This window comes from Suncus etruscus, chromosome 3 (genome assembly GCF_024139225.1).
Source record: "Suncus etruscus isolate mSunEtr1 chromosome 3, mSunEtr1.pri.cur, whole genome shotgun sequence".
NCBI lineage: Eukaryota > Metazoa > Chordata > Mammalia > Eulipotyphla > Soricidae > Suncus > Suncus etruscus.
In genome coordinates, this window is record NC_064850.1 from 90,225,534 (window position 1) to 90,297,622 (window position 72,089).

The following is a 72,089-nucleotide window of genomic DNA, read 5'->3' on the forward strand; positions in this document are numbered from 1 at the left end:
AATAAATAAAAGAAGCTTAAATAGTAGGAACCAGAACAAATAATACAAGTTTTCTACTTGCCTTGCATGAAAGAAGTAATTCACTTCACTGGCAGAAGTAATTCCTAAGTGCAGAGCTAGGAGTAATTCCTAAGCACTGCCAGGTGTAACTCTAAAACAACAATGACAAAAAACTTAAATACTATAAAAAATCATTTGAAAGTCTAAAATAAAAAATACAGTTCAATACATTAAAGGAGGAAAAGAATAAGCATACAAACTTCTATTGAGAGAACTCCCTGAAGCTGGGGTCTGTAGATGAGGCCAGGTAACCAGTCAGTGCCTGGATTGAGATAAGAATGGGAAAGGTATTCTCTGCTTTCTGTTGGGAGAAGGCAGTGAGCATAGAACACAGTTGTGGCTGCCAGGTTACATTTCAGGTCAGGGTAAGAGAGCTGTGTGCTCCAGCACAAGTAGAACATAGGGCAATCAAGCTGAACTCCTCTATATTCACAGCTTGCCTCACCTAGAGATTTCATCACAATCCCTAACTATACCCAACCCCCACCACAAGGCATGAGGTTCTATGTGAAGACAAGTGAAGAGATGAAGTTTTTGAGCACCCAACTCTAGCCTCTTGCTTAAGTGCACAGCTCCATGAGTCTGAGCCAGATTCTCTATGCCACCAGCTTAAAGATATGTTCAGATGTAGTGTTGCCCAATGCCCACTACCAGCACTGTGCAGCATCTGTTGTGCATTAGCATAAGCATCAGGATTCATTCATGTCACACAGCTGCAATCTAGTAAAACTGATAATCCAACCCTGAAAACCTCTAAAAGCTACCTTGAGGCACTTTGCTCCCTTGGCTCCTTTCCAGCTTAGCCCCAGTGGCAAGATTGGGAAGCCTATTCATCTTAGTTTCTTGCATCTTTCTCTCCATCAGTTGCTTCACTGTCCCCAAATGGGCTGAGCTTGGGGATTGGAGTACAAGAAAAGATTTCTCAGAGGAAGCTGTAAAAGAAAAATCTAGGAAATAGTTAATCTCTGGTGGGCTGAAACTACTGATAGTTTATGAGCAGAAAATGTGTAGCTTGGAATCCCAAGAAACTGAGTTTCTAGTTGTTGTTTTTTTTTTTCCATCTGCATGAGAGGAGAAAATAGGGAAGGTGGAGACATTATTATTATTATTATTTGTTTGTTTGTTTAATGAAGACCATTTTCTCCCTCTTTCCTTTGTCCTACAGTTTTCAAGAAGAGTCTAAGGATATTCTGGCAGGTCTTGGAATGTTCCCGCTGCATGACACAGCCTAAGATGGAAGGGGCAGGCTGCAGATCCATAACTGAAATCATATCATGAGCAGGTAAGTCCTCTCAGGTGAAGTCAGACTCAGGGACTGAAATCCTTGGGTGTTTCTTCCTGAAATGGGGTGGAGTCAAGCCTTCCTGCACCCACCCCACCATTGGAAATCCCAGCAGTTTCCATCCTACCTCTACCCTCAGAAAGATGTCTCAGCTCTGCCACCATGCTCTAGTAGAAAATAATGACGGTCGTCCAATACAGGTCGTCCAATACAGGCTAATACTTATTTGGTCTTCTTCCAAAGGAAAAATGCAAATTCCTCTTTTTTGTATAAACTATAGTAGCCCATCACTACCCCTGGCATCCTCTGACAAAAAGGGCCCAACTCCGTAGCTTAATCTCAGCAAACTTCCAAGGCACCTAATGTGATTTTTAAATCCTAGACTGAAAGGCTGGTTGTAGTGTCAGCCCAATAGTTTCACAGGAAATCTGATGGAAAAGTTACATAGTAATATACCAAATTCATTGAGTCAAACCAGTGGCACAAAAGGTTCAACTAGCACCAAATCATATCCCAGTAAATCCTCACACACTGGCTTTAGTGATACTATGGAGAGACATAATAATCATTTCAAAATGACCTGTATTGATTTAAGATTTGATAATTCCAGTTATATTTGTGTTGTAACAAGCAATATGAAGTAAATTTGTGTGTGCATGAAGAAGGCAGGCTATGGTGGGTGACTAGGGATGGATACTGATAAAGGGATGGTCACATTGGAGGTGGGATTGATGTTTGAACATTTAATACCTGAACTGGTTGTATGGTGAACAACTTGGCAAGCCGTGGAGTTATGATAAATCTTAAGAAGAAAACAATCAAATAATGTCTTCCTACTTCCAATGGAAGGGCACAAGGACATGGCTATCTGCCTTACAAAAAAAGAAAAAAAGAAAAGGAAAGGAAAAAGAAGTGATAGGCTCTATGGAAGCACCATTAAGTATTAGAGTTAAAATCCTGACTCTACATTTATCATTTGTTAAAGTATTAGACATCATCTCCAGTGATTCCTTGTAACCAAGGAATACTTGAGATGAGGCAGCAGGAACAGGAAAGTGAGGAAGATTTCAGAACTGGAGAAAATGTACTGGGTTGTAGAACCAGTGCAGCCTCTTTCTAGGACAGTGATCCTGGAATGGGTGACCTCAGTTATCTTTAAAATATAGGCACACATAAGGTAAAGTCTTTATGTTCAGAATATAAAAGTTACCTAAGAAGATCAAGAAAAACTATAAAAACTATAAAAATGGGGAGAGGAAACAAAAACACTTTTCAGAGGAAGACAAGTGCATTGCCAATAGGTACATGAGAAGAGCTCAGCATCACTTATCACCAGGGAAATACAAATATAAATAATTATGAGATATCAGTTCACAGCAGTGAGAATGCACATATCAAAAATATGTGCAAGCAGTGTGGTGAAAAAGTAACTATCATCCACTGCTGATGGGAATGTTATCTGACTCGACTCCTGCAGAAAATAATATGGGGAGTTTTCAGTAAACATAGAATTGAGTTGTTATATGACTCAGGAACTCCACTTTTTGGTGTCTACTACTAGGACTTAAAATCTTTCATTCAAAATGACATGTACACATAATTATTTATTGTTTCACTTAGTAAAATAGCTAAGATATGGAATCAACCTACGTGTTCAATGGCAGATGAGTGGATTGTTAAAATGTGGTATAGATAAGTATTAAAATTATGCACTCTAAGGATCAGTGAAATTATGCAATTTGATGCAAACTTATTCGAACTGGAATATATTGTGTTGAGTGAAGTAAGGCAGGAGAAGAAAAATATTGGATTACTGAGTGTTGCCTGTGTGTGTCTGTCTCCTGTCCTGTCTCCTAAACCTCTTGGGAGTGGGCCAAAACGGGCCTAGAAAATTCAGTCTCCCAGAGGCTCATTCAATGGGCTAGAACACCAAGTGACTGCTTCCTAAAGTGAAAACCATCTATAAGCAGTACTTCACAGAAGGCAAGTCCCCTGTTTGTGACATCAGACTGGGAAAATCTACGTTGGCCCAGTGGGGCCTGATTGTGAGAAACTGTGAGTGCTGCCTGTGTGTGTTTGTCTCCTGTCCTGTCTCCTAAACCTCTTGGGAGTGGGCCGAAAAGGGTCCAGAAAATTCACTCTCTCAGAGGCTCCAGAAGAGCACTTATCTCCACTTCGCTATGCAGCCTTGTGCTCTCTCAAAGGAAAGAATGCCACTGCAACAAGTAGAAAAAAATCACACTAAGAACTGAGCTGGATCATTGAAGACCAGCATCTCTCCCCAGACTGTCTTCTCTGCTGCATGTTCGCACATAAGATTTGATCCTGTGTGAGGCTTTATCCACGAAGGGCTCCCCTTCCTTGGAGGCAAGTCAACCCACCCAGAAAGGACACAGCCAGAGGAGCGTGGACACACACATCATTTAGCCAATGAATACCACCACAACACATAGAAAAAAACCACAATAAAAGTGTGACAATGGGGAAACAACGCAGGCCAGCATCAGACATAATGAAGGTGACAATTCTGATGACCAGAAAACAGCCAACCAACTAATCAATCTCTCAGATAAGGAGTTTAGACAAGAAATATAGAAGATGCTCAAAGAACTCAAAGAAACCATGGATCGAGTTGAACAAAACACTAATAAGAACCAAGAACATATGAAGACAGAACTCATAAAACTCCAAATTGAAATAACAGGTCAAATAACAGGCCTGAAAAACTCAGTAAATGAATTGAATGGCAAAATGGATATGCTCTTCAACAGGCTAACAGAAGCTGAGAATAGAATTGGTTCTGTGGAAGATGAGATAAATAACAACTCCATACAGTGGGAGAGAATGGGAAAAAAAACTTAAAGCAAATGAACAGACAATGGAAAAATTAGTCAAAGAATGGAAACAGATGAAAATAGAAGTCTATGATAAGCTCAACACGGCTTTATCAACACTGGATAGGTCAACCAGACTGAAATCCAACAAGAATATACTAGGCCTGAGAAGAGAAATGGAAAAAAGAGGCCTAGTATATATTCTCCAGGATAGACTACATGCTAGCACATAAAACATACCTCCATAATATCAAGATGATAGAAATTTTGCAGGCTATCTTAGCTGACCACAAGGCTCTGAAAGTATATATGAATTCCAAAGGGACAGAGAAGAAAAAATTTAACATCTGGAAGTTAAACAGCCTCATACTAAATAACCAGTGGGTCTGAGATGAAATCAAAGAGGAAATCAAAACTTTCCTGAAAACAAATGATAATAAAGACACAAACTATCAGAACTTATGGGAAACAACAAAAGCAGTACTAAGAGGAAAATTTATAGCTTTGCAAGCACACATCAGGAAGGAAGAAGGTGCCTACCTGAATAGCTTAATGACGCAGCTCATAGAATTAGAAAGTGCTCAACAAAAAGAACTAAAAATACATAGACAGAAGGAAATAACAAAGCTGAGAGCAGAAGTCAATGAAGTGGAAACCCAAAATACAATCCAAAAGATCAACGAAAGCAGAAGTTGGTTCTTTGCAAAAATAAAAAAGATTGATAGACCACTCGCAAAATTTACAAAGAAAGAGAGAGAGAAACTTGATAACTCATATTAAGAATGAAAAAGGAGAGATCACTACTGATATGGCAGAGATTCAAAGGATAATCAGAAACTACTTATAGAAACTCTATGCCACTAAGAATAAGAACCTGGAAGAATTGGATAAATTCTTGGATTCTTATAGTCTTTCATGGTTAAATGAAGAGGATGTAGCATATGTAAATACCCCCATCACTATTGATTAAATTATAACAGTAATCAAATATCTGCACAAAAAGAAAAGCCTGGGCCCAGATGGATTCACTAATGAATTCTTTCAAAATCTCCAAGAGGAACTACAACCAATCTGGCAAGACTCTTTCAAGAAATTGAAAAAACGGGAACACTTGCAAATAGCTTTTATGAAGCCAACATCAACCTTGATACGTAAAACAGACAGAGATGCTATGAAAAAAGAAAATTACAGACCAATATTGCTGATGAATACAGATGCAAAGATCCTCAACAAAATCCTGGCAAATAGGATTCAATGCCTCATTAAGAAGGTCATCCACTATGATCAAGTAGGTTTCATCCCAGGAATGCAAGGCTGGTTTAACATCCGTAAATCTGTCAACATAATACACAACATCAACAACAAGAAAAATAAAAATCACATGGTCATATCAACAGATGCAGAGAAAGCATTTGATAAGGTCCAATACTCATGCTTGATCAAAACTCTCAGCAAGATTGGAATGGAAGGAACCTTTCTCAATATAGTTAAGGCCATCTACCACAAGCCAGTGAGAAATATCCTCAATGTAGAAAAACTGCAAGCCTTACCTCTAAATTCTGGCACAAGACAAGGTCATCCTCTCTCACCACTCTTATTCAACATAGCACTGGAAGTACTTGCAATAGTGATTAGGCAAGAAAAAAGTATCAAGGGAATCCAGATAGGAAAGGAAGAAGTCAAGCTCTTGCTGTTTGCAGATGACATGATACTCTACTTAGAAAACCCTAAAGACTCTACCCAAAAGTTTCTAGACTCATATAGTAAGGTGGCAGGCTACAAAATTAACACACAAAAATCAATGGCCTTTCTATAAACCAATAGCAATAAGAAAGAAATTGACATTAAGAAAACAACCCCATTCACAATAGTGCCACACAAACTCAAATATCTTGGAATCAACTTGACTAAAAATGTGAAGGACCTATATAAAGAAAACTATAAAACTCTGCTCCAAGAAATAAGAGAGGAAACGCAGAAATGGAAACACATACCCTGCTCATGGATTGGCAGGATTAACATCATCAAAATGGCAATAGTCCCCAAAGCATTGTACAGATTTATTGCGATCCCTCTAAAGATACCCATGACATTCTTCAAAGAAGTGATTGGATCGGGCACTTTTGAAATTCATTTGAAATAATAAACACCCTAGAATAGCTAAAGCAATCATGGGAAAAAGAATATGGGAGGAATTACTTTCCCCAACTTTAAACTTTACTACAAAGGAATAGTTATCAAAACAGCATGGTATTGGAATAAAGACAGGCTCTCAGATCAGTGGAATGGTCTTGAATACTCAGAGTATGTTCCCCATACATACAATCACTTAGTTTTTTATAATGGAGTAAGAAATCCTAAATGGAGCAAAGAAAGCCTCTTCAGCATGTGGTGTTGGTACAACTGGCTAGCCACTTGCAAAAAATTGAACTTAGACACCCCAGTTAACATTATGTACGAAGGTAAAATGCAAATGGATGAAAGACCTCGATATCAGACCTGGAACCATAAGATATATAGAACAATACATAGGTGAAACACTCCAGGACATTGAGAATACAGGCATATTCAAGGAAGAAACTGCACTCTCCAAGCAAGTGAAAGCAGAGATTAACAGATGGGAATATATTAAGCTGAGAAGCTTCTGCACCTCAAAGAAAATAGCGCCCAGGATACAAGAGCCACCCACTGAGTGGGAGAAACTATTCACCCAATACCCATCAGATAAGTGGCTAATCTCCAAAATATACAAGGCACTGACAGAACTTTACAAGAAAAAAAACATCTAATCCTATCAAAAAATGGGGAGAAGAAATGCACAGACACTTTGACAAAGAACAAATACAAATAGCCAAAAGACACATGAAAAAAATGCTCCACATCACTAACCATCAGGGAGCTACAAATAAAATCAATTATGAGGTACCACCTCACACCACAGAGATTGACACACATCACAAAGAATGAGAACAAGCAGTGTTGGCAGGGATGTGGAGAGAAAGGAACTCTTATCCACTGCTGGTGGGAATGCCATCTAGTTCAACTTTTATTGAAAGCAATATGGAGATTCTCCAAAAACTAGAAATTGAGCTCCCATATGATCCAGCTATACCACTCCTAGGAATATACCCTAGGAACACAAAACTACAATACAAAAATCCCTTCCTTACACCTATATTCATTACAGCACTATTTACCATAGCAAGATTCTGGAAACAACCAAGATGCCCTTCAACAGAGGAATGGCTAACGAAACTGTCATACATATACACAATGGAATATTATGCAGCTGTCAGGAGAGATGGAGTCATGAAATTTTCCTATACATGGATGTACATGGAATCTAGTATGCTGAGTGAAATAAGTCAGAGAGAGAGTAAAATGCAGAATGGTCTCACTCATCTATGGTTTTTAAGAAAAATGAAAGACATTCTTGCAATAATAATTTTCAGACACAAGAGAGAAGGGCTGGAAGTTACAGCTCACCTCATGAAGCTCACCACAAACAGGGATGAGTTTAGTTAGAGAAATAACTACATTTTGAACTATCCTAATAATGAGAACGTATGAGGGTTATAGAAAGCCTGTCTAGAGTACAGGCGGAGGTTGGGTGGGGAGGAGGGAGATTTGGGACATTGGTGATGGGAATGTTGTACTGGTGATGGGTGGTGTTCTTTACATGACTGAAACCCAAACACAATCATGTATGTAATCAAGGTGTTTAAATAAAATATATAAAAATATTAAATTTAATAGTAAATTTAAAAAACTAAGTAAAAACTTAAAAATCAGTTGTACATGTAATGAATCTATGGTTGTATTAAACATACTGCAATGTGTCAAGGTCTCCTAATTGGGAGTTCTATAGCATATTCAGTATCAATTTATGGAATATGTCTAAGTTCTCTTTTATGTAGCAATGTTCAAATAGCTAAAATTTCTACCATTTATTTTCTTTTACTACATTTTCTTTGTATCTTTATTAATGATAAGTTTTGGCCTGCTCCTGAAACAAATAAGACATCTATTCTTTAAAAAAAAGAAAGTAATGAGAAATAGAAAGAGGAATTTTGGTTCTATTGGTGATGTGGGATATCAGTATAGCTGTAAACCCAAAGCACAGGCTCAACAACACTAAAATATGAGATCTAGTCTGCAACCACCAAACTTTGTAATGTGCACGTCAAGGTGTCAAATAGGTATGGCAGGCAGATTTGTGAGATTAGGGATGATGGAGTATGGGAACACTGATGATAGGAGTTTACAGTGGTATTAATCAGTATTGAAATATTATATGTCTAAAATGTAACTATCAATACCTTGGAAATCATGGTTCTTTAACTAAATAAAATAATTTTAAAATAATATACATGTACATACTCCACTCCCTGATTCCTCTATTCTGTGTAAATTCATAGGGTAATGCTTGGAGAATAAAAACCAATATTGATGCTGCTTAGAATAGATCCAGCAGATCTGGTGTGGCTTCATGAGGGCACTTCCATTAACAGGTGTGTTCTGGTCACTCTAGAATCCTCTGACCCACCTATCTAGAAAACATAGATCCATCTGCCATGAAGGTGACTTTATCTCTAGGCTCTGAGCAGCTGAGGAGACTCAGGCTGGTTTAGGGTTACCTTATTGACTTCAGACTGCAGACAGGTGGGACCTCATGTTATCACCCACCACAACTCCACCCCCTGCCTTAGAAAGTGTTCACTACAAACCTTACTCCAGACCCCAGGTCTATGGGAGGTAAAACATCAGGAACAGGGTCTCATATATGCTGAGTATGCCCTGAAGCTGAGACCTAGCTTCTCAGTGCCAAGACTATAATTAATGTGGTTCTTCTCCAAGGAAGTTGACCTATAAGGAGTAGAAAAAGCACATGTCCTAAAGAAATGTGTCATGATTCCTCTAAGTGTGGTTTAGCAAGTGTGAATGTTGAGGTGTTTCAAGTCTTATCCCATTCTTGGGAAATATGAGAAGAGTTCCACATTCCATGCTGAAGGCATGAGACCCAGCACCAGAGAGTAGATGGCTGCAAGTGAGGCTAAATGATAGAAGCTCAGTGTTGAAATGCAATCCCCTTGCCTCCAAGTCCCAGATCATCAGATGTGGAGCGTTTATGCATCTGTGTGCTGGGTAGGCTCTCTATCTCTTCCCAGCCAGCCAATGGTCTCTCTCCTCATGGAACTGCAGTGTTTTTTCATGAATGTCTTCAGCTAGTGGCACTTTCAAGCAGGGCTGATTCAGCTTCCTAAGGGGCAGCATAGAGAGTGGTTGCTGGTGTTGGATCAAAGCAGGTTTGGACCCCTGCTTTTAGGACAAAAAGAGAACAATATTCTAGGTCTCTTGGAGAGGGAGATATAGGGGAGCCAGAGTCTTCATTCTGGAATTAGTTGAGTATAAGGTCAAAGAAAATCACCTGCCAATGTGTGTACAACACAAGATCACTGGTAAAAGGTGCTTCTTGGATTTGGCTGATCACTGGGTGTTGCAAGCATAGGATGAGGCCCCACCTTCATGAATACTGAAAATTAGGCACCAGGAGAGTCAGTAGAGGAAATAGGAAGGAGGTAGAAAGCCAAGGCTCTTCAGAATAAATTTTAAAATGATTTTAGTGATGGTTTCACCTTGTGGTCAGGACTTTACAGGGCTATTGTAAATCCCTAGGCTAAGCTGGCAGGTGGATCCTCCCTCAGAGCTGTAGGTGCTCTGAAAGTCAAATGCTCAGAGTAAAGCAAGAGTTTCAAGTGAAGGATTGGAGAGATTTACAGTGGGTATACACTTGCTTTGCTGACACAAGTTTAATTCCCAGCAATCCAAATGGTTCTCTGAGCAATACCAGCAATGATTATTGAGATTACACAAAAAATGGAGTCAGTCAACAGCTAGACACAAAGGCTCACAGAACAGACAACAGGGGACTGATATTGGAGGGTCTAAAACAGAAACTGAGGTGAGGTTAGAGATCCAGGGAGAAGAAATTGGAGTGACAAGATGAGAGATATTTTGAAAGTGTCAAAAACAAGTTTAATTTAATAATGTCCCTTGTCATGTAGTCCTAATAAGTCAAGTCAACACTTCATACCAGTTAACTATGACACTAGCAAAGAACCCTGCCAAAAACTTTCTTAAAGACATAAACCAAGAATACATGGAACCTATCTGTTTAACTCTTCCTTCTCCCCTTTCTTCCTGCAGTGCAAGTATCCTGAAGATAAAAGCAGCTGTCATTTGGCCTGAAGGATAGAATGGTAAGTAGAACAGTGAGTAGAGCATTTGACTTGTACATGGTCAATCCAGATTCAATCCCTGGCATCTTATATGTTCCCTGAGCTTGTCAGGAATGATTTCTGAGCCAAGAGTAATCTCTGATTATTGCAGATGTGGCCTCAAAACAAAAATAACCACAACAAAAATACCCAGATCACTTGCTTTTTCAGAGGGTGGAGAGTCTTGGCCACAGAAGCTGATCACTACAATGAGTGCCCTGACTTTCCTTTTGTGAGAAGGAACCTAATTTAATTTCCTTATTTCTGTCTTTTGGATACTCAAGACTTCATAGGTGAGAAATTCTCTTGGTGTTCTATGCAAACAGACTTCTGATTAAACTGAAGAAGTTAAGAGATGAACATCAATACAAAGATTTTTATAATTTTTATTATAAATAGTCCAAATATTTGGTCCCATTTCCAGTTTAAATGGGTAAACTATAATATTGATGGTTTGTAACAGATACAAGATGAATTGAATTTCTCTACCAGCTAGCTGAACCACTTTTAATGGGGAATATATCGAAGCTATAAATTCCTGCAGACAGGATTGCTATGCAATTGCATAATATATCTTCTATTCAATCTTTTATACATTATGTTTTGTCCTGCATTCCAGTTGATATATTTATGGATCTGGAGCTTTCCAGGAAGAAGCACTGGCCACCACTTCTTTCACGTATAACATGCTTGTGACCTCTGGGGATAGCCACCACTTGCTCTCATTTTTAAACATGCTAGAATGCATCTCAGCTTCAGAGATGAGATTCCTCTCTGGGAATGTGACTAAGTTCTGCTTATTTCCCAGTGGAATGCAGAGACACCAGAGGAAAGTAGTAAATACTTTTTTAAAATTAGAGACAGCTAACTGCGCTCTTTCCTGACAGTGACTGGTGACTGACTTCCAGAAACTCTCTACTGTGATAGCATTGGTAGAGCAAATGTCTCTGCCTCAGGATGCCAGTTGATTACCGTGGTACTTTTCCCCACCAGGCATAAGTTTACTACTTAATTTTTAATTAATTAGAGAATTTATTTACAATTTTATTGGTAGTTGAGTCTTCATATACAATAAAACAACACTATTACCACCACTACTGTCAACTTCAGTATTCCCATACTCCCTCCCACCTACAATACCTGCTGACACTTTGACAGGCTGATTTTAAATTTCAGTGATTAAAGCTTAATTTTCATGTCTTTATGTTGTTGAATCTGTGCTTTGGATAGATAGTTCTTCTTTCCCACATAACCAATATAAACAAAATCCTGGTTCTGTTTCCCTACTACCTTTTTTATATTCTCCTTCCCACTTTGATTTCTTTCCTTCTTTATCTATCTCCTTCCTTCTTCTTTTTTCTTTCTTTTTTTATGCTTTTTGGGCCATACCCAGTGATGCTCAAGGGGTTACTTCTGGCTTGGGAGACTATATGGGACACCAGGAGATTGAACCACAGTCCATCCTAGGTTAGCAAGTGCAAGGCGAATGCCCTACCACTTTCGCCACAGCCCCTGCCCCATAAATCCATCATCTTTCTATACTCCAGGATCAGGGATGATCTAGGCAACTCCCACTTACTACATCTACTACACTTTTCCTTGTCCATTTATCTAGAAATCATGTGTTTGTCTTCATACTGGCTTATGTCATTTAACATGAGATCTTTCAGTTCCAACCATGTTGCAATAAAATGCATGATTTCATTGTTCCTTGAAGCTGTACACTATTCCACTATATAGTCTATCTTCATAATCAATTCTTCTGTCATTGGACACATATATTTATTCCATATTTTACCTATTGTACTATGTGTTCAATGAATACTGAATGAATATGTCCTTATAATTCTACTCAAAAGTAGAATCGCTGAATCATATGACAGCTCAGTTATTAATTTACTGTGAACTCTCCATAATTTTTCCAAAAGGGTTAAACTGGACAAAATTCTCAGCAGTGGCTGAGAGTTACTTTTTTGCCACATTCTTGCTAACACAGATTATTCCCACTAATTTACATGTGTCATTCTCACTTGTGTGAGATGATATCTCATTGTCTTCTTGATTTAGATTTCTCTAATGATAAGTATTGCTGAACACTTTTTCATGTTGTATAATGGCCATCTGACCAGAGTTGCTATAAACTATGTCTTTCAGTCACCAATTTCTCACTCAGCTCTATGAACTAGAGGGTGGAAAGATGGATACTTATTTTCAGAGAAGAGCCACTTCTCTAGGGCCAGAATCTCTGAGATAACAGGACCTGGGTCTGCTGCAATTTCTAAAGCTCATCACATTCAATCCTGCTTTAAAAGATACAGGGACTATTGTACTTACCATTTTTTTTAAAATTTTTTAATTGTTGTTTAATGTAATGTATCCTATTATTAGTTTATGGTATACTGTTTGACCAATATCTATTTGCATTTCTGAATATGTCTGTTCTCATCAACTGTTAGAAAGGAAGTCCTTTGGGTCTCTCTCATGTACATCTAAAGTCTGATAAATAGGTATCTTGTATTTTGTAGTTTTTGTCTACATTATTTGCTAATAATTATGATAATGAGAGGAGATCAGATGAGGAAGCAGCTACTATCATGGGGATGCAGATCATCTATAATTGTGACTTTCAGTCTCCTCTTAAGAGCATCACCATAGAGTTTCATTCTTTGGTTTCCATGCTGTAAATTCTTGGAATCACACAAGGTCAGGACTCATGTTCCAAAGCTTAATGGGAATGGTAGTTTTTAAGTTATAGTTTAGATAACATTGTTACTATAATGTTTATGTTTATGAGTTTAATATACACAATTGCTGTGCCTCACTACCACTAAAGTCCCCAAGATATTCCACTACTGTTCCTATGTTATTACTAGATTTTAGTATCATTCATTATTTAATACACTGTTTCCATTTCCCACTTAATCACAAGTAGATTGTAAACTCATTCAAGTATATTGCTGTAAACAATACTTGATTTTCACTAACTTAGACACTGAGTAATAATAGAATCTGAGGTGAATGGAGCTTCTGCCTTCGGTGGAGTGTATTCAATATAAACACCTATCCAACAAGGTTTTTCTGAGGATTCAATGAGATTGTCCACATAAATCTCAATAAATGTTTGCTGATGTTGCTATGGTTCTTGACAGGCTACAAAAACCTAATTGTGGAGGTGGTTAGTAACTCCTTAGGAATTGTCTGAAAAGTCTGTTTCCCTCCTGTTTCAATAACCTAGGTGACCACACCACACTCTCTTTTAATTTTTGCTTCTTTTATTTCCCCAGAGATTAAAAAGTTAAAATAAAATTTCCTGAGTAAAGATTCAAAGAATCAAGAGTTCTAATATGACAATGAAAGAGGCATTTTATCACTTAGTTAGGCCACTCCACACTAGCATTGAACTTATCTAGAAGCTTGCAGTTCACCACAAATCAAAAAGATTGTCTGCTATTGTCACTGCTGCTGCTCCTCCTCCAGATGGAAAGAAAAAGAGAACAAGATATGGAGTGTATGTCCTGACTCTTCAGGTAAGCCCAAGAAACCATATCATCAGTCTCAGCATCCTTGATGGAAAAAATAGGAAGAAATATTCCTAACTCCAAGGTATCTGAGGAGTAATCTAAAATTCTTTATAAGTTGAACATACCTTACCTGGGTCAGTGGTTTTGTGGTGGTGTAACAATGTGAACATTTCACATCTATTTTCTCATTTGAGTCTTACAGACCTAAAATAGGGAAAGAAACTGATTATTCTGAAGTGATTCTGGACTAAACTGATCTCTTTGGACTGAAGCAAGATGTACTTGTGTGTGGGGGAAGTGAGGTCATATTAAGGGTTTGTATACCACGGTGCAGGTAAAGTGATTCAAGGATCTTTGAGCAATGAAATGATATATAATGAAAATTATATTTTTCATATATATATATTATATATATTATATATAAAATGGGTCTTATCAAGTGAAGTTGCTCTTTTGTTCCTTTTACCTGAAGTAGATAGAGCCACTTCCAAGAATTTAGCTTCTTTATTCCTTTCTCCAACACAGACTCTAAAGATGGGCTTTCCCTTGTGTCCCAATTTTGCAACAAGCAAATACTCAAAAGGACAACAACAACAACAACAAAAAATACCAAGAACAACATGTACTAGCAATTGAGCTCCTACATTGGCACAAGCCCTGTTTCTGCTCAGATCTAGAGCCCAGTGACACAATTTTGGAATGAGCAGATTGATATATGAAGCTTTTATTTTATCCCTCTTGGAGTCATAGAGTGCTCTAGAAGGCTCTGCTGTAACAGTAAAGAATCTTGTGTTGTGACAGCCGTGCCAGTTTCAAACTAAGCCATGTTTTGACCCCACTCACTTGAGTCAGTACTGCTCCCTGGCTTTGTTGTTTCCTGTGCCACGTAGTGTTTTCAGGCCTCAGTGTGTTCGCCTGGGCTAAGTGTTTAGATCAAAGTAGAAATCACTTACAAGTACTGTGAGGAGAGCAGGTTATTTAGGTGTTATGTGTCCACAAAATTCACTACAATAACTAGGGTTAGATGAGTCATGAGGGTGGAACTACCATGAGGGGATTCTATTCTTATAAGAGTAAATTCTCTTCTCTTCCTCTTATTTTTCTATCCTTCTCCCACTATCTCACCTCTATTTCTAGACTTTCTTCCCTCCCCATGTTTTTACCTATTTTTTCCCCTTAACTCGTGTGCTATGTTCTTCCTTTAATGTGGAGAGGGCACTTTTTAGGGGTTTCCAGGGCCACTCCCAAAAATACTTGGTCTGACTATGTAAGCTGAATAGTTCAGTGTGTGGGCTCAGCAATCAGCCATTCAATTTAGCAATGCTGGGTGCCTTGAGGGCCACATCTGGCAGTGTTCAAGGAACCATAGAATGCCAGGGATTGAACTTGGGACCTAATGTATGTCAAGCATTCATTCACTCCAGCCTGTGATTTGTTTCCCTAGATCTAAGACTGTTTAATTTATTATATAAAACTAATTTCATATTTAATATTCTCATTTTTAGCTTATAAATTTTATTAGAGATATTTTACTTTTTTGTTTATTTGAATATAGTGAATATGTAAAATTTAATATAAAATATTTGCTTTAAAAAGTTTTCTTTTCTTTTATTTTTACTTTATCTTTTAGTGGGTCACACCTGGTGACACTCAGGGATTACTCCTGTCTGTGCACTTAGAAATCACTCCTGGCTCGGGGGACATATGGGATACCAGGGATCAAACCCAGGTCTGTCCTGGGCCAGCTGTGTGCAAGGCAAGGCAAATTCCCTACCGTTGTGCTATCGCTCTGGCCCCTACTGTAAAAATCTTGATGGGTTTTGATATAAGCATTCACTCATGATACCATCATTATAAACAGCACCAAACATATTCATCTTATCTGTTTCTCTTTGTGTGTGTGTGTGTGTTGGATTTAAGGGGAAGAATAATTGATATGATGTCAATTGTCTTAATATTTTTAAATATTTTATTTAAACCATTGTAATGTACAAAGGTCTTCATACTTAAATTTTGGGCATGCAATGTATCAGGGCCAATCCCACCACCAGTGTCAACCTCCCTCCACCATTTTTTCCAAAGTGCATCCCATGTCACCCCCGCCTGCCAGTATAACAAGCCTATTTTTGATTATTAAAGTGTGAGTCTCATGGTGTCATTGTTCTTGACTCTGGTTTGGATATTTAGTTCTGTCTTTTCTTAATACCACCAATGCTCCTGAGACCAGTGGGCCCAGCCTTCATTATTTCGTATTTGTGTTTCTCCTCCTCCACTCAATTTCTTTCTTTCTCCTTGCTATAATCTGGTCAAGAGTGTTTGAGACAACTTCAATATAAAACATTGCATTTCTTCTTTCAGTTATTTGAAATACTACATATAAGTGATGTCTTTCTGTATTTATTCTTCTTCTTGTAGATTATTTCATTTAATATAGTGTCTTTCCATTCCATACATGTTGTAGCAAATTGCAAGATTGCATCATTCCTTATAGCTAAGTAATATTCCATTGTATGAATGTATGTATATCTGAAGAATATATATTTATACATATATGAAGATGTTCCACATCTTCATGTCCATTCATCTGTTGTTGGATGTCTAGGTTGATTGCAACTCTTAGATATTGCACTGAATGCTATAATAAATAGCAGTGTGCATACATCCATTTGTATTGATGTTTTTCTGCCCTGGGGATAGATGCCAAAAAGTAGTTTAGCTGGGTCATATGGCAGATAGATTTTTAGTTTACTGACAACCCTCCATACTGTTCTTCATAAGGGTTGGACCAGTTAGCATTTCACCAGAAGTGGATAAGTGTTCCTTCATTACCACATCCCTACCAACTCAACTTGTTTCCAGTATTTTTGATAAGTGCCATCCTCACTGTTGTAAGAATTTTATTGTCATCTTAATTTAGATTTTCCAAATGATAAGGGGTGATAAAAAATTATTTCATGTGCTTGTTGGCTATCAGTTGGTCTTTTTTCAGAGAAGTGTCTGTTCATTTCCTCTTCTCACTTTTTGTTGAGTCTTTTAGGTTTTGTGGAGTTAACTTTTGTGTGTACATTGTACATCCTAGATATCAAACTTTTGTCTGATGTGTTAAGTGCAAATACTTTCTCCTGCTCAGTTTTCTTTTAATTTTAGCTCTTGTTTCTTTCTACATACAGAAACTTTTTAGTTTGATTTAATCTCATTTATTTAGATTTGATTCTATAGTCCTTGCTATTGGCTTCCTATTATTAAAAACTTCTTCAAGTTTTAAGTATTGGAGTGTTTTGCCTATTTTCCTCAATAAACTTTATGAATCCAGGATCCATAAAGATCTCAAGATCTTTGATCCACTTTGAATTGACTTTTTTTTTGTAAAGTCTGAGTTATGGATAAATCTTTAAATTCTTACACATGGTTATCCAATTGTTCTATACCATTTGTTGAAGAGACTGTCTTTATCCTATTTCAAATTCTTGACTTCTTTGTCAAAGATTAATTGACCATATACTTTGGGGATTGCCACTGGATCTTCTATTCTGACCCAATAATTTTATTGCTAATTGTAGGTCCAATATTATATAGAAGATATCAACTTTTTAATGTTGTATAATAGAGACTTTATACCATCTGAAGTATAATTTCCTACTTGCTCCACCTGCCATCAATGTTACCAATCATTATAATATCCTCTGCATCCATGAATCTGGATATTTTATTTTATCGTATTTAAATCTTGTTAGATTTAAAGCAGTGCTCAGGAGATCAAAGTTGCCTGAAATTCTGGATCAAATAAGCTGCATCAGTTCAGCTGAAATTTCCAGGGGATGAGAGATACTTGAACCTTGCATTTCCAGGTATTCCTTGACTACATAGTGGCATTTGAGAGTCTCCAGGGCTGCACCCAACAATGATCATGGAATCATCTGCTGCTCTAACTGCTGCATTTTCTCACAGCCTAGTAAATATTTTAGATATATTATACATGTGGTTGTATGAGTATTTATTCTATAACTGATCTTCAGTCAGCTAATATCCTTTAGGACCATCTATGGTTCCACAAATATAACATTTTCTTTCTCTTATACAGCTGATTATAACAATATGTATTTGCATAAATGTGTATATAGCTATACCTATTAATTCAATTATCTGTCCATAGACATTAGGTTATTTCTAAATCAAAGCTATTTTAAATATGTTGAAATAAAAAATATGCTGAAATGAACATGGAGATGCAGAAAAACAATCTGTCTCACTTCTGGGTAGAAAGCCATGTTGAATCTTTTATTTATTTGTTCAATTTTGTTTGTTTGTGGACCATATCTAGCAGTACTCAGGGCTAACTCTTCACTCTGTGCTCAGGGATTACTCCTGGTTTAGCTTGGGGCCCTCCTGCAGTGCTAGGGATAGACCCTGGTTAGTTGAAAAAACTAACCATAACCCTATATTATTTCTGTAGCACATTAATAAGAATTCTAAAGAAATATCCGATCCACCATGTTAAGTCTTGATCTAACAGTAAATTTTATTTTACTATTACTGTATTTCTCTTTTTTTATTTCCCTTTTCTTCTTTTAAAGAATTCTTTTGTATTAATTTTTAAATCTAAACTTATGCATTACCAATAGAAATAAGCACTGAACTACATTATGAGGATTTAGTCTGGTTACTACCAAGCATTTATATCAAGAAATAAAAAACATTTCATATTAAAATTTAAAAAGCAAAAGTTGAAAGTGAATATTCTTCCTAGACCAGACTTCCAGTTTCTCCCAAAGCACTTTCTTTTACTTATTTCTTGTATATTTTCTTAAAAATATTTTATTTTCTTGGATAGTTTATTTATTTTTATAAAATTGTATTATTTATATCTAGAATAATCTATAATAAATTTTTATTTATTTGCAAGCAGATAGATAGAATGATCCTGAAATAGAGAAATATTATTATAATGACATATTAAGATTATAGACAAAGAGAGACAGAAATTCTTCAGATTCTCTCATCTACATACAATACTCACTTTAGAATATTTTCCCAGTCAGTATCTGAGAATATCTACAACCTTCTGAACAGATAAAGGTCATTGCACTAGATGATGATCTTACTTTAACTAGGTCTCTATGGGGTGGATGTTTGAGTTACATTACTTGCAGTGATACATTAAATAACTATATTGTTCACAAGATAAATTTATAAAGGTTTGCTCAAAGAGCATATATATGCTACTTTAGTACAAATTTATGAATTATGATCCCCCAATAAATATAAAAACTTCTCTTACTCAAAACCTTCACAATATACTCTGATAGCAAACTGTATTATTCACCTGAGAGATTCCTTATTATAACTTTAATTTGATTTACTCTATGTGTTTCAGACTTAACATATTTTCATATTAAAATTATTTGCACTTCGTTTTATGTGCACTCTTCATTTCCTTTTGTTTGACTTGAGCTATTTGGCTTTGTTTCCCTTAATGATGTAAAAGTGCATATTATATTTGAGATGTGTTAGAGATACTTTTCAATTTACTGTATTTTTCATAAAATTTTTGTAAATTTATATGACCCATTTTAACTCTTTTTAAAGGCTACTAAGGCTTGTGTCAACATCTAAGACGGTTCCTACCCTAAGTTTAATAACTGAAACAAATAAAATTTTCCATAAATTCTTCTAGTATTTTCTTTGCTACATGTTGAGTTCATTGGAATTTACTTTAGATTAAAAGATTATTTTGAAAAGACGTGTTTTTCTCTATAACTATATAGCTGTTCTAACATTTTTACTGATGAATTTACTTGAATTTCTTTTTAAATGCACCCATAATCCCCAGTCACTCTACTCAGTGGTTAGAACATGAATGCAAGAGCCTATCTGTAGCGGTTCAAAGATCAGAGCAGAATACAAGGTTGATTACCTGTTTGTCAGTAAGGTTGATTTATTTTTGTAAACCTTTCCCTTTATAGAATTGGGGCTAATGTCAAACCTGCTACCCTGATTCTTGATTTTTCCTGTCATATACTAGCTCTGCACTTTTCAAAATACTTTGGCTTTATACTGTGTTTACATTTATCTGTCATTTTGGTTACTATTTTAATCAGTAAATTTATTTCATTAATCATCTAATCATTTATATATTCATATAAATCTTCTAATCCCTAAGTACTTTTCTGCCCAACCTCCTCACTCAATGATTTGTAGTTCTTACAGCTTAAAACTATTTTGTCATTTCCCTTTGCTTTTTCTGGTATGTACTGAAGCAAGCTACAATTGCTATTAATTTTAACTTTAATTTTAATATTTATACCATTTGTTTTCTTGTCTTAATTATATAGGGAAGTACTTTAATCAGTACATTTTCTTAGTTTGTTTCTAATTTTATTGCGGCTTTCAGAAAAAAAGGGTTCAAAAGATTGACACTTTGCTGGTGTGTGTAGTCCTAAAACATATAAACAATTACAGTCTCATAAATTAAGTTTATCTCAATAAACTAATTCAAAAATAAAAGGCTAATATGCATTATCTTGAGGCTACAATATAGACATTTTATCAATAAAAATATCTGGGAAATGAGCTAATACAACAGTGGTTAAGGCACTTGTCTTGCATGCAGCCAACCCAAGTTTGAGCCCCAGAATCTCATTTGATCTCAGAAGACTAACAGGAGTATTTCCTGAGCTCAGAGCCAGGAGTAAGCTCTGGCCACTGCAGACTATTGCTCAAAAGCCATATATATATATGTATATGTATGTATATGTATATGTATATATATGTATATGTATGTATATATGTATATGTATGTATATATAGCCAAAGAACATAGATCAAATAGCTGAAATGCATGCCTAACATGCAAAAGGAATGCATTAGTCCCTTAGGCACTACTAAACAAGTATGATCCTGGTGTTTCACAGCATCATAATGTCTAAGCAGCACTACAACACTAAAGCTATCATTAAACTCTAATCCATAAAACAGCAAGATATTTCTTTGAGTGACCCAGAGTCTCCCATAGCTACTGTTTGAGAGGTCCATCCCAAAAGAAATATATATATATATATATGTCTCTATATATGTCTATTCTGTTATTAACTTTCTATTACGAATAAAGCTTAAATTTTACCTAAGCATAAAAAGTATTGTTTCAATTGTTATTTATTAATACTGTAATATATATTAATCATCCCACCTAACAACTAGGAATTGAATAACCAACATATTTAAAACACTCTGCATTAGATAAACGCAGAATAGTCTCACTCATCTATGAGTTTTAAGAAAACTAAAAGACATTTTTGCAATAATTCTCAGAGACATAAGAAAGGAGGGCTGGAAGGTCAAGCTTATGACATGAAGCTCACCACAAAGAGTGATGAGTACAATTAGAAAAATAACTACATTGAGAACTATCACAACAATGTGAATGAATGAGGGAAATAGAAGCCTGTCTAGAGTACAGGCAGGGGTGAGATGGGGAGGAGAAAAATTTGGGACATTAGTAATGGCAATGATGCACTGGTGAAGAGGGGTGTTCTTTACATGACAGAAATCCAACTACAATCATATGTGTAATCCATGTGTTTAAATAAAATATTAATAAAGATAAATAAGTAAAAGTTAAAAAATATATCTCTGAACAAATAAACAAATAGATTCAATATGCTGTCAGGTATGATGTCAATGCTGTTGTAGTACTACATTAGTCAATACTGCATTATTTGGCATCTATGTATAGGCTACAGTTTTCTGATGGAAAATGGATTGAAATACTTCGATCTTTCCAATAATCTATTGAGAACAAGAAAGGTTTTTTATCAAACACTCCTAAAATTAATGATTGAAAAATATTGTATATCCTGAATGAAGTGTGTCAATAAACAGATTGTTCCATGGTTTTGCATGACTGAAAGTCAACTATAAACATGTTTGTAATCATGGTGCTTAAATAAGAATATTATTAAAATAAATACTGAGAAAAACAAGAACTAGAGAATGGCTAACCAGCTATTTCAAAAACATATCAAACATTTCTTTGAAAACAAGAAGTATGTGAGTCATTTTCTCAAAAATGGCTAGTGAAGCCAAAATGAGAAATTAACTTCCTGGAACCATCTACAGCAATTCACATTCACCTCAGTCACCTCTGAGATACATCATCAATATGTTCAGTGCCCTGCCTTCTCTCTTTCTGCCAAATTATTTTCTGAGCAAGAGACATAAAGGTATGCTGAAGCCTTTCCTGATTTCTTTCCACTTTGTTCATCTCAGTGGGCTCTGTTTATTTCTTGATTTATGTTAATGATTTCCTCCTATGTATGTGGTAGAAAACAGCTCCCTGTATCTCCATTCTTAATGGTAGATACTTTTAAAACTGAGCTTGTTTTTTTTTTTTTGTTTTTCTTTTTGTTTTGTCTTTTTTTTTGTTTGTTTGTTTTTTGTTTTATGGGGCCACACCCAGTAGCACTCAGGGGTTACTCCTGGCTCTGCGCTCAGAAATTGCTCCTGGCTCAGGGACCAATTGGGATACTGAGGATCACACTCGAATCTGTCCTGAGTCAGCAACGTGCAACGCAAATGCCCTACCACTGTGCTATCACTCCAGTCCCTTTAATTGAATTGGTATTGGAATCTGATAAAGATGTACCAAAAAAAGATATTATGCAAGCAGAATACCAAAAGGACTTGTTTTTTTGTGTCTGCCAGGTCACCACATGAGAGGTCCAGTCTATTAGAAGATGAGAAGACAAGCCACTTAGCAGCACTACCAGATTAGCCAACCTTCTTATACATGAGTGAGAATGTTATAGACTCTCCTAGTCCAGCCACATCTTACACTGATACCAAAGACCATACAAGATAACATGAATCAGGAGAGTCCCTTAGTGGACCTGTATAGCTGTGAACAACAACAAATGTTCATGGTTTAAAACCATAAAGTTTGGGAACTGTTTTTGTTTTTGTTTTTGTTTTGTTTTTGTTTTTGTTTTTTGCAGAAAAGGCCTTTTAAGTTTGGAGGTTAAGGAGATAGAAATATTCTACTCACTACATGCAGGGTCCAGCACAGTTACTTTATAGCCCCCCTCTAGCCACATTCTTTCTCTGTTGGTAGCACATAGAACAGTTTTCATGGTTGTTCCCATCAGACTGCAAACTCTGAAAGCAGAGATCTCTTTTCACTATGCTCACCTCCTTTAGATTATGTTCGATACCCACATAGAAATGTAATTGACCCTGGGCAATATTTGTTGAATAAATGAACCAACAGAGTTTGGCATTTGTAGCACCCAGAAATTATCTCCAAAGAGAAAATAGAATTTGGGCATAACTGCTCATCTTCCACTAATCTAAGCAGGGATATGTTTACAATATACATAACACTCTCATTGGGCACAAATATAGAAATTTCTTTTCAACAGTCTGGATACATAGCAGGTCTGATATCTGCTCTGCTGTGTATGTGTTTCAAATGGCATGAATTTTCTTAACCACAGAAAAGGGTCCTGCTCTATCAGTCTGATATATCAATGCTGAGGAACATTGTTAATAATACAAAATTGCTTTGTAAAAGTAAAAATCCAAAGAGACCACCTTCAACTCATATTCATAAATAGGCCGTATTCCACATGTTAATGTTTTAGAAGGTTGTTTGGAAGTAGCTATTATATTTTCCCATAGAAACCATATTGAAAATTGTGATTAGGTTCCTTGGCTCCTGTTCAAAAGCCTATTTAAATCATAATGTAGCTGAAATAACATATATTTTCAAAGAAAAACAGCAGGAAAAAATACTGTTGCAATAGTAGTAATTAAAACAGAAAAAGTAATACTGTAAAGTTGGGAGCAATGTTTCTGATTTATCTCAAATATGAAGCTTGAAGAAAAGTGAATTTAATTAGAAAAGGAGGAGGTACTAGAAGGATCAGAGCTCTAAACATTTCTCAGTCCCCAAGTCAGCATTCCCAACACTAAATAGTGGCACTTTCAGGCCATTGCTTTCCTCATGCTGTTTCTTAGGTGTATGTCCTTTGCTCTGATGTGTTCCATATTTTGAGTTACACATCAAAGGAGGACAAGAAATATCTGACCAAATATCCTACTGAACCAGTAGGACTGGTAGTAAGACTGGAAACCTTGGGAAGAAAAAGCCATATTTTTATACTTCTTGTGACATGTCCAAGGCAATGTTTTGTTCCCCACCACAATGCTACAAAATGATATCTTCTCATTTCATTATGAAAGCACAGAGACAGGGTGGGAATGCGACTAAATCAATAGATTCTATGATACAATCTGTGGTGAGTCTTGAGATGTCATGTGTCAAGAGCTTGTTCCCTATTTGTCATTGTGCTGTAGGTGAGCAGGAGAAAGGAAAGGGAAGTGTCATTTGGCCCAATGGTTGAGGAGGTAATGTGGAGCTTCTCCTATAGTATCAATACAAGTAGATCTCGTTGGCAACCATAGTGCCATTGAAGTTGAAGGCTTGCAGTGAAGAAATTACCTGCATGTATACTTATTTGAGATATATTAGTTGTTAACTAGTCTGTGACTCCAGTCAGAACAAGAGAAAATGCTAGATCCTGCTATCAGATGAAGAGTCAGAGCCCTCAAGAAACTGTAGCTTAAAATGATGTACAATGTGACTAAATCCATTAAGGGACAACAAAGAACACAATCTCAAAACTAAAGAAAACACATAAAGGATAGTTTCCTTAATAAATAAATAAAGCATAATAAATAACAAGAATTTGTGCTGAGTAGGAACAGCACATTGCAAAAATGTGTTTTACCGTATAACCAGCCAGGAAGAGAGTTAAGGGAGGAAAAAACGCTTTGCAAATTATAATTTTCTTTCAAGTTCATCAACCCAGGGGTTCTTATTAAATTAAAAGAAATAAAATTCAACTGTAACCACCTCCCTTGGGCTCCTTAAAAGTGTTCGCATGGCACAATGGAGCTGCAGGGGAAGAAGCACATTGGGCTTCATCTAACATATGTCTCTGCAACACAGAATGACCAAGTTACATGTCAGCAAGAACAGAACCCTATTCAATCAGAGGAAACAGATACTTAGGATCAATCTGCACCAGACACAGGCCAGAACAGAGCAGATATCGCTGCCCTCAATTGCCTTGATGCTCAACTTAAAGTGTGCACAGGAACACTAGCTACATATGTTAGTAGTAAAGTTCCACTGTATGTGGATGTCTCCTTGAGCACACCTATCCTCGAGAAATCTGTAACTCAGTTGTACAAAAAAACTATCAACTTGGAAAGAAAGCAATAAGCAAGTTTTAGATATATTCTGTACACTTTCCACTTATTGTGTAATCAGCTTTTTTTCCTTCCACTTTCTGCACAACTTCCTTGTACTCTTATCATTTATGTCCTCACAGTAGCAAAGCATTTCAGGCACTTCTAAGCTTTGAACATTAAAGTTGAGGTAAAAATTTGAAATAAAAACTCATTTCTTAACTTTGTGAGTCTGTAAACAAAACCCTCATTTGTCTTTAAAAGTGAGTTAGAAATGCAAATATTATGTGGTATCATTAATGGATCAAGGGTAAAATCAAAAGAGAAATTGAATATTGGATATTTCTGATGTTTGTACTTAATATCATGTGCAGTGAGCAATTTGACAAAAAAAGTCTTTCTTTTTATAACCAAAAACTGACGACTGAGAGTTCTGAACAATTCAGTTTTATATTTATTCTTAAATAGCATTGACTCTTAGAGGGCTACAATTAAATAGCAGTGAAGAGTTCATTTCTTTTATTTCTTATACTTCCCCACCATTTCTTTCTTTTTCTCTCTCATTGGGAAATATAGAATGAGAGAGAGAGAAGAAAGAGGTTACAGCATCATTGGTCTGAGCTGAAGACCAAGAAATGACAGGAGTAGCTACTAGGTCCAAACACCATTGCAAAGAAATCCTCCACCCACAACACTCAAATAAAACAGGGAAAAAGAGTAGAAAACTTGGGAAGTTTGACCATTAATTATAATAAGTGAAAGAAAGCACTTTGCAAGTATGATATAATTAAGGACTTTGATTCATCCACTTTTATATACAAAATATTTTCGAAAAAAATGTCAAGCGTCTGAAACACAAGTGCTTAAACTGCATCTGTTCAGTGACAGGAAGTGAGATTCCAATTTGATCAGCTTACTCAAGTCCAAGTTCTTTGTAACTTATGTAAATTCATACTCCTTGCTATTGCTTTTATCCACAAATCTGAACAACTTGAATTAAAAATAGACTATTTCTCTGAGTACCTTTTGGGATCCCTTCTTTCAGTTCCAAACTCAGATTTTGTCATCAAAGTAATCTTTAGGAGGATCAGCTAGCTGTTCCACTCAGAAAGTCATTATACTTAGTATAATAGCCAAAGGGGTGACAGACAGAGAAATGGGTTATCTTTCCTGCTTAAAAATCTATCCTTTTGCTTCAATCTCTTTGTACATCTAAAGGCACTTCTTCAACCTGTACAACCTCATTCTGCCTCATAGAACTTGCCCTGTAGGAATGCTTTTCCTGTGGCCAACAAGATAGTGCAAGGGTTGATATCTTGCAAGCAGCCAACACTGGTTTAATATTCAGCATTACATCATTGTCCTCCACAGTGTGGCCCTGGAGGACTCTGACACCACCAGCCAACACAAGTCATTCCTAATAGTATGGGAACCTGAGCAGCATCTTATTCTTGTGTCCTTTCATTAGACTGTTGACTTAGATATCTAAGAACCTCTAAATGAGATTCTCTAAGCCTCCTAAACATCCCTGAGAGATCCCCAAAAATGCTCTTCCTCTCAATGGCCAGAATACATAAAGCAAAAGAAGTAAAAAGACCCTCAAGGTCCTCTATCTCAGCAGGTCCTGCTTATATTGAAGCATGCTAGCACTGAGAACTGCAATCCAATCAGAATCCTTTTTCCTTTAAGACTCTTTATTAATTCTAACATTATATCAAATTTTAGCACATCTATGGATTAGTTTGTCTCCCTAAAGCCCATAGACTGAAATTGAAATCTCTGATTGCATTTTCAGATGGTATATTTTAAGGAGATAATTAAGATGAATTGAGGCCACTAAGTTGGTCCCTAACCTACTATGACTGGTGTCCATATAAGCAGAGGTGAATCACATAGAAGGAAGAGCAAGTGAATCACATAAAGAAGATAAAGTGAAAATAAATAAAGGAGGATCATAAGAGATGGTGAGTGCTTAGAAAAATCTATGGTACCTTAATTTTTAAATGTAAAATTCTATAATTATGAGATTATACATTTCTGTTGTTTAAATCCCTCATATGTGTGTATTTGTGCTTTATTTTTCCACAACAAACTAATTAGACTTTAAAGCTGGCCTAATGTTATATTGGTAAAGATTCAACAAACAAGGCATAGGGAGGTAAATTGACTTAAGTCATGGTGCATTGAAGCTCCAACCATGTATACTGATATACTATGATCCTGCACTGAATGTAGGAACCAGATTCAAAGAGGCTCCAACCCTCCAGGAAGTCTTGCACGAGAATAGAATTTGACAAATAACAACCTTATAAGAATCTGTACCACTACTTCTCTGTATGGACAATTACATTAGAATTGTAAATATGTGTTTATATTTTAAATATATAAGTATATATTTAATTTTTATAGAGAGAAAATTTTATATGTATATACAATATAATACAATTTAAATGGATTCCTACTGAATCATATTTCAGTGCATTTAGAAGAGTGCTAGTTGGTCAAATGGTAACTAAATTATTGACCTGAAAATCTAGGTGGGACAAAAAGGAAATGAAGTTTCTTTCTTTTCTTATAAGAGTTTTAAATGTAGTACAAAAATTACTGAATCATTTGTGTGGAGTATGGATGTCCTGGATTTCATTTTTGAGTAAATATATAAAAAGTTAAATACTATGAAAATGAAACTTTCAATCAGAGGACATTGTCCAAATCTGTCACTATTTTTATGATCTTGAGTTCATCACTTTTATTAATAATATTATCATTTTCTAAATTAGAGAATGGGTGGGAAAATCATGGCCTCTCTTACCTATCTTCATAATACAGTGAATATCAAATAGGATAAGCTCTTAAAAGGTATAAAATGTTTTTCAAAAATAAAAATAAAAAAAACAAAAATGTTTTTCAAATATAAATGTAACAAATATTTCATCTTCAAAAATATATGTGATTCAGAATGAATGTTTAGAAGCAGGCATAAAAGAAATGTGATGTCTAATTGGTAGGAAGCACAAATGACACCTTTCTAAAAATAAATATAAAATCACCATGAGATGCAGATTTCAAACTGTTGACACTTGAGTTTTGGTTATACAATGTTCCATCACTTATCTCTTCACCAATGTTCATTTCCATCATCAATTTCCTCAGTTATGCCTCCTGTTAAACACCTGCCTGCCTCTTTGGCACTTTTCTTCCATCACCTCTTTTGAATAATATCTTAATAAAATACAATGTTTGAACACAGACTACTAAGCCAAGCTTAGACAAACATTTAAAAAATCTGGTTATTTTATGATATGTTTATACTCTCTTACATAAAACAAATCCAGAAGAAGCAATCAAGGGAGTATTGTGCCACTGAGGTCCAAGATCCTTCTATGTCTATTATCTCCAGGGCGCCATATTTATATGTCAGAAGTATTACTCGAAGTCCAGTTATCTTCATAATCCAAAGTGCAGAATGGAAGAAAGATACTTTGCCTGCTTTCTAAGATATCTTTTGAAAATTCCACAGAGGATATGCCTAATATCTTCCTTATAAGATAGCTTTAACTAGTTACTACTTCTTGGAAATGTATTCTTTTCTTTAAACCTTTAAAATAACGTGTCAAGCTTTAAATATTTAAAATTGGACTCTGCTTTTATACAAAAAAGGCAACTAGGAATCTTTGGTGTATCAAAAATTATTTTAAAGTCTATGTTCCTTTCCACTAGAAAAAAATCTGAACATTCTCTGAGGACTTCCTAGACTCAATTGAACTCCTGTGGTGCCAATTCAATCAAGTCAAACTGTTAAATGGGAAAATAAAAGAAACATATTTTGATGACTCTTACGATTGCTATTACTTAGAGAACAACTGGGCTCAACGGAAGTAGAGATGAAGTTAATGTTAAAAAGAGACCCAGGAAGATTTCTTGTGACTGCTGAACCAATGCACAACTTTTGTATATTGTCATGAAATGTATGGATGAAATGCTTCCAATATAAATGTAATTTGGAAGAAATACCAAGACTGGAAAAAGAATGACTAAAATTTGAATTAAATTTTGTTCCATCTATAGGACTTTGACTAACTGGACTAAAGTTTAAAAAATAAAACAGAGCAGAGAAAAAATGTATAAATTTGTGGAACAACTATAGATTCATGTGTATACCTTTAGATCATCAACAAGAAATGCCATGTTTACAGCAAAAACCTTACAATAAAAAAAAAAGACTGATAACCAAGGTGAGCAAAGCATCTTGTGTTTTCTTATTCTGAAAACTAGTGTGATAAAAGGACTTTATGTTCATGGAATCCAATGAGTGGCACTCACTGGTCTGAGTTTCCATGCCCAGTTGCATTATCATGTCTATCCAGAATCCAAGCATTCCTCCCTCAGGAAGGCTCCAAAGTTTGTCTTGGACCAGTTTTCTGCATGCCATACTATGGTTTGAAGAGCTATTGCTGGATTTTAAGACAGAGTGGAAAGCCTAGGGGAGCTTTTATTTATTTATATGACCATCATGATTTACTATCAGTGGTAGGGATTCGTGCATACATTTTTCTGACACTAAACTCACAACTATAGTGTTCATTTCCTCCTACATTTGCTTCATGGTTTACCCCTCACTCTTTATAACCCTCAACAAATCTGCCTCAATATAACTTCCATAACACTGCCTATAACATAAATTACAGCTTCTCCCCCACCCAACCCTCCTCACTCTCCACCCCCATCTTACTTTCTTGTTAGTTCTACATTGTAGATCCTATCTTAGATTTTTATTGCTTTGGTTCATTTGTGCTTCTTTAATTAAGGGTTTTCATATTTGATACATATGAGGGATCATTCCAAATCGCTCTCCTGCTGGCTAATTTCACTCAATATGATACCCTCCAGTTCCCTCCACAGAGCAACAAATTGCATGATTTAGTATTTTTAAAGCCAGGTAATATTCAGTTTTTCATATATACCAACCATTATTATCCAGTCATCTGCTCTTGAATATTCTGGTTGTTTCCAAATAGTATTATGAGTAGTGCTTCAGTGAACAGACGAACACAAATACCTTTTCTAAGTAGAGTTTTTGGGTCCCTGAAATAGATGGCCAGAAATGAGATTTCTGAGTCATATCAAAGAGTAACTCAAAGAGTCTTTTATTTTAAATGTGCATATATAATTTTCCAAAAGTTTTAACCAATCAAATTTCCCACCAACAGCATATGAGGGTTCCTTTGTCCATATACATATCAAGTCTAGTTGCTATATTTATCATTGATGCTTTTTTTTACATTCCTGATGATCAGTGATGCATGACTTTTTCAAATACTTTTTGGCCACATAAGTCTTCTTTGAGTAATTTATTGCTTGTCCTAATTTTTGATGGAATGGTTGTTTTTGTTATTGTTAAGGCTCACCAGTGCTTTATATATTTTCAGAAATTAACCATTTGTCAGATTGAAAGTGGGAAAATTTTCTTCTAGTCTGTGGACTATCTCTGTTTCTCTTCATCATTTTTTCTGTGGTGCAAAAAACTTCTAAATTTGAGTTAGCCCCATTTCTTTATCTTTTCCTTTTCATTTTCTTGACCGATTTCATTCATCACTAAAAATATCACTGGATTCAATGTTATGTAGCATCATGCCTATTCTTTACTTAATATTATTTATGGATTCAGATATGATGCAAGGTCTTAAATATATTCCCAAAAAAACTTTTGTGCATAGTATGCATTAGGGATCTTATTACTTTTTTAAATAATGGAATCAACAACACTGAAGTCATGAGATCCAAACTTTTACAACCAAACTTAAAAAAGGTGCTTATTAAGATGCCAGGCTAGAAGAAGGAGATATGGGATAGATTCTGTAACATTGGTGGAGGAAGTAGCATTATTGTTTTTGTTTTGTTTTTTGTTTTTGGGCCACACCCTGTGATGCTCAGGTGTTACTTCTGGCTATGCGCTCAGAAGTTGCTCCTGGCTTCTTGGGGGACCATATGGGACACCGGGGGATCGAACCGCGGTCCGTCCTAGGCTAGCGCAGGCAAGGCAGGCACCTTACCTCCAGCGCCACCGCCCGGCCCCGGAAGTAGCATTATTAATGGTGGGATTGGTGTTGACATAGATGTTATGTCTAAAGCTCATTATGAATAACTTGGTAAATCACAATGTTTAAATACATTTTAAAAATATATGATATACCAGTTTTTCAAACATTATTGAAAAGGATATCCTTGCTTTATTTCATGAGTTTGGCTCCTTTGTTGACGATAAGCTGGATGTATACTTAAGAAGGTATCTCTGGGCTCTCAATTCTATTACAGAAGTCTGAGGTTTATCTTTTTCAGTAAAATCTGCTTTGATTACTATAGATTTATAATACAATTTAAATTTTGGAAAAAGAGAAGTCACCCATCTTCTTTTATCCTAGACTTATTTTAACCTTTTGGATAATTTCATCATTTTATATATACCATATTTCCAAAGTATAAGACGACTGGGCATGTAAGTGACCCCTTACCTTTCCTGTTAAAATATAGTGTTTGGGCTATATGTGCCATATAAGACTATCTCTCTTTTAACACACACCAAATGTAAATTAAAAACATAAGAGAAAAAAATAGTAGAACCCTCAAAGGCTAACAGTATATGTTTAATAACGCTAGACTTTGGAACGCCAACTATCATTTTAAATTTGTCATTTGTAGTGAGTGACTGTGATTTTTTAATTGTGATCTACATTGAAAGCAGGAAGAGGGGGTTCCTCCAAGAGCAGCTGGCTGGGGTGCATTGATTAATAGGACAGCTTGATGGAGACAGAGTGCCTCCTCTGTGTCCTATAAAAGCTGAACAGAGAACTGAGCACCAGAAAGCCATGTACCTGGCAGCTGGATGAGATGTGGTGCTTGGTAACTCAGTTTCTCTGTGTGTCCTAAAAGATGAATCAAGAGAAGCAGAGGACTGAGCACCAGAAAGCTGCATAGCAGCGATGACACCTGGTGGCTGGATGAGATGCAGCTCTCGGTAACTCTCGGTAACTCCTCTGTGTGCCCTGAAAGATTATTTTTTAGTTTTTATTCATTAATAACTTTATTTAAATACCTTGATTACAAATATTATTGCAGTTGGTTTCAGTCATGTAAAGAACACCCCCCTTCACCAGTGCAATATTCCCACCACCAATGTTCCAAATCTCCCTCCTTCCCACCCCACCCCCACCTGTACTCTAGACAAGCTCTCCACTTCCCTCTTTAATCAGGACAAACAGAGGACTGAGTGATGACGCCTGGCAGCTGGATGGAATTCAGAGGTAAGAGGGGGATGGATCACTCATCCATGAAGCTGGAGTAAGTTTCAGCATGCTGTATAAGATGAACCTCCTACTTTTAAGAAGTTCATCATGGGTTGAAAAGTCATCTTATTGCAGAATAGTCTCATTCATCTCTGGGTTTTAAGAAAAATAAGACATTTTTGCAATAATTCTCAGAGACAAAGAGAGGAGGGCTAGAAGGTCCATCTTACAACATGAAGCTCATCACAAAGAATGGTGAGTGCAGTTAGAGAAATAACTACAATGAGAACTATCATAATAATGTGAATGAATGAGGGAAGTAGAAAGCCTGTCTAGAGTACAGCGGGGGTGGGGTGGGAAGGAGGGAGATTTGGAACATTGGTGATAGGAATGTTGCACTGGTGAAGGGGGGTGTTCTTTACATGACTGAAACCCAACAACAATCATATTTGTAATCAAGGTTTTAAATAAAGATATTAATAAAGAAAATCCTCAATTCATAATAAAAAAGATTAATTTATAAAAAAGAAAAAAGTTGCTTTATATGCCAGAAAATATGGTAATTCAACAGTGTTTAGTTATGCTTTTTTAAAATTTATGGACCACACCTAGGATTAGTAAGGATTTACTTATGGCTCTGCTCTCATGTATCAATCTTAGTGTGCTCTGGGGGCCATATATATGATTCTGGAGATTGAACTCTGGCATACTGCATGCAAGGCAACCACCCTATGCCCAGTACTATTATTCTGGCCCCTGGTTATAGTATTTAACAATGTTGATCCTTCCAATCCATAAACAGGGTATGTGTTTTATTTCCTTTTGTCTTCTTTGATATTTTTTATTTTAATTTTTAATAAGTAACCATGATTTACAGTGTTAATAATAGTTGAGTTGTAGGTATACTATGTTCCAGCAACAGTCACACCACTGTCAACTTTCCTTCACCAGTGATCCAAAGTTTTTTCCTACCCTCCACACTACCAGCCAAGCTGCCTTCTAAACAAAAAGTTTTTAAGTGCTGTTGAGATTTGGATTTCCTGCTTTTAGTGTTCTTGATTCTGCAACTTGGACACCAGTCCTCTACATTAGTGATGTACCTGAGGCCCTTGAACCCTGATCTTCCTAGTATTTTTCTTTACATGTCTTTAATTTCTCTAAAGTTGACTTCCAGGTATTTGATGTTTTTGTTTGTTTGGAGATAAACCTGGTTTGGCTCAGGGTTTACATCTGTCTCTACACTCATGAATTACTCATGGTGGTGCTTAGGGGCCATATGAGATTCCAGGGATGGAACCCAAGTGGTCAGCCATGTGCAAGACAAGCACCCTACCCTCTGCACTAGATCTCTAGCCCTTAGGTATTTGATGAGGTTCAACTGTGAATAAATTTAAAAAAAAAATCTTTTTCCATCTGTTATATTGCTTGTATTCAGGAATACCAGAATTTCTGTTTATTTTGTAGCCAACTACTTTACTGTATAAATTTATTGTTTTAGGATGTTTTTAGTAAAGTCATTAGAATTTTCTTAGCATCATGTCATTTGAACATGGTAAATATTTTAACTCTTCTTTTATTATATGAATGCTCTTGCTCACACTTTCTTGTTTGATGTGAACTAACACTGTATTGAATAATAGTGGTGAGAGAAGTTAATCTTGACTGTGTCTGATCTTAGTGTGAAGACTTGATATTTCATTAATGAGTATGATGTTAGCTGTGAGTTCATGGTAGCTGGTTTTAAATACATTGAGGAAGGTTATTTCTTTTTCCTTTTTTTTTTTTTTTTTTCGGTTTTTGGGTTACACCCAGTGATGTTCAGGAGTTACTCCTGGCTATGTGCTCAAAAATCGCACCTGGTTTGGGGAACTATATGAGATGCCTGGGTATCGAACCTCAGACCATCCTAGGTTAGCCCGTGCAAGGCAGATGCCCTACCGCTTGAGCCACAGTTCTGGCCCCAAGGAAGGTTATTTCTAGCCTTATTCTAGTTAGTGTTTTTATCACAAATGGGTGTTGTACCTTTACAAATTCTTTTTCTGCATCTATTGATGTAATGGTATAATTTCTTGTGTTGATATCTTTTTATATTTATGGACTTACATATATTAAATTATACTTAAGTTCCTGGGATAAATTGTGTTTTGTTATGGTTTATGATTCTTTTGATATATTTTCAATTTGGTTTGTTATTATTTTTAATATTGTTGTATCTATATTAATCAGGGATATATAAGTCTACAGTTTTAATTTTTAGAGCTCTTCTTTTTTTTTTGATATCAGTGTTATGTTTGCCTAACAGAAAACATTTCAGTGGATTCCTGATTCTTCAACTTTCTGGAAGTTTTCCAAAAAAGTTTGAAAGTATTTCTTAAAGGTTTGGAAGAATTTGCCCAGCTTTTTATTTTGTGGAGTCTCTTGATTATTATATCTAATACCTTGATAATAATTAGTCAGTTTTGTTTTGGTTCAGCTTGGAAGAATATAGAAGTACAAGCTTTTATTCATTTCTTTTAGATTCTCTAATTTTGTGGCAGAAAGATTTTGATAATAGTGTCTGATGAACTTTGACTTTCTATGTTATTTGTGGGTATCATTTTACTTTTGATTTGATTTATTAAGATCTTTATTTTTATTTTATAAATTCAGTTTATTCTTTTAAAGAACAAGCTCTTAGTTTCTGTATTATTTTCAACATTTTATTCTCAATTTTATTGATTTTACTAAGTTTTATCATTTCTTTTTTTCTTCTCTTCATTGGTATTTTCTAACTGACTAAGTTGTTAGATATTTTATTTTCTTGCCTCTGAAGGGATGTTTATATTGCTATGAGCTTCCCTTAGAATGATAATAGCACAAGTAGAAAGGTGGAGTGACAGCTGAATTTAGTCGAACATGTTAAATCTTGACCATGGAACATGTAGTCCACACAACAATAAAACAAAAATAACAGGAAGGCTGGAGATGGGTAATCGTGCAGAAAAATAAAACCCCAAGTCCTTTCTTTTTTATTTTCTCTTTTCATACACCCAGGACGACTTCTGGGGCAGGTAGGGGATGCTGTGTGCCCAGAAAAAAATCAGCTCACAAAAAAAAATAATGGATGGCAGAATCAATTATGGCCCTTAATCTCAGACAGAAAGCAAGCTGGAGAGTTGAATAAAAGCCACAAGACATCAGGCAGCATTTGAGATAAAGTACCAGAAAGACTCAGGGATATGATTTCAGAACAGAAAAGTGTACAAAGACAAGAGAGCAAATCCAGATGAAACTGATCTTCATACACTGGAGGAAAGTAGACCATGGAATATAGGTCAGCAAGTGATTGGCAGAATAGCATGATTTATAAAAAAAAAAAAAGAACATGTCAAACATTTGAGGAGCCCAGGTATTTTTCTTTAAAGTATACAATAAGTGCAAAAATTCTAATAGCCCAAGTTTTTATGCAAATAGTTCATAAAATTCTAAGAATGCACCAGTAGAGGAAAACTTGAGTGGAATGTCTTTATCTTTTTATTCCATTAAATTCATGCATGGTGTTCAACAAATGCTGTGGAAACCAAATCAAATAGGATCAAATCAAATTTGATAAAATCAAATTGGTAATTTGGGTTTTGATCCCATAATTAGAACAATACCTGAAGTACAAAAGTTTCCAAACTTTCTGAACAGAAGGATAGAGTGCTAGTTGTCAATGCAGACTCATAAAAGTAACAAGTGTTGATGGAACATCTAATATCACTCTACCTGCTAGAAGTCATGTGCTGAAGAAGCACAACCTGTGGAGGGTTAAATGAGGTAATGATGCTTGCCTGAGCTAATAAGTAATACACTTAAGTAGTACCTGGTCTCGAAGCCAAATCTACTACTTCACCAGGTAATGTACATGATGCCTGGTACAATGTTCTACTTTGAAGCTGTAGAAAACTTTCAGATAAATGAGTCTAAATTCTGCATCATCGCTACCAGTGAGATTAGCAAGTATCAAGAGTTTTAGGGGTGGGAAATCAGTGTCAGTGAGCAGATATCAGTAGACAAAAACAGAGAAGCACATAAACAGAGAAGCATTACAGAAGAGATCTAGGAATCAAAAGTATGTGGGTAACCTGGGTCTTTCTGCAGGATGTGAAATAGGGAAATGCCATAATACAAGAACTGCTCTCTGTGGCCATCTGCCAACTTAAAGTCACTAAAGGCTGCTATTTCCCCAGGGATTTACCTGGGCAGAATATCAGTGAGCAGGATAAAACCATGATGTGAACTGAGAACATCAACATGCCCTTGGTATAGATAGGATCTCAGCTTGGTGGAGGTTACCACTACTCTTTCTGTTCTTTTTCCTTGGAGCTTAGTTTCTATTGTTAGAACATGACCAAATCAGGAGATTTTGTCCATACCATTACCCTCACCCCTGGTATCACCTGCCTGAGAGTTGCTGTCAGTAGATTTTCCAAATGGTAATTGAGTTTGTCTTCTGTTATTTGGTTTTGTAGCCACACCTTCTGACATGATATTAATGTAAAAAAAAATAGTACAATAGGTCCCCAGGCCAAGACACACTGATTTTTTTTTAGCATACTAGCAATCCATCAACAGTAGATATGGCATGTTTGATTAGGTTTCTCCATGAATATTTTCTCCATGGAATGACAGAGTGTTCAAACTCAAAAAAATTTGAGAAACTCTGTATAGAGGTTGTAGTTCATTAAATATTATTTTTTAAATGGAAAGTTAGTAGAACAAGGATACGGAGAGCTTGTGTGGAAGTCCTTGTCTCTATATCAATTTGGAAGAGAAAAAGTCAGTAGGATCACTTTTAAGATCTACTCCTATCAATTTTTTGTGATTCTCAAGCACTTCTCTCCCCAAATTTATTCAAATCTCTCAAAATTAAAATACATTTGTCTTAAATTCAACTCCAAATTCTTTTGATACTATTTTCTGCATGTATGGGAAATAATCAGAATTTTTATTGACCCCAACCTTCAAAATCTGTCTTTTTATCACCAGCCCAGGTTGACTTTTCCCTCAATAAAAACTTTTTGTTTAAAAAAATAAACTATGTGCTAGAAAATCCCCATTGGATAGTTCTATCCAATTAAAATTTTTTCTATGACTGGGGCAGAGCTCAAGTTTCTCTCTATCAAAACACCTCAATTACCATGAAATGCATTTTTGCTCTGGTTCCATAAATAAAGCACTCTTGCAAAAGAATAATATTTATATTATTACTAGGAATAGGAAAAGAATCACCAAATGAAAGATTCTGGTAATAATAAGCAATGCCAGTTTCATTGAAGTTCTTGGATCTCATTGCTACAACACACCAACCTCAGCCCCCAAGCTAGATTTGATTTAAATATACATATCTCTATGTTTATATATCTCATTCCCTGAATATATGCAGATAGATATATATTATCTCTTTAAAATATTAAAATAAATTACATCTTTGCACAGAATACAGACATTAATTCTGTTTCCAGGAGATTTGTCAAATCAGTGGCCTGTGTTTGCATAACAAGCTCTTTGGTTATGCTGTGCAGAATATAAATTACTATGCTGTCAGCTCCAAACAAAAATCACCAGACTTTCAGCAATGTTGCTTCCATTGATTAAAATCATTTTTAAGTTATGAGTCCAGGTAATATCTTCAGGTAACTATTTATTCCTGGAAGCAGATGCAGCAGTAGGAAAAAAGAAAAATCTCTTTAAGATGTGGGAAAATGAGAAGCTTCCATTCCTCAATTATTCATAGAACAGGCTTTCTTTCTTTCACTTCTTTCATTGCATAACAAACACACAGATTTTCTTCTGCGTTTTGCATTATTTGGTGTAAATATGAACTATTTCCTGCTAAGATTTTGGACAAAATTATTTTCTAGATTTATTGAGAAATAATTTACATAAATCTCCTTATAAGTTTAAAATTTACAGTATGATTGTATGATTTAAATAAATTTAAAAATTATAAATGCCTCAAACTCAACTAATACTCCCCATCACTTATAGATAAAATAGCAAAAAGCTTAAAATATTTTAGTAATGGTAATGTCCTTAATAACATAATATCTAAATAAATCTGAAATATCCAGAAGTTTAAACCCAAAACAGGCTCACTCATTCCAAATTATCAGTTTTATAGTATTTTTCCATTATTAAATGTTGAAAAATTCTAATAATTAATATTGCTTAAAAGTTGGTATGTACAGAACACTATTCTAACATCTTTAAGGACAAATGAATCATTCATCCTAATAATTGCTCTGGGATAGTGTAGTTTATCTTTAGAAATTTGGATAAGATAAAGAAGGTGAAGAAACTTGTCAAGAACCTGCAGTCAGGAAGTGATTGAACTAGAGCCTAAACTCAAAATTCTGGCAAGATCAGAAAATTGTGTTAATGTCTATAGATCAATAAAAATACTTTCCCCAGAACTCAATTGGTTGTAAAATCAGGCAATGGTCGGTCCATTTGCTATACTTGGTAGATTATATAAGAGAGTTCCCATTCACTGAGTATGGTCTAATTAAAAAAAAAAACTGGAAAGGTTTAGTAACTTCATGCTTTCTCCAATTCAATTTCTTTTATTCACTAACCATATATTTAGTTTTTATGAATTTTTGACCTCCAAATACTTTTGCTAAATTGTCCTATTCTTTTACTTTTATAGTAAGAGCAATAAAATGATCTAATGATTAAATGATGTAACAGATAGGCTGTTACATACCCATGCTGAGGGATTTTGTTTTCGATAAATCTAGGATTATAACCTTCCCTAGAGAACTAGCATCAGAATTCACCAAACTTAGTAAATGAATAGAGTGACATAGGAGAAAAAACTAGTATGTACAGTTCTATAGTTTTAGATAAGGAATTTAGAAATACCGTGTAGAGGATGTTTAATTGCCTCAAAAAAACCATGGTACAGGTATAAAAAAAGCATGAGGTTGGAAATGAGAAAACCACATTCAAAAGTAACAGAACAGTAGATGAAATAAAAAATTTATGGAAGATATCAGCAGCAATTTAAAAGCAGAGGAGAATAAAATAGGTGATATACAACAAAGATACAGGAAAACTCTAGAAAACAAAAAATCAGAACAATGTATCAAAGTAAGATTGGGGAGATGTGATTGTGGGAGAGGGTAATATTGTGGACAAAATGTGTATCTTTAGTGTTTCGTGTTTTTTTGACAATAGAAACTAAGCTCCAAGGAAAAAGAACTGAAAGAGTAGTGTTAACCTCCACCAAGTTCAGATCCTATCTATAACAAGGGCACGTTGATGTTCTCAGTTCATGATTTTATCCTACTCACTTATATTCTGCCCAGGTAAATCCCTGGGGAAATAGCAGCCTTTAGTGAATTTAAGTTGGCAGATGGCTACAGAGAGCAGCCCTTGTATTATGGCATTTCCCTATTTCACATCCTGCAGAAAGACCCAGGTTACCCACATACTTCTGATCTCCCAGATCTCCTCTGTAATGCTTCTCTGTTTATGTGCTTCTCTGTTTATGTGCTTCTCTGTTTTTGTCTACTGATATCTGCTCACTGACACTGATTTCCCACCCCTAAAACTCTTGATACTTGCTAATCTCACTGGTAGCAATGATACAGAATTTAGACTCATTTATCTGAAAGTTTTCTACAGCTTCAAAGTAGAACATTGTACCAGGCATCATGTACATTACCTGGTGAAGTAGTAGATTTGGCTTCGAGACCAGGTACTACTTAAGTGTATTACTTATTAGCTCAGGCAAGCATCATTACCTCATTTAACCCTCCACAGGTTGTGCTTCTTCAGCACATGACTTCTAGCAGGTAGAGTGATATTAGATGTTCCATCAACACTTGTTACTTTTATGAGTCTGCATTGACAACTAGCACTCTATCCTTCTGTTCAGAAAGTTTGGAAACTTTTGTGATATTAGATGTTCCATCAACACTTGTTACTTTTATGTGTCTGCACTGACAACTAGCACTCTATCCTTCTGTTCAGAAAGTGTGGAAACTTTTGTACTTCAGGTATTGTTCTAATTATGGGATCAAAACCCAAATTACCAATTTGATTTTATCAAATTTGATTTGATCCTATTTGATTTGGTTTCCAAAGCATTTGTTGAACACATGCATGAATTCAATGGAAGAAAAAAGATGAAAACCGTACCACCTGGATTTTTATCAACTTGTAGTATGTTTTTTGTAGTAAAGAGGTGCATGAATTTGTAGAAATTGCTCAAAGTGCATGATAAATGTTCTACATTATTTATCACTAGAGAAATGCAAATCAAAACAAATAGATCTTTATCCCACATTAGTAAAATTATTAGCATGCATGACATAAAACAATGACAATCAGTGCTGAAGTGGATATGGGAGTAATGTGACCTTCATTCATTGTTCAAAAAAGTATCTACTAATATGACCTTTCAGGAAAATAATTTATATATTCCTCATATAACTAAAGGTTTTGAGATATAATATTGTGGGTAAGGTGCTTTCCTAGCCTGCAGCAGATCCCGTTTCTATCCCCAGCAACCCCATATTACTTTGAGTCTAACAGAAGTGATCCCTGAGTAAAGCCAGAAATAAACACTGAGTATTACTCTTTTTGAAAAATAAAGCCAGAAATAAACACTTAGTATTACTCTTTTTGAAAAATAATAGTGATCAAGCTCACATATGATTTAGCAATTTTACTTCTTGGGTTCTACCCTGAGACCTAAAAAAAAACTCTTTAAAGGAAGACATTTACAATCTTTTGTTCAGTTGCAGCACTGTTCATGATAGCTGAAAAGATGACTTAATAAAGAAACCCTGGTACATACATATGCAATTGGATACTTCTTAGTTATTTAGAAAGGTGAATCCTTTACATTTTCTATTATATAATGAATCTGGAAATGGACAGACACAGAATGGCTTCTTTCATACATGGAATATAGAGAAATATAATAGAGGTATAACAAATTTTCAAAAGCAACTGAACATAAAAACTGTTTTTCTGTTAGAAGCTTAATACTGGAGAGGTATAAAGGTAGGGTGTAAGGATGGGAGGACACTTGGACAATGGTGAAAGGAAATGAATACTCAGAGGGAGGTTGTGGTGAAGGATTTTGTTATGCATGAAACCCTATAATTAACTGTATTTTAAACCATGATGCCTAAAATAAAAATTTTTAAGTATAGTTTTGAGCTAAATGCCTATGTTTCTAATTACTGGTTATGGAAAAGGAGATTTGAGGACTTAGCACAACTAAATATTCCCCATATTGTGCCCAAAAAATGGTATGGTAGACGAAATCTACATATCATCTCAAATCAATGCACTTTATATCAAGTAAAGATTTTTTAGGGAGCAGAGTAATATTATAGCAGGTAGTGTGTTTGCCTTGCATGCAGCCAACTTGAATTATATCGTTGGCATTCTACATGTTACTCTGAGCACTGTGAGGTATGGTCTCTGAGTTCAGAGCCAGAAATAAGCACTCAGCACTGCCAAGTGTAGTAAAGAAAGAAAGAAAAAAGAAGAAGACAGGAAGAGAAAGAAAGAAAGAAAGAAAGAAAGAAAGAAAGAAAGAAAGAAAGAAAGAAAGAAAGAAAGAAAGAAAGAAAGAAAGAAAGAAAGAAAGAAAGAAAGAAAGAAAGAAAGAAAGAAAGAAAGAAAGAAAGAAAGAGAAAGAAAGAAAGAAAGAAAGAAAGAAAGAAAGAAAGAAAGAAAGAAAGAAAGAAAGAAAGAAAGAAAGAAAGAAAGAAAGAAAGAAAGAAAGAAAGAAAGAAAGAAAGAAAGAAAGAAAGAAAGAGAAAGAAAGAAAAAGATTTTCTCCACTTGTAGCTCCACCATGTTAAGGGATGCCTGTGTTAACTAGTAGCTTAAGGGATCATTTATTACATGTTACAGAGAATAAACTTAATTTATGTTTGTGTTGCTACTGAAGACATACAGGCAGGGTTGATGGGGTTTTGGTGAAGGAAGAAAGAGACACAAACTGTGGTCTCATTATGGGTCATCCATAAGAGGCTCATGACCTAGATTACAGAGGTTAGGAGACAGCTCACCTCTTGTGAAGAAAAGCACAAGAATAGTTCTGCATAGTATAATGTGAATGAGGGAGTCTTGGCCCTTGCAGTAAAGCTGTCTAAGAGGGTCTCATTATTATACAACCACACAGGAAAAAAAGTTCTTGCCTTCTATCTCAGGACATCCTGAAAACAAGGTGTTTTTTCCCAAACCTACTCCTTCTACAATCTAGTAAGCTTCATAAAGCAAGGAGTTTGATGATTGACATATTCACCCAGAATAGAATCAGTATTCTAAACTGAACCAGAAATGTGCATTGTCTGGAAGGAAGGCTAAAGAAGTGGGTGGGTGGGTGGGAGGAGAGATGTATGTGTTTTAGCTGGATGGAGTAGCAAAGGAGATTTTTCTCAAAGTAACAACAATGAAAAAGAAATCTCTTCAGGTTGAAAAGATGAAGGTGGAGCTTGCCATGCAAGAAAGCCTTCTAATAGACACTTTTTATCTTGACAGTAGTGTCGCCTTAACATATATTTACTTTCTAATTACCCAGAACTATGTAATTAACCTGTCAGGAGACAGTGCTTGCCACACTAATGAATGGATAAAGATTCTGGGTGTTAATCATCAGCCCAGTAGAGATAAGGCAATCCTGTTCTATGACTCAGCATGTTGACTTGTTTCTCTGGCATATTTTATTTTTCTCAGCTTTTTTTTTCTTTGAGATGTCATCGGACAAGAAATTTTATTATTATGAAAATGTTCTGTGATGCATCTCATACAAGTAACCTTTAGTTAGATGCCTAGAGGAGGGTTGTTGGCACCACAGCACTACAGGAGTAAGGTTCTCCCCTGGACTCTGGCCCATAATTGAAGGTCTTACACTAAAGAAATTAGAACTGAGTGGGATTCTCTTAGGGGTGCAGGAGTTCTGATAAAATGAAGCAGTCTAGTCTTAGAATGTGGACACATAGTAAAACTTGTATTTAGGGAAGAGGCACATTTAATGGTTTTCAGGACTTATATTTTGCTCTGCATTCAGGATTCACTGCTGGTGGGGCTTGGAGGACCATAAGGAATATCAGGATTTAAATCTGCAAGTCAGCACATGTAACCCAAACGCCTTACTAGCTATACTATCTCTCCACTTCTGGCTTGTATTTTTATATTGTGATGTTTTTACACATAGAGCTTTGTTTTCCTTCGAGGAACTCTCCTAGGAAGACTAATTTCTAAAGTTAGTAATTGTTGGTAGGAGAAAACACACTGTATATGCCACCAAACATCTTAGTCTCTTATCTCCTAGTACCTCGTTTTATGGCAATTTCACATTCACCACCTCTTATTCCATATATTCTTCCCCCAAGAATGAGACCCACAAGCAGAAAGACCTTGAGCCTGATGCAGTTAAAATAACTCAAACTAGTTAAAACTAACCTTTCTGCAAAAACCAAGACAAGAATTATTTCCCATAGTTCCAACCTTCTCACCCTCTCTACTTTACAACAAATCCACCAGTGCTTGTAGTGACCATTTCACTTGGTATATGAATTAAACAAACTATTTTGAATAGAAGTTAAGTATTGCAGTGTTGGCATCATCACCATACATAATGATAATAAAAATATAGCCAATAAAATAGGTAAAGGAGACCATAGAAGGAGGTAGCCACAATAGAGAAATATAGTACATTCCAGGTTGGTCCACAATGATCTTGCGGGTAAAGTCTGTATAAGCCTTTGCCTAGTATAGACATTAAAGTTCTGCAAGCCTGAATAAAGTCAAGATGCACCTGAGACCCATCTGATATACTTAGTTTAGAAGAGGTCCCTTTTAGAGAACCTTGGTTCTTAGGCTAAAGAGAGGTCATGCTCCTCACAGAAAAAGGAAAACTTCATCCCAATTCCTACTCAAATACTTCTATAGGTTCTTATCTATTCTCACAGAAAATAATCTTACAATATCATTAGTAAACTGAAATAATTTTGTTGAGTTATGGAAAAGAAGAGAGCTCTGTATGGGTCTAGAAAGATAATTTAGCAGGTAGGGGCACTTGCCTTGTAAACAACTGAACTGGGTTTGATCCCCAATATCTCATGTGGTCTACAAAGTACCTTGCAGGAGTAATTTCTGATAGCAGAGCCATAAGTAACATCTGAGCATCACCAGGTTTGGAAAAAAAAAAAGAAAGAAAGAAAGAAAAGAAGAGGAGAAAGGCAGAGAAAGGAAAAGAAAATAAAAAAGAAAAGAGTGAGCCCTGTAAAAGAAAAGGCATTTTCACCCTTTAGTTTATGGTAACCAAAGAATAAATTTTTAATAATTTCTTTTTGCAAAATTAATTTTATCTGTCTTTCAGAACAGCTTGGTTTAGAACTTTCAGATAGAATTTTATTCTTAGGCTGTTGTCAAGAGGAAATAAAACCACTTGTCTATATTAACAGTTTATTTGCTCTGAATTATCTTTTAAAGTGTCTTAATTTCAGTTTTTGCTAGATTCTTACTCTGAAGTTTGTGAATAAGGCAGGAACTAAGACAGAAATTTTAGCTTTCATTTCTGGTACCACCACCCACTTTTTGTTATGATTTGGGGCAATGATTTAATTCTCCTAAACCCAACTTTCCTTACTGATAAAATGTGTATATCTAAGCCCAGTAGTCACAATTCCTTGTAAGGGAGAGGTTGTATAAAAATTTAGCCAGTGCATTATTTACTATTAAATGAAGAAAAATATGATCACTATCTCCAACTTTGTCATATCGTCATTACTATGGTTATTTTACCAATATCTCCCTAATGAAGGATTCAATCTTTAGGGAATCACATGTAATATTTAAAAGAAGAAACATACAGTAGTGAAGAGGAGGAAAGTAAATCTCTTCTCTTGATTGTATTCTCACAGAGATATGAAAGAATCAAGAATACTCATCCTGATATGTAATTACAGGAAAAACACTCAGGGATATGATAGATGCCAGGACTAGTGTTTCCATAACATTACAATACTAGCCTCAGACTTTGTGAACTCAAATCGTCTTAGTAATTTTATCTGGCTGAGGAGAAATGCACAGGACAAGTCAGAGTTCGCAATCCTTCAACGTGAAAAGCTAGGATTAAAAATTGGCATCTTACAACTTTATATGGATGCAATAGCTATTCATATATGGGGGAAAGTTCTGTTACAACAGTGGAGACTGTCTGTAAACACCCTCAAGAAATCTCTGTCAAAGCCTGCTGAAGAAAGTGAAGAAAATATATTAAGGCAAGATCCTAATAAAAATCTTTAATGTACAGGAGCACTGTAAATATGCCCCCTACACCCATAGACTTGGTAAGAAAATCCACTCGGGCCATCTGGGTGGAACAATGGCCCCTGAATAACAAAATATTGGATTTGTTAAAAGAGCTTATTAAAGAATTTGTGTAGATAAGAAATTTCCAAAGTCTCTGGAACTCCTTAGATTTTATGATATAAAAAAGGCAAGGATATAGAAAAAGCTAACTGATTTGAGAATGGCAAATGCAGCAATTTAACCTGTAGGACATTTACAGCCAAGCCTGCCCTCACTCACAGTGATTTCTAGAAACTGGAAATTATAGTAACTGATTTAAAGTTTCTTTACTATCCCTTTTTTGGAGTAGCCACTGGGGCAGCCTCCCCCTTGCAGGGGTCCTCAAACTTTTTAAACAGGGGGCCAGTTCACTGTCCCTCAGACCATTGGAGGGTCTGACTATAGTAAAAACAAAACTTATGAACGAATTCTTATGCACACTGCATATATCTTATTTTGCAATGAAGAAACAAAACAGATACAAATACAATATGTGGCCTGTGGGCCATAGTTTGAGGACCACTGGAAGGAAATAGTAATTCCCTCCCTCAAAGCATAAGAACTGATAATGGTAAAATTTCCATGTCTTAGAATGACAAATACTATGTCATACTTGCCAGCTTTATACTGATGAAGCACTTTGACCTATTTCCATGTAAAACAGTTTGGGATCTGAGTCCTGTATGTAAGTTTGGGAAATGTGGGACAAAGTTTCAATTGCCTGATAGGGGTAATTTTGCCCTGGGCTTGTCCTTTCCTTTTCAGTCACTTTTTCAGACTATCATCTTTCTAGTCAAACATATTTATTTTTTGGATCCAGCACTCCTTTTAACTTACCTTATAACAGAGTGCTTTATCTGTTCCATTGGAAGACACAGTGGTCATTTGTGTGGTCTTGTAAATAAAGCAGAATCATTAAAGGCATTGAACTCCTTTTGCTCCAATTCCCTCTTTCCCTTACATTACCTTGATCTGGAATCCAGTTGTTGAAACCTGGGCCATCATTTTCCAATAGGACAGTCCTATGCCAGCTGTGTTACAGGCTTGTCCCAATCATGTCACCTCATGTGGCAAGAGAGAGATATGTATGGAGAACAAAGTTCTCAATGCAGTGTGTTTCACATACCTGCCTTGCTTCCTCCTTTCCCTTCCTTTTAATCAACCCAAGTTCTCAGTATTAATTCACATTTTTCAAATATAAGGCTCTTGCAAAAAACAACTGGTTTTCTGCCTCAAATGATTTATGTAAACATGAAAAAACATGGCATGTATTTCTCTAAAGGCCAGATAGAAGCAAGTTATTGCCTCATTGTCTCTCTTTATGTAATAATAATAATAATAATAATAATAATAATCATCTCACCTCCCTATTTCCAACCATCTACCTCAGGGAACAGTCAGAGAATAGGTTCAAGCACTGGGGAGATGAAAGCAAAGCTATGCTAAAGTGTTTTTAGAGGACAGTTGTTAAAAACAATAGAGCAGCTCAGTGGAGGGAGGAAAGGAATAAAATAGAGTAGGAAGAAGAAAGACAGAGAAGCAACTGGGGACTAGGATCAAGAGGATTCAAGTTCGTGGGTTTTGTTAAGGAATAATAGAGCTTAATATGCAAATCACAATTTCAACAGCACTAAAATCATGAGATCCAAGTTTTAATGATCAAACTGAAAAAGGAGCCTGTCAAGATTGTAGGGTGAAGGGTTGTGTGTGTGTGTGTGTGTGTGTGTGTGTGTGTGTGGTGTGTGTGTGTGTGTGTCCACGCACATAATGGAGAGAACTTGGGAACATTGCTAGAGGGAAGTTGACACTGATTGTGAGATTGGTGATGGAAGTCTAAATCTCAACTATGAATAATAACTTTGTATATCATAGAGTTTTACTTATTTCTTTATTATCATAGTGCATTAAAATGTTAATGGAGCACCAAGCAACTCAGACAAAAATGCAAAACACAGAATAAGGAAGACATTTGTATGTTGCCTATGGTTAATCCCTGCTCTGTCAACTGCTGCTCTTCTGTTATGAACTAAAAAGTTAGTGTCTGCCTTTGAGGGAGACAGTGAAGTGAGGGGCCACCACGCATTTTATGGAACCTGTCACTGGATGGAAAAAAGAAAAGGGAACAACCCAGTGAAGCCCAATTTCATGATAAAGTATGGTCTAGACTGTAGAGACATTTCCTTGCTCATTGACATCTCTTTCAGCAAAAAATGACACAACTACTAATGTATGGAGATAAATAATATGATCAAATAAGCAATGGAGAGCAGATTTTAAGAATTCCCACTAAAGAATAGGAATTTTTGGAAATCTCAGCTAGCACAGGACTTAACTTCTTAATAATCAGAACCTAATTTTAAAAAAAAGCATCCTAAAAATTGCTATACCTCAAAATAACTTCTTTAGAGTGAGCTTTCAATTTTTCAAACCAGCCTGTTTCTCTGACAGTGCCAATACTATGAAATTCTCTTCTGTGCTATTGTTAAGAACAAAAATGGCAGAGGGGTCTACTTGTGAAAAAGCAACCCTATTCCATGTTACCCTCCTGCATGGCTGCCCCTCAGACAGACTGGCCTTCACCTTTTATGTATCTTCCTCTCTGTTTCTCCTTGGTTTCCTGCTGTCAAACACTTTTTCCTTTAAATCGAAATCTTTCTCAACAAGGTGTCACATCTGAAGGAGGCCTGATAAATTAGCCCTGTTAAATGTTCCTTCCAGCTAAAACTGACAGCATTTTAATGTCCGTTTAGCTTAATGCATGTTGGACCCACCCCCAGGTTGGTTGCATTTATCGTTATTCAATCAAACATTTTGAAGTGGTCCTAAAAGATTGAATGATACATTCTTGCACAGATGGGGGTAAGGGTGGGCCAAAGAAAAACCCTAGGGCAAGAAGGCTCACCAGAGACAATTACTTTCTGTAGTAGATCTCAGTAGATTTCGACTATTTGTAAGGCAAGTATCTGTGCCATCATTATTCTCTTAAGCACCAGGTGATAGATAAGGTGAACTATGAGTACAATATCAATATTAGATTGAATGTTAAACATGTAGTCAGGTGTTTATGCTATAAAAGATAGAAAGCCATGCAATTTATATTACCCTATTCTGATTTATTGCAAAACTACCTTCTTATAAAAAAGAGAATGACAAATACCTCCCCTATGAATGGAGAATAGACTCATTCCCATCAATATAATTCTCCCCCAACTTTCATGATCATGGCCTTTAGGGACTAATGCTCTTTCTTTTGTCAAGCAAGAACAGCACAATTTATGATCTATCTCATGAGGCATAAGTGACAGAATTTAGAGGACAGAATCATCTATGAGGATCATATTCAGGGCTTAGAGGAAGAAAGAGGAGTGAAGGAGACCCACTGCTGGTTCATAGTCCAGTTCTCTTTATGGAGAAGAAAGAAGATGCAGCACAACATCAAGAAAGCATCCGTGCTGCTTCATCAAAGAGTTCTCTCTGTGCTTTACCTGTGTCTTACTTATTTAGTTTCCATAGTAGCATGGTTTCCTTTGCCTAAAAACAGCATGTAACTAATTTTCTAAAGCAACTTGACTCATGTCCATTATATCTCCATTGAATGATAGACTATAGCTGGTTTGACTTTATGCTAAATATTTGTTCATAAAATGTTCTCTATATACCTTTCGTGTTACCTATTGGATTTAGGAAATATTAAGGATTTCTAAGGAATGATCCAGAGGTATTTTTATAAATTTGTATCAATTTTTCTGTCTAGCTACACTTCTAGGGTGAAAAAACCCAAGGCCTAAATATGCACACTAGTAAGGTTAAAGTAAACCTGCTCAAAGACCACGCTTAAAGTCTCTGCCTCTCCTAGCCATAGCTCACCTCTAAAGCTCACCCTAGAACTCAGGCTAAAGAGAACCCCCTTTTCTGAACTCTCTGTTTGCAGTCACCTAGTTTCTTACCCAAGCTCATTAGGTTCATCCCAAATCCACATACTCTCCTGTACTTACCCTCTCCAACTTGCTAGCAGGAAGTCTGAAGTAACTTTTACATGTCACTTATAAATCCCATGGGATGCTTATTTAATCCAAACATCAGTACATGCATGATTCAAACATGATCCAAACATCAGTACATGCTTAAAGCAGGGGTTTCAAACTCAATTTACCTGGAGGCCGCAGGAGGCAAAATCAGGGTGAGGCAGGGCCGCATAAGAGATTTCACCAAAAAAGTCCTCAAACATCATTATTAACAGTTTTAATTATTTCTTCTTAACATGAATAGAACATTGAGTGAAGATCATGAACAGTTCTTCTGAACATGACATCTTTTGCCTATTCTTTGCTGCCAGAGACTTGACAGTGCTTCTTCTTACAAATCTGAACCACATTTGGCTTTAGAGAGGAAGCAGTTGAGACCCTCAGTATGGCTTGAAGATGATCATCATTAAGTCTAGACCTGTACTTTGACTTATTGAAGTTCAATGTGGAGAATAACTTTTCACACAAATATGTGCTCCCAAAAAGGCACATGGTGCGCTTGAACATTCGGGAAAGCTCAGTGAAGCTGGGGCGCAATTCTCTCAAAAATTGCCCATGCACGTCTGCTTTTCCACTAATCTCCCTGAACTTGGCTTTGAGAACAGAGTTGCATTGCAGGTCAATGAGTTCATTTGAAGCACAGGAGGGGCATCTTGCACATCAAAGGAAAAGGGGTCTACAAAAATTTTGAAAGTGGCTCTGTGCTTTTTGAAGTCTGCAAATCTGTGATCAAATTTCTTCTCTAGCTTAAAAATAGCATCAACATATTTCTCACTACTGAATGGAACGCCTGCACCCACACGTCCTTGCATGCTGAGAAATGGCAAAGGTTTGTCTGAGAGAACTGGGATTTCCATCACACAAGTTTTGTGGAGAATGCTCTCACGTTTTCATAGGCAGCACTGATAAGCTGCCGTGGGCCTTGTAACATCTTGTTTAGTACATTCAGCTTATGTGTGACATTAAACAAGAAAAGCTAATTCCATGAGCCATTTGTGATCACTCAACTCAGAAACAGCATTCCCATCCTTCTCCATGAAGGCTTTCACTTCTTCTCTCAACTCAAAAAAATCTTTTCAGGACATTCCCCCTGCTGAGCCAATGTACCTCAGTGAAATAGAGCACATCTCCATATTCTGACTCCATTTCTTCTATAAAAGCATGGAACCTCCTGTGCTTTAAGCTCCTGGATCTTATTTGGTTGATGCATTTCACAACAACAGACGTCACATTGTCACATGGCAGGCATTTACTGCAAAGGAACTGCTGATGGATAATGCAGTGAAGAGCAATGGCCTTATCTACATCCTCCTCTTCAAGATTTTTTAAATAAGTGCCACCAGTCCATTTGTCCTCCTTGTCATCGATGGCATTACATTGGTTATTATTCCAACAAACCTCTTCCATGGCAAACCTGCATTCTCAATGGCATCACACAGATGCCAAAATATCTCGTTAGCGGTGGTCTGGCCATGCATTGGAATTATTGTGAGCAGCTCCTCTGTCAATTCAAAATTGCAATCAACACCACGGACATAATTTGTGAGCTGTACAGTGTCTGATATACCTGTGCCCTCGTTAAGAGCAACTGAGTATGGATCAAAACATTTGGCTTTCTGGAGTACTGCCTGTGTGTTTGTCTCCTGTCCTTTCTCCTAACCTCTTGTGAGTGGGCCAAAAAGGGCCCAGAAAATTTGCTCTCCCAGAGGCTCATTCAAGAAGCCAGAATGCCAAGGGACTGCTTCCTAAAGTAAAAACGGGCTATAAGCATTATTTCACAGAAGGCAGGTCTCCTGTTTGTGACATCAGGCTGGGAAAATCTATGCCGGCCCAGTGGGGCCCGACTGTGAGAAACTGTTATTGCTGCCTATGTGTGTTTGTCTCCTGTCCTGTCTCCTAAACCTCTTGGGAGTGGGCCAAAAAGAGCTAGAAAATTCACTCTCCCAGAGGCTCCAGAGAGCAAGCTCTGCTTTGCTATGCAGCTGTGCGCTCTTTCTAAGAAAAGAATACCACTGCAACAAGAAGAAAAAAACACACTAAGAACTGAGCTGAATAACTGAAGCCCCCCTGCATCTCTCCCTGGACTGTATAATCTGCTGCATGCTCATGCCTAAGATTTGATCCTGTGTGAGGCTTCATTCACCGAGGGCTCCCCTTTCTTGGAGGCAAGTTGAGCCACCCAGAGAGGGCGGAGCCAGAGGATCATGGCCATGCAAATCATTTAGCCAATGAATAATACCAAAACACGTAGAAAAACCCACAATACAAGTGTGACAATGGGGAAACAATGCAGGACAGCATCAGATATAGAGAATGAAGATGACAATTCTGATGACCAGAAAATGGCAAACCAACTAATCAGTTTCTTAGTTAAGGAGTTTAGACAAGAAATATGGAAGATGCTCAAAGAACTCAAAGAAACCATGGATAGAGTTGAACAGAACACTAATAAGAACAAAGAACATATGAAGACAGAAATCATAAAACTCCAAACTGAGGGGGCCGGGCGGTGGCGCTGGAGGTAAGGTGCCTGCCTTGCCTGCGCTAGCCTAGGACGGACCGCGGTTCGATCCCCCGGCGTCCCATATGGTCCCCCAAGAAGCCAGGAGCAACTTCTGAGCGCATAGCCAGGAGTAACCCCTGAGCGTCACAGGGTGTGGCCCAAAAACCAAAAAAACAAAAAAAAAAAAAAAAAACTCCAAACTGAAATAACAGGTCAAATAACAGGCCTGAAAAACTCAGTAAATGAATTGAATGGCAAAATGGATATGCTCTCCAACAGGCTAACAGAAGCTGAGAATAGAATTGGTGCTGTGGAAGATGACATAAATAACAAATTTATACAGCGGAAGAGAATGGAAAAAAAATAAAGCTAATGAACAGACAATGGAAAAATTAGTCAAAGAATGGGAACAGATGAAAATAGAAGTCTATGATAAGCTCAACAGAAACAACTTAAGTATCATTGGAGTCACAGAGACCCAGGACAAAAATCTCCAGGAAGAATCAACGGTCAAAAACATCATTAAAGAGAAACTTCCAGAGCTAAAGAATATATGCGATCAAATCCTGTATGACAGAAGAGTACCAACCAAATTAGACAACAGAAAAAATACCCTAGGACACATCCTAGTCACAACAATGAATTCCACAGATAGAGACAGAATTCTGAAAGCAGCAGATCAAAAAGGGAAATTACATTCAAGGGAACCTCCTTGAGATTTACAGCAGACCTCTCACCAGAAACACTCAAGGCCAGAAAGCAGTGGTGGGACATAGTGACAAAACTAAATGAAATAAATGCTTCGCCTAGATTACTGTACCCAGCAAAACTCACTTTCAGGTTTGATGGAAAAATACATGGTTTCACAGACAAATAACAGCTCAGAAACTTTACAGACTCAAAACCAGTCTTTTTTTTTCCATTATTGAATAACAATATTTTTTTTTCTTAACACCACCCATCACCAGTGCAACATTCCCATCACCAATGTCCCAAGTGTCCCTCCTCCCCACCCGACCCCCGCCTGTACTCTAAACAGGTTCTCAATTTCCCTCATACATTCTCATTATTAGGACAGTTCAAAATGTAGTTATTTATCCAACTAAACTCATCACTCTTTGTGATGAGCTTCCTGAGGTGAGCTGGAACTTCCAGGTCTTTTCTCTTTTGTGTCTGAAAGTTATTATTGCAAGAATGTCTTTCATTTTTCTTAAAACCCATAAATGTGTGAGACCATTCTGCGTTTTTCTCTCTCTCTCTGACTTATTTCACTCAGCATAATAGATTCCGTGTACATCCATGTATAGGAAAATTTCATGACTTCATCTCTCCTGACAGCTGCATAATATTCCATTGTGTATATGTACCACAGTTTCTTTAGCCATTCGTCTGTTGAAGGGCATCTTGGTTGTTTCCAGAGTCTTGCTATGGTAAATAGAGCTGCAATGAATATAGGTGTAAGGAAGGGATTTTTGTATTGTATTTTTGTGTTCCTAGGGTATATTCCTAGGAGTGGTATAGCTGGATCGTATGGGAGCTCGATTTCCAGTTTTTGGAGGAATCTCCATATCGCTTTCCATAAAGGTTGAACTAGACGGCATTCCCACCAGCAGTGGATAAGAGTTCCTTTCTCCCCACATCCCCGCCAACACTGTTTATTCTCATTCTTTCTGATGTGTGCCATTCTCTGTGGTGTGAGGTGGTATCTCATCGTTGTTTTGATTTGCATCTCCCTGATGATCAATGATGTGGAGCACTTTTTCATGTGTCTTTTGGCCATCTGTATTTCTTCTTTGTCAAAGTGTCTGTTCATTTCTTCTCCCCATTTTTTGATGGGATTAGATGTTTTTTTCTTGTAAAGTTCTGTCAGTGCCTTGTATATTTTGGAGATTAGCCCCTTATCTGATGGGTATTGGGTGAATAGTTTCTCCCACTCAGTGGGTGGCTCTTGTATCTTGGGCACTATTTCCTTTGAGGTGCAGAAGCTTCTCAGCTTAATATATTCCCATCTGTTAATTTCTGCTTTCACTTGCTTGGAGAGTGCAGTTTCTTCCTTGAAGATTCCTTTAGCCTCAATGTCCTGGAGTGTTTTACCTACGTATTGTTCTATATATCTTATGGTTTTGGGGCTGATATCGAGGTCTTTAATCCATTTGGATTTTACCTTCGTACATGATGTTAGCTGGGGGTCTAAGTTCAATTTTTTGCAAGTGGCTACCCAGTTTGCTACAAAACAACTTGTTGAAGAGGCTTTCTTTGTTCCATTTAGGATTTTTTGCTCCTTTATCAAAAATTAGGTGATTGTATGTCTGGGGAACATTCTCTGAGTATTCAAGCTTATTCCACTGATCTGAGGGCCTGTCCTTATTCCAATACCATGCTGTTTTGATAACTATTGCTTTGTAGTAAAGTTTAAAGTTGGGGAAAGTAATTCCTCCCATATTCTTTTTCCAAATGATTGCTTTAGCTATTCGAGGGTGTTTATTGTTCCAAATAAATTTCAAAAGTGCCTGGTCCACTTCTTTGAAGAATGTCATGGGTATCTTTAGGGGGATCGCATTAAATCTGTACAGTGCTTTGGGGAGTATTGCCATTTTAATGATGTTAATTCTGCCAATCCATGAGCAGGGTATGTGCTTCCATTTCCGCGTGTCCTCTCTTATTTCTTGGAGCAGAGTTTTATAGTTTTCTTTGTATAGGTCCTTCACATTTTTAGTCAAGTTGATTCCCAGATATTTGAGTTTGTGTGATACTATAGTGAATGGAGTTGTTTTCTTAATGTCCATTTCTTCCTTATTAGTATTGGTGTATAGAAAGGCCATTGATTTTTGTGTGTTAATTTTGTAGCCTGCCACCTTGCTATATGAGTCTATTGTTTCTAGAAGCTTTTTGGTAGAGTATTTGGGGGTTTTCTAAGTAGAGTATCATGTCATCTGCAAACAGTGAGAGCTTGACTTCTTCCTTTCCTATCTGGATTTCCTTGATATCCTTTTCTTGCCTAATCGCTATAGCGAGTACTTCCAGTGCTATGTTGAATAGGAGTGGTGAGAGAGGACAGCCTTGTCTTGTGCCAGAATTTAGAGGAAAGGCTTTCAGTTTTTCTCCATTGAGGACAATATTTGCCTCTGGCTTGTGGTAGATGGCCTTAACTATATTGAGAAAGGTTCCTTCCATTCCCATCTTGCTGAGAGTTTTGATCAAGAATGGGTGTTGGACCTTGTCAAATGCTTTCTCTGCGTCGATTGATATGATCATGTGATTTTTATTTTTCTTGCTGTTGACGTTGTGTATTATGTTGATAGATTTACGGATGTTAAACCAGCCTTGCATTCCTGGAATGAAACCTACTTGATCGTAGTGGATGATCTTCTTAATGAGGCATTGAATCCTATTTGCCAGGATTTTGTTGAAGATCTTTGCATCTGCATTCATCAGCGATATTGGTCTGTAATTTTCTTTTTTGGTAGCATCTCTGTCTGGTTTAGGTATCAAGGTAATGTTGGCTTCATAAAAGCTATTTGGAAGTTTTCCTGTTTTTTCAATTTCATGAAAGAGTCTTCCCAGGATTGGTAGTAGTTCCTCTTGAAAGGTTTGAAAGAATTCATTAGTAAATCCATCTGGGCCTGGGCTTTTGTTTTTGGGCAGACATTTGATTACTTTCTTAATTTCCTCAATACTAATGGGTGTGTTTAGATATGCTACATCCTCTTCATTCAATCGTGGAAGATTATAAGATTCCAAAAATTTATCCATTTCTTCCAGGTTTTCATTTATAGTGGCATAGAGTTTCTCAAAGTAGTTTCTGATTACCCTTTGAATCTCTACCATATCAGTAGTGATCTCTCCTTTTTCACTCCTAATACGAGTTATCAAGTTTCTCTCTCTTTCTTTCTTTGTTAGTTTTGCCAGTGGTCTATCAATCTTGTTTATTTTTTCAAAGAACCAACTTCTGCTTTCGTTGATCTTTTGGATGTTTTTTCTGGTTTCCACTTCATTGATTTCTGCTCTCAGCTTTGTTATTTCCTTCTGCCTCCCTATTTTTGGATCCTTTGGTTGAGCACTTTCTAATTCTATGAGCTGCGTCATTAAGCTATTCAGGTATGCCCCTTCTTCTTTCCTGATGTGTGCTTGCAAAGCTATAAATTTTCCTCTCAGTACTGCTTTTGCTGTGTCCCATAGGTTCTGATAATTTGTGTCTCCATTGTCATTTATTTTCAGGAAGGTTTTGATTTCCTCTTTGATTTCATCTCGGACCCACTCATTATTCAGTATGAGGCTATTTAACTTCCAGGTGTTAAAATTTTTCTTCTGTGTCCCTTTGTAGTTTATATATAATTTCAGGGCTTTGTGGTCAGCAAAGGCAGCCTGCAAAATTTCTATCCTCTTGATATTATGGAGGTATGTTTTGTGTGTTAACATGTAGTCTATCCTAGAGAATGTCCCATGCACATTAGAGAAAAATGTGTATCCAGGCTTCTGGGGGTGGAGTGTCCTGTATATATCTACTAGGCCTCTTTCTTCCATTTCTCTCTTCAGGTCTAGTATAGTCTTGTTGGGTTTCAGTCTGGTTGAACTGTCTAGTGTTGACAATGCCGTGTTGAGGTCTCCCACAATTATTGTGTTGTTATTGATATTATTTTTCAGATTTGTCAACAGTTGTATTAAATATTTTGCTGGCCCCTCATTCGGTGCATATATGTTTAGGAGGGTGATTTCTTCCTGCTGTACATATCCCTTGATTAATACAAAATGTCCATCTTTGTCCCTTACAACTTTCCTAAGTATAAAGTTTGCATCATCTGATATTAATATGGCCACTCCTGCTTTTTTTTGGGTGTTGTTTGCTTGGATGATTTTCCTCCAGCCTTTTATTTTGAGTCTATGTTTGTTCTGACTATTCAGTTGCGTTTCTTGTAGGCAGCAGATGGTTGGATTGAGTATTTTGATCCATTTAGCCACTCTGTGTCTCTTAACTGGTGCATTTAGTCCATTGACATTGAGAGAAAGAATTGTCCTGGGAGTTAGTGCCATCTTTATATTAAAGTTTGGTGTGTCTGTTGGTAAGCCTTGTCTTAAAGTATGCCGTTCAGTTTTTCTTTTAAGAATGGTTTTGAGTCTGTGAAGTTTTTGAGCTGTTGTTTGTCTGTGAAACTATGTATTGTTCCTTCAAACCTGAAAGTGAGTTTTGCTGGGTGCAGTAATCTAGGCGAAGCATTTATTTCATTGAGTTTTGTCACTATGTCCCACCACTGCCTTCTGGCCTTGAGTGTTTCTGGTGACAGGTCTGCAGTAAATCTCAAGGATGTTCCCTTGAATGTAATTTCTCTTTTCGATCTTGCTACTTTCAGAATTCTGTCTCTATCTATGGGATTCGTCATTGTGACTAGGATGTGTCTTGGGGTGTTTTTTCTGGTGTCTCTTTTAGTTGGCACTCTTCGGGCATGCAGGATTTGATCACATGTATTCATTATCTCTGGTAGTTTCTCTTTAATGATGTTCTTGACTGTTGATTCTTCCTGGAGATTTTCTTCCTGAGTCTCTGGGACTCCAATGATTCTTAAGTTGTTTCTGTTGAGCTTATCATAGACTTCTATTTTCATCTGTTCCCATTCTTTGAGTAATTTTTCCATTGTTTGATCATTTGCTTTGAGGCTTTTTTCCAATTTCTTCTGCTGTATGTAATTGTTATGTATCTCATCTTCCAGTGTACTGATTCTATCCTCAGCTGCTGTTAACCTATGGGAAATCTCAAACATGTTTTTCTTCAATTCATCTACTGAGTTTCTCAGACCTGTTATTTGATCTGAAATTTCTGTTTGGAGTTTTCTCATTTTTATCTTCATATTCTCCTGATTCTTTTTAGCTTTCTCGTCTATACTTTGTTTGAGTTCTTTGAATATGTTCCATATTGCAACTCTAAACTCCTTATCTGAGAGACTGACTAGGTGGTTGGTCATGTTCAAGTCATCAGAGTTGCCATCTTCATTCTATATGTCTGGCACTGGCCCGTGTTTTTTCCCCATTGTCACACTAGTACTGCGTGTTTTTCTACGTGTTGTGATTGTATTCATCGGCTAAATGCTGTGCACCGTCGCGAAGGGGAGCGGAGCAACCGTGCTCCTCTGGCTTCTCCTTTTCTGGGCGTGTCGACTCACCTCCACGGAAGGCTCACAGGAAGGCAGGCTGGCAGATGGGCCACACCCAGGATGAAATCAGGCCAAAAATGCAGGACAGCAGAGTAGAGAGGCAGAAGTGTGCTGGCATCTGAGATCCAGCGAAGTTCAGTGGCTCCTCAAAACCAGTCTTAAGAGAAAAATTGAAAGACCTAATTTAAGACAAGACTGACAAAAAGAAACACCAAATTTTGATAGAAAGATGGCATTAAATCCCAGGACAAATCTTTCTCTCAATGTCAATGTACTAAATGCACAAGTTAAGAGACACAGAGTGACTAAATGGATCAAAAAACTCAACCCAACCTTCTGCTGCCTACAAGAAATGCACCTGAATAGTCAGAACAAACATAGACTCAAAATAAAAGGCTGCAGGAAAATCATCCAAGCAAATAATACCCATAAAAAAACTGGAGTGGCCATACTAATATCATATAATGCAAACTTTATACTCAGGAAGGTTGTAAGGGACAAAGATGGACGTTTTGTATTAATCAAGGGATATGTACAGCAGGAAGAAATCACTCTCCTAAACATATATGCACCGAATGAGGGGACAGCAAAATATTTAATACAACTGTTGACAAATCTAAAAAATAATATCAATAACAACACAATAATTGTGGGGGTCCTCAACACGGCTTTGTCAACACTGGATAGGTCAACCAGACTGAAACCCAAGCAGAATATACTAGACCTGAGAAGCGAAATGGAACAAAGAGGCCTATATATATGTGACATTTCATCCCCAGAAACCTGGATACACATTTTTCTCCAATGTACATGGGACATTCTCCAGGATAGACTACATGCTGGCACATAAAATATACCTCCATAATATCAAATGATAGAAATTTTGCAGGCTACCTTCACTGACCACAAGGCTCTGAAATTATATGTGAATTACAAAAAGACACAGAAGAAAAACTTTAACACCTGAAAGTTAAACAACCTCATACTGAAAAACCAGTGGGTCCGAGATGAAATCAAAGAGGAAATCAAAACTTTCCTAGAAACAAATGATAATAAAGACACAAACTATCATAACTTATGGAACAGGGCAAAAGCAGTACTGGGAGGAAAATTTAAAGCTTAGCAAGCACACATCAGGAAGGAAGAAGGGGCCTACCTGAACAGCTTAATGATGCATATCATTGAATTAGAAAGTGCTCAACAAAAGGAATCAAAAATAGGAAGAAAGAAGGAAATAACAAAGCTGAGAGCAGAAATCAAACAGTGGAAACCCAAAAAACAATCTAAAATATCAAAGAAAGCAGAAATTTGTTCTTCGAGAAAATAAAAAAGATTGATAAACCACTGCCAAAACTAGCAAAGAAAGAGAGATGGAAACATGATAACTCATATTAGGAATGTAAAAGGAGAGTTCACTACTGATATGGCAGAGATTCAAAGGATAATCAGAAACTACTTTGAGAAACTCTATGCAACTAAAAATGAGAACCTGGAAGAAATAGATATATTCTTGCACTCTAATAGTCTTCGACAGTTGAATGAAGAGGATGTAGCATATTTAAACAACCCCATCACTATTGATGAAATTAAAATGGTAACCAAATATCTGCCCTAAAAGAAAAGCTCAGGCCCAGATAGATTCACTAATGAATTCCTTCAAACTTTCCAAGAGGAAGTACTACCAATCCTCGCAAGACTCTTTCATGAAATCAAAAAAAATCAAGAACACTTCCAAATAGCTTTTATGAAGCCAACATCACCTTGATACCTAAAGCAGACAGAGATGTTATGAAAACAGAAAATTACAGACCAATATCGCTGATGAATGAAGATGCAAAGATCCTCAACAAAATCCTGACAAATAGGTTTTAACACCTCATTAAGAAGGTCATCCACTAGGATCAAGTAGGTTTCATCCCAGGAATGCAAGGATGGTTTAGCATCCATAAATCTATCAACATAATACACAACATCAACAACAAGAAAAATAAAAATCACATGATCATATAAATAGATGCATAGAAAGAATTTGATAAGGTCCAACACCGATTCTTGATCAAAACTCTCAACAAGATGGGAATGAAAGAAACCTTTCTCAATATAGTTATGGCCATCTACTTCGAGCCTGTGGCAAATATTATCCTCAATGGAGAAAAACTAAGAGCCTTTCCTCTAAATTCTGGCACAAGACAAGGCTGTCCTCTCTCACCACTTCTATTCAACATTGCAGTGGAAGTACTTGCTATAGTGATTAGGCAAGAAAAAGATGTCAAGCGAATCCAAATAGGAAAGGAAGAAGTCAAGCTCCTGCTGTTTGCAGATGACATGATACTCTACTTAGAAAACCCTAAAGACTCTACCAAAAAGCTTCTAGAAACAATAAACCCACATAGCAAGGTGGCAGGCTACAAAATTAACATGCAACAATCAATGGCCTTTCTATACACCAATAGTAATAAGGAAGAAATGGACATTAAGAAAACAACCCCAATCACAATAGTGACACACAAACTCAAATATCTTAGAATCAACTTTACTAAAAATATGAAGGACCTATACAAAGAAAACTATAAAACTCTGCTCCAAGAAATAAGAGAACACGCGGAAATGGAAACACATATCCTGCTCATGGAATGGCAGGATTAACATAATCAAAATGGCAACATTCCCCAAAGCATTGTACATATTTAATGCAATCCCTCTGCAGGGGTCCTCAAACTTTTTAAACAGGGGGCCAGTTCACTGTCCCTCAGACCATTGGATGGTCTGACTATAGTAAAAACAAAACTTATGAACGAATTCTTATGCACACTGCATATATCTTATTTTACAATGAAGAAACAAAACAGATACAAGTACAATATTTGGCCCACAGGCCATAGTTTGAGGACCACTGCACTAAAGATACCTGTGAAATTATTCAAAGAAGTAGATCAGGCCCTTTTGAAATTCATTTGGAATAAAAATACCCTAGAATAGCTAAAGCAATCATTGGGAAAAAGAATATGGGAGGAATTACTTTCCCCAACTTTAAACTTTACTACAAAGCAATAGTTATCAAAACAGCATGGTATTGGAATAAAGACAGGCCCTCAGATCAAAGATATAAACTTGAATACTCAGAGAATGTTCCCCAGATACAATCACCTAATTTTTTTATAAAAGAGCAAGAAATCTTAAATGAAGCAAAGAAAGCCTCTTCAGCATGTGGTGTTGGCACAACTGGCTAGCCACTGGCAAAAAATTAAACTTAGATCCCAGTTAACATCATGTATGATGGTAAAATCCAAATGGATGAAAGACCTCGATATCAGACCAAAAACATAAGATATATAAAACAACACATAGGTAAAACACTCTAGGACATTGAGACTACAGGCATATTCAAGGAGGAAACTGTACTCTCCAAGCAAGTGAAAGCAGAGATTAACAGATGGGAATATATTAAGCTGAGAGGCTTCTGCACCTCAAAGGAAATAGCGCTCAGGATACAAGAGCCACCCAAGGGGTGGGAGAAACTATTCACCCAATACCCATCAGATAAGGGGCTAATATCCAAAATATACAAGGCACTGACAGAACTTTACAAGAAACAAAACATCTAATCTCATCAGAAAATGGGGAGAAGAAATGGACAGACACTTTGTCAAAGAAGAAATACAAATGGCCAAAAGACACATGAAAAAATGCTCCACATCACTAATCTTCAGGGAGCTGCAAATAAAAACAACTATGAGGTACCACCTCACACCACAGAGATTGGCACACATCACAAAAAATGAGAATAAACAGTGTTGGCGGGGATGTGGAGAGAAAGGAACTCTTATCCACTGCTGGTGGGAATGCCATCTAGTTCAACCTTTTTGGAAAGCGATATGGAGATTCCTCCAAAAACTGGAAATCGAGCTTCCACACTATCCAGCTATACCACTCCTAGGAATATACCCTAGGAACACAAAAATACAATACAAAAACCCCTTCCTTACACCTATATTCATTGCAGCACTATTTACCATAGCAAGACTCTGAAAACAACCAAGATGCCCTTGAACAGACAAATGGCTAAGGAAACTGTGGTACATATACAAAATAGAATATTATGCAGCTGTCAGGAGAGATGGAGTCACGAAATTTTCCTATACATGGATGTACACGGAATCTATTCTGCTGAGTGAAATAAGCCAGAGAGAGAGAGAGAGAGAGAGAGAGAGAGAGATAAAAACGCAGAACGGTCTCACTCATCTAAGGGTTTTATAAAAATGAAAGACATTCTTGCAATAATAATTTTCAGACATGAAAGAAAAGCTGGATGTTACAGCTCACATCATGAAGCTCACTTCAAACAGGGATGAGTTTAGTTAGAGAAATAACTACATTTTGAACTATCCTAATAATGAGAGCTTATGAGGGTTATAGAAAGTCTGTCTAGAGTACAGGCAGGTCGTTGAGTGGGGAGGAGGGAGATTTGGGACATTGGTGATGGGAATGTTGCATTGATGATGGGTGGTGTTTTTTACATGACTGAAACCCAAACACAATCATGTGTGTAATCAAGGTGTTTACATGAAATATAAAAAAATTGTCTTTCTCACACAGTTGATGATAAATTTCACTTGACATGTCAGAAATACACTCTACCACAGTGTTGGCAGAAAGGCTGATTTTGCTAAACTGACCTTTCTTTTCCAGGACAGATAATACTTTCAGCCTGTAACATGCATTATTTAACAAACTTTCCTTCTGTGAATGGTTTCCTTGCCTTATCAATTATCTCACTAACCTTGTAACTAGCTTCAACTGATGAAACATTCTTTTTGGTTGGTTTCTTGAAAAAATCTTGTTGCCTAATTAGACATGCTTTAAGACTAGAAACCCACGTGGTTCACTCATTTTCTTGATATTTTGCACATTCCTCAGCATGTTTAGTTGAATAATGGCGTTTCAAGTTGTATTCCTTGTTCACTGCAACTTTCTCTGAGCAAATAAGACATGTGCAGATGCCACTGTGCTCAACAAAGAAATACTGTGTCTCCCACTTTTTCTGAAATTGTGCTCGTCATCAATCTTTCTCTTCACTGCTGGCTTTGATGAAGCCATGATGAAGGTATGACAAAATCTAATTCTGTAATAAACTCTCTCCCTTAGGCCTCCAATAATCAAGGGACAGCGGGCAGGAGCAGTGAAAATGACGTCTGCACTAGGCGCAAAGTATTGGCAATTATTCGCTTACCGAATATTCTCAATAAAAAAATCGCATTAGTAAGAAAAAAATTGCAAAAAATCGCATTAAACATTTGCATTCTCTGAACAACGGAACTGTTCGGGGTATACGAATGTTTAATGCAATTTTTTCTTACTAATGCGATTTTTATTGCGATTATTCAGTAAGCGAATAATCGCGAATACTGCGATATTTGAAGGCCAGCCACGGGCCACAAAATGTTGTATGGAGGGCTGCAAACGGCCTGCAGGATGCGAGTTCGAGATCCCTGACCTAAAGACTAGCTGGCTGAGCTCAGGTGCAAGAAGAGGAGACTGGCTTTTAGGAACTACTCTGCTCTGGACTCATCCAGAAACTACAAATTTTCATAACCATATTCTTACTGTGCTAAGAGAGTATCTGTGTGATAAAAATCAGACTCAGGAGTCTGTATTGCTTATCCATATGATTCATGTGAGGAAGCTAAGATCTCAAATACTTAGTTTTCAGAACATATGTCTGTCAGAAAATATGATAGACAGTCATTTAATCCTCCATGGCTTTTCTTTAATAAACGAATTAACAAATGAATGAATAATGTACTGTTTCAGATAATTCTCACAGCAACTCTTTAAGGCAAGCTTAATTACCATGGCAAGGAAAAGTTATACTTTGACTTCAGGCAGGAAGGCAGAGGTTCAGTGAAACCATAAAGTCAGATATTCTGCCATCTCTGTTTTCAAATTTGAACAGGTCCTACCTTTAGGTAACTCAGTGTCATGGTAAATCAAGCATCCTATAACATCTCATATTTTAGTAGGAATATGAGCTGCATGTCTCCTTAGGCATGAGGTCATCAGATTGTATAGATATTGCCAAAAACATAACATATATTGGTTAACTAATTCCTGTATCAAATGGCTACATATCTGAAAAAAATGGCATAGGAATAAGGGGATCTAAATGAACCAAAATAAAAGACTTTTATGTAGCAACATGAGTCTTGTGTGTAAAAATAACACACAAAATTCCAGATATTCATGATATTTATTTTACATTTCAAGTAGTTTTGGGTTCTCCAATGTCATATTTATGAATTTTTAATCTATTATTCAATTATTATAGTACTTCTATAATCTTGTTTTATAATATTTGATGTCTAGAACATCTGGTGTTTCATGATATCTGTGATGGCTAGTGTTTGGAGGTCCACTGGTCTATCACTCATCCTCGGAGGCTTGTCTGATAGTACATGTAAACTATGCTCTTCGTTCCTATGATTTAACCTTTTTACTCTGGCCACAATTAAGAGAACTGTAATAGGCTGTATACACTGGTATACAAAGAGTACACAGGAAGTCACCTAACTTTGCCTCTCTATAATATCTCTCTGCCCCTAGTTCTTTCTATGATCTATTTGACTGACTATATCTCATTTAAGGGAGAATAATTTTTTTGGTTTGTTGACTGACTATATCTCATTTAAGGGAGAATAATTTTTTTGGTTTGGGGACATACTAAGCAATGTTCAAGAGTTATTCCTGACTCTGTACTCAAGAATCATTGCTGATGGTACTCAGGAGAACATATGAAGTGCCAAATATGATCAGACTTGGGCCAGCCACATGCAATGCAAGTACCCTAACCATTGTACTATTTCTCTAACCTTAAAATTTTAAATGGAAAATTGTATTATTAAATCCCCTGGTGACCTTTTTCTATACCTCCACTTTATTTTTTTAATATCACTTCTTTATTTAAGGATTATGGTTACAAACATTTGTAGTCAGGTTTCAGCCATAAACTGCACAAAATTAATGCACAAAAATTAATGGTTTTTTTAAACACAAAGAATGATAGAGAAGAATTAGACATTAAAAATAACCCCATTCACAATAGCACCACAGCAATTCAAATACTTTGAGTCAAATTAAATAAAGAAGTAAATTACCTATACAAAAAAATTGTAAAACATTGCTTTAAGAAGTAAAAGAAGACACAAAGAAATGGAGACATATACACTGCTCATGAATTTGGAGGATTAACATAATTAAAATTGTAATATTCCCCAAAGCATTGAACAAATTTAATGCAATCCCTCTCAAATATTGATATTCTTCAAAGCAGTGAATAAAACACTCCTGAAATTCATTTGGCATAATAAATGCCCAAGAATAGCTAAGCAACCCTGAGAAAAAGAAGATGGAAGACATCACTTTTCCCAAACTTAAATTGTACTACAAAGCAATGATCATTAAAACAACATGGTATGGAATAAACATAAACCCTTAGATTAATGTAAGTAATGTGAGTGAGTATTCAGAGAATGACTCTGACATACAATCAATTAATCTTTGACAAAGGGGCAAGAAATTCAAAATGGAGCAAGGAAAGCCTCTTCAACTAGTGGTGTTGGGACAACCTGTCAGCCACATGCAAAAGAGCAAGCATAGAGCTACCTAACACCATGTACAAAGGTCAAATCAAAATGTATTAAAGACCTTGATATCAGACCTAAAACTGTAAGGAAGAAGACATATGCCTCTACTTTCACTGTAATACTGTTATCTAATAAAATGGGAAACAGAGGCAAAAAAAGAAGGGAAAAAATTTCCTTTAATTTTCAGTGAATCTTTTCTAGGCTATGGACTGAGCATGATTCCAAAAGATTTATATAAAATATAATTTGTCAATATGGTGGTGGGTGTTTACGACATAATTTGGGTAAGATGAGATCAGGTGCATTGATTACCCATGATTAAATTAATGACTTTAGAAAAAAATAACTTCTGTGAAAAAGATAGTAAAAGTTCTTACCATGACAAAATCAGACCATGACAGCTGATTTGAAATTTCACAGCCTCAAGAACTATAGGGAATAAAAGATAATTTAAAAGGAGAAAATACAGTCAATCAGTTGAGTTGTCTGAGCTTACAAAGCACATAACAAGTACTGGTATACAAAACACTTATGTCTACTCCAACACAATAAGCATCCAATTTGGTAGTGCCCATCCTTTCCAATTATCCTAGGCATGGACCCTATTTCTTTTAAAGTGATGGCAGAACTCAAATATTGATATTTTTGCTCAGATTATCTGGCACTTTTCATCACTCTCAGATATGCTATTCTTAATGATTTCCTCAGTTATTCTACTTAAGTACATAGGTATTTATTGATCTGCTTCCCCTGTTCTATTGCCTATGGTTTTAATTTCTAACTTTCCAGCTTTTTATTGCTATGTTTGTCAGAGTATATTGTTGGGCAGGAAGAATGAAAAAGAAGAGCTAAATATCATTTCTTTTCAAAGATATCCTGTTCTAGACCAAGATAACCTAGGCCTCAGAGGCACTGTATTTCCTCTTGCTAGTTTCAAAGAAAAGGCCCAGGAGTCATCATGGAAACCTGAGGTAGGTCTTTCAAAAGTTATAAAAAGAAACAAATGAGAATGGTGGTCTTCATCTGAGAGGTGAGACACTGGGACAGATTTCAGAGTGAATCCAGATGAAAACAGTTAATCATTATTTTCTGCTTTGTGTTATTTGGTGGGGTGAGGAACGCAATGAGATCCTAAATGCAATCATGGTTGGTCCTTATATGACCTAGTTTCCACCATGTATCTCCTTATTGATCACAAAAGAACTCCTTAGAGCACTTGCAGAAGAAACCCTATATGGTAACATTTATGCCATATTTGCTGGTCCTATAATCCAGCCATTCACCTACCAAAATGGATTAAGTGGCATCATTTCTCTGAAAATGTTAAATAAGCCTGTGATCTTCTTCTCTAAACTGAGAATATTGAGACTTATATTTATTTTATTTCAAGTACTTGGCATAGCTCCAATGACAATTTTATATATTGCTCTTCATATTAGCTTGGGAGTGACATTCCATCTTTATTTTCTATCCCAGCAGCAAAAGGCATATGAACAGATTTTTACAAAGAAGCTTTTTATTGCCCCAGGATGTATTTTTATTTCTAGGAAAGCATGCATGCTTGGGCAATAAAAAAAGGAAAAATGGACATCAGAAAAATTTTAATCCAAATTATCTTAGTATAATTTTGGAATCTTCTCAATAAATTCATAGTAAGTTAGGGGAAAATAGGAGAGTTATGACTGCAGTTAGTGAGTCTAGAAGTCAGATAAATAATGTTGAGGGAGCAAAGTAAGAAAACAAGATTTGTAGGTTACGGGGGAGTATGACTTTTTATAAAAGAATAAGTAGAAGTCTATCTACTTTTCAATAGTAGAAGTCTACAGTAGTCTGATTTAATTGAAAGACATTGGCTACTTAAAACCAGTTGTGTAACAAACAGTAAGAATAAGGGGTTCTGCCCAAAATATATTTCTCCTCTACCGATGACTTCAATTGTTTCCCATTCTTAGTCCTTGTGTTCTTGGGTTGGGTTCATTCTATTTCAGGTTCAGAAAAGAAAACCTTTATTTTATAAAACCAACTAATTCATCATGGGTTAGTACAAAATGAGTCACAAAATTTTACTAAGTCAACAGAGAAATTCTCTAAGCTTTCATGACACATCCAGAAAAGTCTTAATTTTCTTCTGTGCTCACACCCAGAAGCATTCAGAGACTGTTCCTAGCTCAGGTACTATGAAGTTTCTAAATATAAATCATATACTCCTAACCTTAAAGCTCTTATCCTGGCCCCCAGATACATTTTCTTTCATTTAAAGAAATGTAAAGTTGACAAGAGCCACAATTATCATTCTCAAGAAGGAAGCTTGGTTGAGAGAAATGAGGTGGTGCTAACAAGAGCTTAGAAAAAGCAAGAGATTGTATCATAGCAGCAATATTGTTTAAGATCCCGCATCAGACCATGTGTGACATCAAACTTCAAATAGAGTTAGGAGTTGTGCTATTATGGTTGAATTTTTATTTCTGTTCCAAATGAAACCAGGACCTTTAATAATTGAGTAGAACTGTTCCAATAGATGACTAAAGTTGTGACCATTGCCTATAACATAGAACTATTTGTTTCTAAATTAGCCACAGGAGTTCACTACACTCTAAGTATATTATTTATTTCAATAAAATGTCAATACTTCCTCAATGGGCCATGGTACCAATTGGATTTGTTGGTTGGTCTGGAGAAGAATAGAGCCTGATAAAACATGAAGAATTGGAACATAACCTAGTGCCTTATCAGTGTGAATCTACAAGACTCAGCATAGAAACATAAGCCCCCCAAAATCATCTCTCTAACTAGATCTACTAACTATAGGATTTATATGATATTAGAATTCCTATGATAAAAATATGAGTTGTTATGAAAGAAACCTATGAACAACTGATAAGTTAGCTTGGGCTAATATCTTAATACCCTTCTACATTGTGAGTGGGAAGACACAAATAAACCACTTTAGGCCTCTATTTTCATATTTTTTTCTTTTTCTTTTCATACCACACCCAAAGGTACGCAGGATTTACTCCTGGTTCTACATTTCGGAATTACTACTGGCATGTTCAGGGTACCCTAGGGATGCTAAGTACTAAACTTAGCTTGGCCAGGTGCAAGTCAAGTGTCCCACCTGCTGTACTATCTCTCTAGATCACCCATTTCTCTGTCTGTGTGCACAGCTTGACACCTCTCCGTGCTCACAGGGATGATGTGCTCTGAGAGCAGCATGAATGGCCCGGAATGCTGCTAAACTAGGAAACATTATTAGAAAAACCAGAAATCTCTTCCTGAGGACACACATATCAGCTCTAGCTTCTCTTTTAGGTAATAAACAAACAAGGAAACAAATGAGTTGTTGGCATAATCGCAGCTAAATTGGAAATACTGGCATTAACCAGAACAAGCTATCTATCCAGAGAAGCTGAGAGGCCTCAGATGCACAAAATCATATTTCCCCAGGCATAGGATTAATTAAAACTATCAAGTGTTCACAGCTTTTTGAAATTAACTTTGAAAGTGTTTGGTATGAAGGGATAAAGAGAAACCATGTGATGGGGGAGTAGCCCAGAGGTGGGTGCTAACAAACAAGCCAGAGCTGAGGGTTTACTATTTTCTTTTGAGGAGAAAAGGAAAAAACAAAGAAAAATGTAAGTGTTTCTCTGGGGAAAACAGTAAAGATAGTAACAGCTTTTCATTTTCTCATTCATTTTGGGTGGATTCCAGACTCTAAGGAGCTTGAGTTTAGCACTCAGAATACCTAGTCTAAGGCCAGGAAGGGTGGAGGGAAGGTGGAAAGAGTCAGCAAAGAAGGGATGCAGAGGATGGCCTCTCCCTACCTTCTGAACTCCATTTATTTCCTTGCCTTTTCACTGTCTTTACTATCAGCCAAATAAATTCATTTTCAGAAAATTCCCTGAGCTCCTAGACAGGTAATCACAATGTTAGCAGATATACTCCAAGAGTCCAAGGTCTAGTTCCTGTTTCCACATAGAAAAGTGATGTGATCTTATCTTGCCAATGACTTCTTCCTAAGGTTCAAATACTCAACCACAGGGACATTTGACGGTAAATACAAGAAGGATTCTGGAAGTGAATAATGCAGGACACACCAAGAATTGACATTAGGTTCAGGAAGCCTCCTATGCTCTGTGAATTATATTATATTCTGTGAATTATATTATAATTCTGTGAATTATATTATGTGAAGTATTTCACATATACTTGCACCATTTTATGCTAGTCAGGAGAGCATTGGTCATATGAAGACATATTAACTTGGCAAATTATGACACGTACTTTGACATCCTGCCTTTCAGCATTCTCTTTTTATATGACATGCAGCTGCATTTGCTGATACCACAGTGTAAACTCTCAAAATTATATTTACTTGTACTCCAGCTTCAATCAGTTAGGCCTCTCCCAAGGCCTCACTGAGCAGCTGTTTGTTTCTGAGATTCTCTAGACCCAAAACTAAATGCCAGAGGTTCTTAGAACTATATATCTCACTATATTTAATATCTTTTCTGCCAGCCTTAATTTCCAAATCTCTAGAATTATAATGTGTGACTTGTGACTTTTATTTCTGGAAAAAAGGGGTATGTTTATCTTGTAAGTTTTTCTTTCTTATCACATAGGATGTCAACCTAATATTAGACTTCTTTCCCTTTTTTTCCTAGAATGTTAGCAGGTGGCAAGGTTTTCAGCATTTATCTACTCAGTAATACACATTTGAAGAGATTGACAGTGACACTGACACTTTCTCCAGTGGCCAAGGAATATGTATGAAATGGCTGAGGCAATCATAGTTGATTGAACTATGGGTAAGTCAGTTTTCACCAGCAAGAAATAAGATGTTTGAGGCTTCTGTAAAAAGTTTCCTTATTTTATAAAAAAGAAATAAGGAAAGATATCATTTTCGATCCTTGGAAATTTTCAGGCAAGAAAATAATGACTGACCATAAGTGCAGCTAGACATGTCTTGAACTGATGCTGTCAGAGCTGAATAAAAATATGTTCTGACCTTTTAACACTACTGACCTGTTGGACTAGCAGCTGCTATATTACTCACCGAGGTACCTCTTGTTACATTTATCTTTGTTTAAGTCCACTCAGGCAAGATATTTTCTTATAGCCTGACACCCAACAGATGCACTAATCTGCACCATTTTCCTTGGATTTTTTCTTGGTTCTTGTTTTTTATTTTTGATATTGAAACAGAACATTATGGTACCAGACTGCTAGAGCATACAACAGAAAAAGCCTCACAACTATTCAACATCACATGGCTTGCCAAAGTCAGTTTACTCTCTGATAGTTTTCATTTTCTTCATGTATAAGTTAAGTTGTTTTATCTCTTGCTTGAACTATTATAATTACACATTTCTACTTAATTTCTGGCTATTAGTGTATTGGTATGATATATATACATACATATACATATACATATACATATACATATACATATACATATACATATACATATACATATATATATACATATATATATGTAACTCCACCCCGGGTTTGCAGGTAACCACCTGCAAAGGTTACATAAGGCCTTTGACCAAGGGGATTAGGCCCTTTTTGCCAGCATGGAGAGGTTTGAGAAAGAGACATGGCCGGAGAAGTTAAGACGCAGGGCAAGCTAAGGATAGCATGCTTAAATGGTCGAGATTGACCACACGTGTGGTGGATAGGGTATGAATAAAACTGATACTTCCTAATGCCTGTCTCTGTATGAGTCTGATTCTGCCGTTTACCTAAACCTGGGATCCACCAGCTGAATGGAGGTTGCAGAGCCACGTGGCCTGGGATGGCAGAGAAAGGCCTTCATCTCCATCCACCAGCCAAGTCCATCATAAGGGTTTAATGCAATATATATATATATATATATATATATATATATATATATATATGCTGCTATATACATGCTCCT